Here is a 72,089-nt window from a genome sequence, read left to right on the forward strand (position 1 = left end):
GGACAACAAGTTGATCAGGTAGACGCCTTTGAATATCTTGGTAGCCAAACAACGCCCGATGGTGGTACCAAGACTAATATAGCCACACGGATCAGGAAGGCCTTTGCAGGTCTGCGAAACATTTGGCGCTCAAACCAGCTCAATCACTCTACGTACGAAAACCCGAATCTTTAATTCAAACGTGAAATCCGTACTGCTGTATGCCTGCGAAACGTAATGCGTCTCAGCGGAGACAACGCAAAAACTGCAGGTATTCATTAACCGGTGCCTGCGATACATCATTCGTGCCTGGTGGCCTGATAACTGGAATTCCAATGAGGAACTCCATCGTCGGTGTCATCAACGACCGATAGCCACAGAAATTCGTGAACGTAGGTGGAAGAAGGATCGGACATACCTTGAGGAAAGGAGCGAGGTTTGCAGAGAAGCACTCGACTGTAATCTACAAGGACAACGTAGAAGAGGCAGACCCAGAGGCTCATGACGACGGAGCTTAGCCAACGACATCCGGGCTGTAGACGAGAACCTGTCCTGGCGACAAGTAAAAGCTATGGCGGGTAACCGTCAGCAGTGGAGATCTCTGACTTCATCCCTTAGTTCTGCCGAACCGGCGGACATGGACACATAAGTAAGTAAGTAAAATACTTTGATGGACATCTTAAACGATACAAAAGAAGGAGACGGAACGGAAGTTAACCAAGGAGTGTCTACAAACGATAACAGCGTACCGCTCCCGATCTCAAAGAGATCCGGCGAAAAATCGGCCAGCTGAAGAGCGCTGCCGGAACCCAAGCAGCACAATTTTGCCACTTTTGGTTGGGGAAACTTATTTACGACTAAAACTGGTTTTATATCAGTTGCCACAGCTGTTTTACAATTGTGACAATTGTGTTATTAGGGAACAGACCGACTCCCGGCAGAACTCGGCAAAAATGTTAAAGAACCGCAGCAACGACACTTCACTGTAATTTCAAGGATGTGGGACGAGCAGAAACCACCGGAGGAGTGGCTGGAAAGTGCGGATTGTCCTATCTACAAAAAAGGTGTTCGCCTCGGTTATTGCTGTAATTATCGCGGCATTACGCTGGTCAACCCCGCAACCAAGGTGATCTCTCTCGGATTTCATAGCGTCGTCTATCCCAAATAGCAAGCGAATTCGTAGGGCAGTACCTGGTGGGTATTATATGGACCCTTGCTACTACTGGATCAAATTTTTATTCTCCGACAAATCCTCCAGATGTGTCAGGAATACAACGTCCCAACGCATCATATTTTCGAAGATTTCAGGGCAGCATACGATATAGTCGAGCACAAACAACTATGGCTATGGATTATGCACGAGAACGGGTTGCTGGACTAACGTGCGAAACGTGCGTTTTTCGAAGGTACTCTCGATTCCTTTTGAATCGCGCCGAGGGTTGCGGCAAGGGATCTGTAAGTTATTCAACATCTATAATGAAGTTGTGATCTGGCAAACGAGCATCGAAACGAGAGGAACGATCTTCGGCAGAAGTAGCTAGCTCCTAGGCTGTGCAGACAATCTTGACGTCATTACTAAAAACTCGAGAACGGCGGTGGCAATCTACGCCAGATTAAAAATGGATAGGCGGAGGATTGGGTTAGAAATCAATGCGTCAAAAACCATATATATGGTAAGAAATGATTTAAAAAAAACAGCGTTTGTCTCCCGCGGACAGTGACTATTGATGGCGATCAACTGGCAGTGGTTGATGAGTTCATATATTTGGGATCTCTGCCCTACCAGCACGGTTATTACAAAGCAGTTGTAGTAACCGATTTATGACTAATTTCAGTCGTAATCCGTTTGCTTCAACTAAATGGAGCTAAAGTGTGCTACTTGGATGGTTAAATATTGTGAATCACTCCAGGGAAGTTGACAAAACGCATAACGATCAAATTCTTGCCGCACGTTCTGTAGTCTACCGGTCCTGATAGACTTGTGTGGGGTCCGAACAATGCTTGCAGATTCGAGCGTCGAACAAATAATGGAGCAATAGAGGGGTTTGAACAATACTGCGGCGTTGCTAAATCCCGATCAGATTATACTAACAAAAATATTACAGAATTGTAGCTCAAGTTGATATTTCTATCAAACTGTGTTATAAATGTGATGGAAAACTTGCGACACACAAAATGTTCTGCAAAGATTCTATCTTGTTTTGCAACTTATAACTCGCTTTGTTACAATTTGATTATAAAGCAGGACAAAATGCTGATTTGTGCAACTCATCGTGATATAAACTGGATCAAACTATATCATAATTTGATATATTTTTGATATGCCAAGAGCAGATTTTGTTACAATTTTTGTTATTTCAGCTACTAACGAGATCAAGTAAAAAACAGGTAATAAAACACAAAGAAGATTTTGTTATATGAGTTATTTAGACCTCACCCTGTTATCTGATAATTTTAATTGATCGAGATATAAATCCAAGACTAATTGCCAATCCCGTTATGTCCCATTCAATAAATATTGAGCCAATCTACACCTATAAAAAAGGATTTCTGTCTGTCTGTCTGTCTGTCCGTATGTTCCTTATAGAATCGAAAACTACTGAACCGATCGGCGTGAAAATTTGCATGTAGAGGCTTTTGGAGCTAGGGAAGGTTCTCTCGTTGGAAAATACCCCTCCCCCTACTAAGAGGGGGGGGGGGCTCCCATACAAATCTATGCCTATAAGAATGGATTTCTGTCTGCTTTATGTTCCTTATAGAATCGAAAACTACTAAACCGATTGGAGTGAAAGTTTGCATGTAGGGGTTTTTGGTGCCAGGGAAGGTTCTTATGATGGTTAGAAATCCCTCCCCCACTAAGAGGGGGGGCTCCCATACAAATCTATTCCCATTAAAAAGTGATTTCTGTCTGTCTGCCCGAATGTTCCTTATAGAATCGAAAACTACTGAACCGATCGGCGTGAAAATTTTCATTTTGGGGCCAGGGAAGGTTCTTATGATGGTTAGAGACCCCTCCCCCCACTAAGAGGGGCGGCTCCCATACAAATGAAACATAAATTTCTGCATAACGCGAGAACTAATCAAGCAAATGGAACAACATTTCACAGGTGGGTGTTTTTGGAGACAAGAATTTTTTCTATGGTGAATTAAGACCCCCCCCCCCCACTTTAGGAGGAGGGGGGCTCCCATACAAATGAAATGCAAATTTCCATGAACCAAATTTGGCATGTGGGTGTTTTTGTAGGCATTTTTTCTATGCTGAATTGAGACCCCTCCCTTCTTTAGGAGGGGAATAATGATCTCTCTCCCTTTTAAGAGGGGGGCTCCCATACAAATGAACTACAAATTTCCTCATAACTCGAGAACTAATTAATCAAATGGAACCATATTTGGCATGTGGATGTTTTTGGAGGCATGAATTTTTTCTATGGTGAATTGAAACCCCTCCCCTCTTTAGGAGAGGAATTATGACCCCTGTCCCTTTTAATAGGGGGGGCTTCCATATAGATGAAATTCAAATTTCCTCAAAACTCGAGAACCAATCAAGCAAATGGAACAAAATTTGACAGGTGGATGTTTTTGGAAACAAGAATTTTTTCTATGGTAAATTGAAACCTCTCCCCACTTTAGGAGGGGGGGCTCCTATACAAATGAAATACAAATTTCCTCATAACTCTAGAAGTAATCAAGCAAATCGAACCAAATGCCGAAATGCGAAATGGTACTTTCTACGAAAAGATTTTCCGTGAAATGGTACATCCCGCGTAAGGTTTTTCGCGAAATGGTATTCTGCGAAACTCTATATTCCGCGTTATGGTCAACCGAGAATTGATGTTCCGCAAAATGGTATTCGGCGAAATGGTTCGTAATGATGGCGAATATTTAAATGCTATCCGCTTTATTTTATCAGGCTGAGCGATGGGGGGAATTGTTTTCTCCTTTCCTGTGAGGAAAATTTGTATATTAAAACACCCATGAACTCCTCAGAAACTTGCAAAATTCGAGATTGTGACAAAGGTCATCCAAGATTCACGATTTATGTACTACATAGTTTAATTTGTGGCAATACGAAGTTTGTCGGGTCAGCTAGTCTATATATAAAAGTGAGCGTGAGTATGTTTGTATGTGTGTGTATGTTTGTTTCCACCATAACTCAAGAACGCCTTGACCGATTTCCACCAAAATTGGCACACATTCCAGGAATCAGCACTGGGGGGAAGCTCGTAACAGGGGGTGAAAGGCCATAGCTCCGAAATGCCTGGACAGCTCTTCACTAAACTTGGCATACATGTTCCTTGATATAAGGAAATCTGCACTGATGGGCCGACAAGAAGAGGAGGGGATTCACAATAGGAGGGAGATCATAACTGCGAAACACCTGGACGGTTCTTCATTAAACTTGGCACGCATGTTCCTTGGCATAAGGGATTCAGAATTCAGGGGGGGTGCAAAAAAAGCTGATGCCGCCACATTTCTCAACACATAATACCAATTAATTCCTTATGCACCAAACAAACAAACAAACAAATTGAAAAGCTCATGTAATATTTTCCAGTACTCGATTTGTCTGACTGTAAAATTGATTTTCACCGGCGAAGAAAAGCATTTCACCTTAATTGTGTTTTAAGACTACGCCGTTAATATAGATACAGAATAGTAGTGGCCCTAGATTACTACCCTGTGGGGTATGCCAGAAACTAACACGTGGCAGATCGGCAATTACCAAGTTGTACGCAAGTTACCTATCCATAAGATATTGGGTGTGTGTCTGTTGTCTGTTCCACTTGCTCAAGAGAATAGCAAGATAGAAGTCAGCATATTGTGTGCATGAGGATTGTTGAGATGTTTTACATGCACGCTTGAAAGAAATACGTCAAGTTTAAGTTGATAAAATTTTGTTTGTAACACCCTTTGCTTTCGACAGAAAACCAACAATATCTATTTCCACGCGAAAATAAGCCACTATCCGTCTATGTTCCATTTGCATTAGCTGGAATTAATTGAGTCTGGAAAGCAAAGAATTATGCATCTCCAACACACCGATTATGTAAAAAAATAACAGTAGTTTTAAAAATATTATTTTTGTTACTATATAACGCCAGATGGTCACCCCTCTAATTGCTTAATTCTCATAATTGCAGTGAAAACTACGAGTGCACCACGATAGCACCTCTCTAAAAGTGATGTGTCATAAACACGAAAGCTTTTCGAGTGCTGTTATCCTTTCTTCCACTTGCTTATCTTAAATACTTTGTCTTTGTCTTTAGCCTTTCGTGTCGTGCCAAAGTCTTTTAGGAAGCACAACTGGAAGTAGGGTTGATTTCGTGAAAGTATTTAACTTAATTTCAGCTGCACAGCAACTGTCAAAATAAGTCCTACAGTTTCGATCAGATGTCGTAGTAAACTTTATGTCTTGTTCGCTTTTGTAAACAAAAGAAAAAAAAACTAGAAATCTTTTATAATGACGAAATACCGGTGTCTGTCTCGATGCAACGGAAGCTAACTTTGCAAGCTTGCACCATGGCAGCCATTGTCTCATTTGAAATGTGAAAGATTGCGATACTTCAAGTGTGTTAGTTTTATCTTTGTTATGTTATACAGGTATAAAAATCAGTTCAAAATTATTATCAAGTCGCATATACATATTGGGCATGCAACAAGGCTTCTGCTGTTCGAATCGAATTTATTTGATGCAACTGAGCGAAGCACAGTGCGAAAAGTGGTCACAATACGAACGAAAGTACGAACAACTCATTCTACAGCATGACAACGCTAGATCTCACGTTGTCAAACCTGCTAAAACCTACTTGCAAACAATGAAATGGGACGTCCTATCTCTCATGCTATATTTTCTGTCGTCAGATTACTATTTGTTCCGTTTGTCAAAAAACATCGAGAAGTTAGTTGCACTCTAGTAATGATATTATGATTCAACCCATTTCGCCTCTTGTTGCAGTGGTCTTCCCAGCATAGCTTTATTAATTTCTTGACAAACTAATAAAAATTTCTATCACCATTAGATGGATTACTATCGACTTTTTCTTGCACTAAGAAACGCGTGGCAACGTCAGCAGCTGTTGTTGACTGTTGTACCGCTTCCGGTACGTGAACTGTAAAGGCACCAACAACCGGGGCAGAGGCAAACCAGAGCGTCCCCGGTCGGTCGGTGAGATGTGGTGTTTATTTGTCCTAAGCTTATATAAGGACAATATAAGTCCTCAAACCGAACACCAAATGGTGGATGTTCTCGAGTGTACAGCTGGTTGTAAAACGGCGAGTAAAGTTTTTCAATTTTCAAAATTGTTTTCAAACAGTACCTACTCGACTGCTCGACTCGAGTGAAGACAATTTCCTTGCTAGCGCCCGAAGGCTCCACTCTCCTCGGATGATCGTCGTCAGTTTTGTCGCAGTCGCTGTGCGTCGTCGTTTGTTAGCCCTAAATGTGACTCCGGCTAGAACGGAGAAGTTGTTTATTCGTTGTTTTGCGATATTTGAAGAAATTCTAAAGAGGATACGCGCGCGGTGTGGCTTTAGATTTGCCGATTGCTGCTGTGTTTGTTTGTTTGTTTCGAATTTCGGTTGAGAGCTCTTGTTGTGAACTATCCGGGAAGAATTCGATTGACACCGTCAGTTAAATTACTTGATTTGGTGGGAATCTTGTGGCAGCTGTCTGCTTTATGTTTTATTTTGATGCATCACCGTTGCCTTTACGTAAATAGTTTTGCCATTTACACTTAAATGGGTGATTGTGACTGTGAGGATTTTTCTCAAGTTGATTTACAAAAAAAACTCTACTCCCATCTATTTAGATATTTAGATGCCAAACGAAACTATCACATTAGTCATTTAAAACTTATATATTCTAATTAAACTATAAACCGTAGTTCTGCAAAACACCCAATTCTTCTACAAGTGTTAATGCACGATTCGACTAATGACAAAAGTAAAAGTATTCCTCCATATGAGCATTTCGATTAGAGATGATATCTTGAAGGACCTCAATGCCATTTCCACCGGGTAACGAACACCACCAGCACTGCTACGTAGCAAGGATAAATGATTACCAAACCGCACGATCATGTTGCTAACTTTAGCTAAGCATAGAATAGCGAATGGGTTATCACCCCAATTCCCTTCCCACCGCATTCTTGATGCATCACTTTACGGTGGAATTCCTCGCAAAAACCGACTGCATTTCATTCATTCATTTCTAGTGTGAACAGTAAGTTCACCTTACTTGAAGTAATTTATCGCTTCCTGCGGGTCGTGGTTTGTTTTTCTTGCGCTTTAGTTTGTTAGTTTTCTTTTGGTGCGCAGAATAAATGACTCTTAGCACTGCAAAATGGGTTGATTGAGTTGTACTTTGTACTGAACTCTGCTTTATGGACAATGAAACATCTTACTGGGGCAAGTGATGAGACTGGTACTGGCTCGAGGTGCGTAATGAGGTTTCTTGTTCAAGGGTTGAATACCCGCGACACAGAATATCGGTTATTCCAGCGTCAGATCATGTATCCCACAAGCCACAACCCGATCAGATGAGACTAGTGATGAGACTAGTAATTTAATGATGCTCAATGGCGATTGTGATCGGACAAGTTTTGCTCTAAAAGTATCAGAGAAATTTGTTTCCTTTTTCTTCTTTTTCGGCATAGGAATCGTCCAAGAAATCTTGCTACTTTAAGTAAGTTAAAAGTACGTAGGACTACGTCTTACGGCAAGTTTTGAGATAGGGTGTCATTCCAAAAAATCGAAAAATGCGAGCGTCAAAATGAAAAATGAAAGGACCTAGACCATTTTGATGTCCTTGCTTGGGAAGTACGCCAGAGAGAGTAACAAAGCCCCCTCGTGGCAACAGATTTCTTACGAACGCGATTAAACCTAGTCCAATTTGATGTCTGTGTTAGGGAAGTGTGCCAGGAAAAATGACACAAGTTCGTTGTCCCAACAGATCGCAAAGTCCTTACTGCAAGACAATTAAACCTCGGCGAACTTGATCTCTGTGTTGGAAAAATGTGCTACAGCTGTAGTGTTCGGTTATAATACGACTCTGTATGAATACGCATGCTTGCCGTTTCATTAGAAGTGTAATGAAAAGATGTGCTGTTGGTAAAATAGGATTGAATTGGTAAAATCCCTTCAACGTGGGGAACCATAGGTAATAAAAACAATCTTTAATTTCAAGAAGGTAGCAGGAAAGCAAAAGTTTGTGTTCTTGATTTTGTTTTCGAATGAACAATCTTTTGAGAGTTGAACGTATGCAATGTTACTACTTTGATAAATGTTACATACAACGCATGTAGCATGTATATATGTTGCAAATAGCATGAAGGATCGAATGATTACAAGCATGAATACATGCCACTATCACTACAAAGATACTTACGTAGTCCTGCGTCACCTATATATGCGGTCGTGTCTTGTACACAACCCCTCTGATTTTTTCTACATTGGTTGTTTTTTACATTTGAAATACATTTCTCTGAGAGAAATTCTCTCTACCATATTGGAATATATGAAAAGCGTATAAGTGAAAAAAAAAGTTCACTTCGAGTGGTCAAAAACAATTGGCAACGGCAACGAGAATAATAAGCGTGTGTCGTATGTGGTTACGGCAACTGTGAGATTGGACTCGGAAATAAGGTGAATGGTCATATTTCGCTTGACTAAAGTATATGGTTCGGTACGACCATAGATGAGTTAAATGGTTTGGTATTTATAAGTATCGTCCAGATTTGAAGCCATGCTGCACAAATCTATTCGATACGCGCTTAAATATCTCCCATGGAGAAACACATGTAATCTGCCTCCGTACCAAGACCGTTGTCGTTTGTTGAAAGGGTCATTCTCATTAGGAAGGTTTTAGCCGACGAATTGGATTGCCCTGCCATCTTTGCTCAAATCAACATCATTGCCATCCCACGCCCGCTTCGAAATGGACAGTTTCTTCGACCGGACTTTAGACGCACCGAGTATGGCCAGAATGAGCCTATTCGTGTAACGTGTTGTTTGTTTAATAGCGTATATAGTTTCATCGATTTCTCTGTTACATGTAGTAATTTTAGGCAATAACCGCCGCTCTCTAGGGCTTTTAGATAAGTTATATAGTTGGTGTTTTTTTATTCATGTAGACAACAGCGTCAGACGGATCCCCAGTCTGCATTTTCACTTGTTTAATTAGATTGCAAATAAGAGTTACGTACTGATATGTATCCAACAAAATCGTATTCGACGTGCAAAGCCGCTTATCCGTACCATTTTGGAGGCGATATACGCACTGAGGAATTATTTTAGGCGATACACTTATATAGGTATTTCAATACGATAAGTTCCGAATAAGCGCAACCAGTTTCATACAGCTGTATAACTTTGTGCTGAAAACCGTATGTTTATCAGCTACTAGCATTATGAATGATAGAACTTGTGCGCGGTTTATTAGGCTCTATTTACGAATCCGAATTTGTTAGAGATATTTGCGATAATTTTCGTACATTGATATATGAGTTGGTGCTGGCTGGGTCTTGAGCAAATAAATAAATAAAATGATTCGGTAGGATCATTATTTAAAGAAGTATATGGTTCGGTACGACCATAGATGAATTAAATGGTTTGATACAACCATTTATACGTAAAATGATTCAGTGCGATCCATTCATAGAGTATTGCTCGATACGACCAATGTTCAATGAAAAGTTATGAATCAATAAGACCATTGACGTTATGGATCAATAAAACTATAGACGTTTCCATCGTTTTGGCAAAAACCCCAGGCAGTGAAACCTGCAAGTCTGGAAAAACACGATAAAGCGCGGAAAAATCGCAAGAAGGAAGGGTCACTGACAAGACAAAAATAGCAGTTACTTGAAGTCAAAGTTCCTCTTAAGCTTACCCTACAAGACGAATCATCTTTAATGGCAAAAAAGCCGGAAACTTGTATTTCCTCTTAGATAAAATGTCAACGATAAGGGGCAATGCGCTAGAACATCCATCCATCCGTTTCTCCACCAGGTACACCTACCAGTAAATTTTGTTTTGATGGTGTCAATTTAAAATGAATTTCGAAATTGCTGAGAATTTGAACAATGTAAGTACTGGTAATTGCGCCAAACTATTGTACCGTCTGGTCGATCTGCTACAGGGATTAGTCTTCGCCACAAACTTTGTCCCAGTTTCGTCAGGAAGAGCCTTCAGGATTTCATTACTTGGGAGATACTAGTTGAATGGATGACAAAGTTGCGTTTTATTCTCAAACATATATAAAATATATGTTAAAATCGTCAATAAAAATTGTCTTGAAGCGTGTTAGTTGGACATCTTTTTTATGCTTTTACATAAAGCAGTTTTTAGTCGTAAACACACTAGTAGTGTCGTCTATATGCGTGAATTAGAAGGTAGTGACTCACAATCACGATTATAAACAAAACAAGACGGTCAAAGCACGGTCTCAAGAGCTGTACAGATCGATGCTAACGAAGTTTGATTGAATGGCGATGGATAACGCAAGCTACGTCGTGGTAGATTTTAAACAGCTTCCCGGGCAAACATTATACGTCATCCTGAATGGGAAAATTGGGTAGACATTTTCAAGCATATGAAACCATCGAAGTTCGGCAAAAAAATAATCGGGTTCGGCAGGTTATCTGATTCCTATGCACAGTGAGCAAAAGCGACCGAACAAATGGAACTGTTTTTAAGGAAAAAAGCGACTTTTCTAATGTAAAAAATCACGAGAAATCGATTGGTAATGGTCTTAACGCGCAGAAATAATGGGAAGTAGTTCATTTTGCCCCATTTACCCCTATTTTCTATTAGTTTTGAAAGAATCGTGTACAAACTGTTTCTAATTTGAGATTCTGTGGTAAGAAAAGAAGAAGAATCTGTTGCTGTACTGGAAAAAGGTATATGAACAATTTTATTTCATTACAACATAATCTAGAAGTCTATTTTGCCCCATTTCACTCAAGATTTCTGTACTACAGCCAAAAGGCCAGTTTGATACTTTTACCAGAGATTTTTAAGAAGGCATGTCTGTTGGGGAGGTTGAAAAAGTCAGAAGATCGAAAAACGGTCAAGTTTTTCTCAAAAATGTCGTGTAAAGGAATGTTTGCCTTGTTTTACCCTACAACTTGTACTGAAATCAGAGAAAGTATCGATAGCAATACGAGCAACTGTAAAAGTGCTCCGATTCGTTCAAATTGGGTGTGTTTGTTCCGAGTCGAAAAATTTTGAATTCATATTTTTTATTGGACGCTTAGGGTGTCCCTCTTTTAGTTAGGGCGATCACAAAAATAATCATGTTTGCCATTCTTTCTTTCTTCAAAGTTTCAATGTTTTTGCAGTCCGGAATACTTTGAGCTACAACCGAATACATTTTCTGAAAAGTTGATTGAAATTTATTTTATTTAGAACAAAAATTATTAAAATCGGTTCAGGGGTTCAAAAGTTATGGATGAAAAGTTTTGAATGAAGAAAAATTAGAAAGCATGACGATTTTTGTGATCACCCTAACTCAGAAAGGGGCACCCTAAGCGTCCAATAAAAAATAAGGGTCTAAAATTTTTCGATTAGGAACAAAAGCACCAAATTTGAATAAAATCGGAGTACTTTTAAAGTTGCTCATTTTCCTATCAATGCACAGTGGGCAGAATCGACTGAAAACCCGGAACTTTTTGTTACCATTGTTTTTATGGGGTAAAAAGTGACTTTTCTTATGTAAAAAATCACGAGAAATCGATTGGTGAGAGTCTCAATGCGCGGAAATGACGATAAGTAGCCCATTTTGCCCCATTTTCCCCTATTTTCTAATAGTTATGAAAGAATCATGTACAAGCTCTCCAATTTGAGATTCTATGGTAAGGAAAGAAGAAAGCAATGCAAAGACTGGGTGCTAATTCCGTTATCGAAATTTGACCTTCTGTTTTTACACGACAGGGCACCCTAAGCCCTAATATAGGTCTAAAATTTTTCGATTAGGAATAAACACACCAAATTTAAAACGAGATTGGAACACTTTTACAGTTGCTCGTTTTGCGATCAATACTTCCTCAGATTTCAGCAAGCTATAGGGTAAAACAAGGCAAAACATTCCCTTACACGACATTATTGTGAACTTGATCGTCATTCGATATTCTGACTGTTCCAACCTGCACAACAGCCATGCTTTCTTGAAAATCTCTGATAAAAGTATCGAATTGGAATTTGGTTGTAGTACTGAGGAAAATGGGGCAAAACAGACTTCTAGATTATGTTATGTTAAAATAAAATTGTTCTAGGTATATGAATCCCACCGTTCTTCCTTACCATAGAATCTCAAATTGGAGAGTGTTTGTACATGATTCTTTCAAAACTATAATAGGGGTAAATGGGGCAAAATAGGCTACTTTTCGTCATATCCACGCGTTGAGACCATCACCAGTCGATTTCTCGTGATTTTTTACATAAGAAAAGTCACTTTTTACCCCATAAAAACAGCAAGTTCCAAAAAGTTCTGTTTTTTCGCAATTGATTTTGCCCACTGTGCAATGCTTTCTCTGATTTCAGTACAAGTTGTAGGGTATAACAAGGTAAAACATTTCCTTACACGAAATTTTAGTGTAAATTGGCGATTGATCTTCTGACATTTTAACTCTCCACAACTGCCATGTCTTCTTAAAAGTCTCTAGTAAAAGTATCGAATTGAAATTTTGCCTGTAGTACAAAAACTTCACAAAACGATTTCTCGTGATTTTTTACATAAGAAAAGTCGCATTTTCCCCCTTGAAAACAACGGCAACAAAAAGTTCCGGTTCTTCAGTCGTTTCTACCCACTGTGCCATAGCTTGAAAAGCGATAATTTCATTATAATCGTGGCTGTCAACCAGGAAATTTTCGTGAATGTGTGTCTGTAAAACGTTGGTTACCGTCATCCGGGGATACTTGCAACACCGGGGTTACTTGCAACACTTTGGCGCATCGCGCTTTTGACAGCTCTAACGCATTTGTTTGTTAACATAACCATTTATACCCAATGCCATTTTAAAGAAGGGATGTTTACCTATTGTTTAGTTAAGTTTAATCCGTTATATCATTGTTTTGCTTGTTTTTATACGGTTGGAAAGTAATGTCACTTTCAGAGTAGGAAAAATGGATGTGCAAAGTTGCGTCAGTTCATTGACATGGAATTATTATTTATTGTTTGGTTCCTGTACACAATAAGTGCGTCATATAAGCTAGCAAATGGCAACTTTGAGCTAAGTTTATATTTTGAACTTGGAGAAGAAACGATGAATTCGTGTTGTTACTTCCAATATGACGCGGCTTGCAGCACTTGTAAAAATGAAAATTATCGTAATAGACAGTATGTAGAAAGCAAGTTTGCATCTGTACGATGTTATTTTGTCTACCACCATCTCCAGAAAAATTAAAATTGTGAAAAATTCCACGTGCCTTGAAACGGCAATTTGGAGTTCGCCGACATGCTGCGTTTTCACCGAATATCTTGAAAAAAGCGATAGACGAAATTGGGAAACAAAAAACGCCTCCAGTATCTCTTGTTTAACTACAAATACATTCAAAATATCTTAAAATAGTCATTCGCGGTTTGAAATCAGATATAAAATCATAAGAAACGCAAAATCAGAAAAGTGTTGCAAGTAACCCCGTTTACTGGGTAACTTGCAACACCCCTATTTTCGGTTCATTGTACAGATTCATTTAGTTTATATTTTTTCTCAATATCATAAATCAAAAGTACTCACCACTATACAAGTTTTGGCTACTTACAATTCGAGCTAAACGGTATACTTCGACAGTTATACTAAGTCAAAGTTCAAAAGTGTTGCAAGTATCCCCGGATGACGGTACCTTTGTTTTTTAGGCCGGATTCGATATCCTGCCGTTATGGATTAAAGGCCTTGGCCTGTGCTTAGAAATCTCATATTTAATTTATGTAATACACCTGAATTGATACAATATACCGCTCATTCTTTACTGTTTCAAGTACAGATGAAATGAACTCAGCATTGCCAACCTGAAACCAGTTATTCGAGCGAGCGCTTTCGTGCATATTCGAGTTATTTTTTACATTCATTCATTCTCAACAATAGTGAACCCAGCTAGCACCAACTCGTATATCAATGTACGAAAACTATCGTAAATATCTCCTAACAAACTCGAAATCGTAACTAAAGCTGGATAAAGTGGGATCAAGTTGATTTTCTGTCGTATATAATGATAATGACTGACATACATACGATTTTCAGCACAAAATCGTAGAGACGTACGGAGCGACTCGCGCTTAATCGGATATTATCGTATATAAATACTTATGTAGTCGTAACGCTCAAAATTATTCGTAATCACGTATATCGCCTCCAAAATAGCACGGATATGCCAATTTTGCGCATGAAATACGATTTATTTAGCATGTATATCTGTACGTAATGCTGATTTTTACCTTTTTTATACATATGAAAATGCTAGCTGGGAATGAAATCAAATGTGTATCATTAAGTCATTTTGAACTGCTGCCAATGGCAAACGAAATTATAATAAACGTAAACATTGATTTGAAGTTTTAATTAATTTCCGACAGCCACCTTTTGGTTGATTTTAAAAAGCAGGCAGTTTAAAAAATTAAATATTAATATCTAAAATATCAGTCAACAGCAAGAAAATTGACTGACAGGTTAGTGGAGCCATCATTCAGCACTGCAGTTCGCGAATGAATTTTATTGAAGGGTAGAAAATAGAGAAAGACAAACACTATCAGCAGTTCAGAAGACATGTCCATGGCCTGACAGATAAAATAATACTACCAGGGGTAAAACTGTATACGCTAAATGTGTTTTACATAATCTTTCATGCAGTGCTGTCAATTATTTTTTCGAGCACTGTACTAGTACTTCGCCCAAGCTAGAAAATCAAGCGAAACCTGAACAAGAAGAAAAAGTATTGAAAGCGAGAAGAAGTTTTAGGCAAACTGGTATTCTGTGATAAATAATGTGGACGATTTGTTGCCAGGAATTAAAGGCAAGACCCACCAATTGGAATTGGATCAACCGGAAGCTTAGCTGAATGTTTTCCTGTATTTAATCTAATTAGACTTCAAAACGAAAAATAATTAAATCCTTCCCAAACGCTGTACAGGAAAATACTAACTTCAGATGTAAGGCAAAAACAAGTTTCAGGACGTGTAACTTCTACGAAACAAAGAACAAACCTAACTCGATCCTTGATAAAGACTACAAAAATATAATTGAAACGGTTAGAAAGATTTTAAAATTTGTTCTATTCTAATATTAGAAACAGACTGACTGTCGTTTAAAACTAAAATATTAAATTTTATACATTATAGACAAACGAACCATTATACATCCAAACTCAAAGACAGACAACACTATAGGCTAAATGTTACTAGACAAAGACGGTTTAAACTTTGTAAGTCATATCACAAATTACACGATAGATCACAATTAACTAATAAAAGATATATTGTAGAAGCCCTGAAGAAGATCTAAACCAAAAATCGAAACGTTGGCGTAAATAAAACAAATCGTCCACTGAATTTAAAGACTGAACAGCCAATTCTCCAACCTATTAAATTTAACAGTAGACAAAACATATACAAAACAAGTCGGCCTAAACACGATTCCGAAAGCCGGAAGACGACTATCTTAATGGATCTTGATGGGGTGGTGACGACAGCAAACCTCAAAGAGTTTGCTGAACAGAGGTTTTGTGATTGCCTCACAAGATGAAAGATGAAAGATGAAAGATGACAGAGATTTTCAAGCATATGAAACTGTTGAAGTTCACTAAAAAAGTCGGGTTTGGAATACCCATACCTATAGCACAGACAAACAGACATAACACTCGTTTTCCATTCTTCGTACCGATTAAACCGTCATTTCAAATGTGGGTTTAGTTGGGAATGTCTCCGTTTTGGTCAAAGTGGCGCTTTTTGACGAAAGAAAGGGAGTTCGCCATAAAAATACTTGCTACTTCGAGGGATACTCCTGTTGTTATTTGATATTTGGGAATGTCGATCATAGATGGTGCTAGTGTTCATGCTAAATGTGAGGTACGATAATTTTTGTAGATTTTTCTTCCAAGAGTTATATCTGTTTGTCTGTGCCTATAGCTTGTAAAACGAAATTTTCAATGAAATTAGGACCATTAACCAGAAAATTTACGTGAACGAGTGTCTGGAAGGATGCTGGTTGCCTTTCCTCTAGCAACACGATTGTTTCGTGCTCTTTTAGCTGGAATTGATATCGGACTATTATGAACGCAAAGAACATGGAGTGGTACGTCACCAACAAACTGCAGGCGGGGCCCAATGTCAAAAGTCTTTCCAACAAGCCAGAGCTCTGCCAAATTAAGAAATAATAGGCATTTGTTAAGCGGAACTTGGAAGAGACCCAAAGGCTGTTGGAAGCGAGAAATAGTTTAAGGTAAACTGGTGACCTGCAACGAACAGTGTGGATGAGTTAGTTGTCCAGAATTTGATGGCAAGAATTGAATGAAAGGTCCGGCATGTAGGATTCGATCAATTGGAAGCTTAGCTGAATATTTTTCTTTATTTTGTACTAATTAAATTTGAAGAAGAGAAATAATTGTTTGGTCAAATTTTGATCCTAGCTCCCTTTATTTGGTTAGCGAGAAACTGAAAATACATTACGTTCCAAGTATGAAAAAAATAATATTTTCCTCACAAGTTTACACCAGACCGTAACGAGTAGCATGCGCTAATGAGTAGAATTAAATACCTTTGAAAATATAAATCTCCGCATAATGTGAAACATCGCGGAACATAAACAGTATGCATGAGCTGAAATTAATTAGGACAACGAAGCGTGCCGTGGGTATCTTTATGGTTAGATTATTATCATCATATTTTACAGACATGTAAGCTGATTTATCAGGAGCATTGTCTGGCATGACTTAATTCAATCTTATTAGATTGGGAACTAAAATAATGCGCTTATATTATAAAAAGAATAACTATATCCTTTAAGGATTTACTACCTGGAGTGACTGTTTGTCAATGGTAGGAATCACTTTTGTGGTTCCCTGTTAGTACACGCTCATTAGCAGTTAGTTTCTTTTGTGTATTTATTCGGATATATGAATGTAATGAAGGTTATATGAGGCACCTTACAAGCTGCCGATTGAAACTGCACGAGATGACTTCTAAGTTACTAACTGTCAAACGACAATCATGGTATATAATTGGCTTGGTATATAAAACATGTGCTTAAAATAAGAAGTTTAACTTCATAGCGAATATCTAGCAGTTTAGTGGAGCTAAACTGAACTTTAAGCAAATTCTCCTTGAGCATCACGAAGATGATTCTATATTCGGCTAAACGGACACTTACATTTCAATCTACACCTTGACAACAGTTGTCAATTGATATCGCATCGTCGTCCTAGCGCTAATTGCCATTCACGTTACTACCGTTGTTATTTACCACGAAATGACCGACCGACCGTACAACCGTATCATAGTTTCAAAGGAGAACACCATAACCAACGATGTTGGCTATTGTCCTGAAGCTAGGCACTGGAAGCGAAATTACTTGGTGTGTACTACCGGTAATGAGGATTTCCGTTTCGCCCCATTTCCCGGGAATGTCTAGTAGTTTGAAAGTTCTACCTGATAATTATTTCTGTCATTACACAAGTAGCTTGCTACTTTTGCTTTGTGCTACATGCCGCATAGCTCTAATGGGTGTTTTCTCTGTTTTCTTCTTCTCTTCTATTTTCAGGTGATGGCGCACAATACAACCGTCCAGCTGGGAGGCGTCGCGTTCCTGGTCTGCAAGGTGGCAGGCGTGGACAGAGTGGGTGTACATTGGGTTTGTTTTGGTGTTAAACATTTTTGCCTTGGTGTGCGTAATCTATCTATCGTCTTCGTAATTAACCTTACAAAAATCTTGGGCAGACATTACTTGGGCAGAGTTTCACGAGTATTCAACCAACACAATATCCTACACCTGATAACGTATTTCCAATTAATATTTCTGATTGAATCGGAAACCACGAAACTCTTCTCGTCTGACGAGCTTATCCAACGAGTGTCACTCGAATTCGGTTAATTATCATAAAAAACGTAACTTCAGACTCGGTTGGTTCACACATTACCACGACCGGAGATGGATTTTCTGTTGTCTCCTAGCGGAGACAGCGCCATTAATAACAAACAACGAAAGCAAAAGCTCTCCTGTTCTGTTCATCAAATGACCGGAAATTGGAGCTGTAAATCGGATATTCTTTCGATGGGAGAAAAATTTTCCTCCCCTTTCTGCGCGCCTCCCTATCGCGCGCCATGTGTCGAACGAGACATTTTGTCACGTCGCTTTCTGGGAACACCGAAAAAAAATCAGTCAGCATGCAGTGAGTGACGGAATGAAGGATGAAGGCGTAGATGAAGATATTCAATATACGGGGAAAGTTCAGAACCCAACACACTAACTGCGTTACATTTCAGTGAATGGTCTCTGGTCGATCCCTTGTCAAGCTGGGACATGTGTTTTATTGAAAATAAATGAAGCATTTAGCAGTTGGTGCGGGAGAACACCAGCAAGTGGCAAATGGGAGACCGGCCGGGGTGTCGGATTGTACCGCAGGGAATCGAGCACAATCGCAAGCCAGAGCGCAGCGGTGAGAGGGGAGAAGAAAGAGTGTTCACAGTCGCACTCACAGAGTTCCTTCTTGGAAAGTGAAATCAACCGTGAAAGCTTTCATCAATTGGGAAATGGTGCAGGCTACAGAGAAAATAACCTGCCTGCCGGTGCGGTGCGGTGATGTCTACCTATGTCAGGGTATGCTCTGGAAAGGCGAAAGGATTAATGCCCTTTCGAAGAAATTGGTTTCGTAAATACTTGCATGGTTTCTGGCGGCTGCAGCTTGCTTGCTTTCAAATCAGGAGCTGGTTGTTTAGACAACATAATCAACCGTTTTTCTTGGTACGAAAATTATAATATCGAAATAATGTCTGCTCTGATTCGATAAATTAAATATAGAGTATGCGTAATATTGTTTACACTATTGAGAATTGTGAAATAATGTATATACCTCTTCCTTGCGAACTAAAAATCATTGAAACAAACTATTTTTCTTGTGTGAAAATTAAGTGATCCAATATTATAGCTTCACGATCTTCCGAAGTTGAACGAATGCAATGAGTGCGACGAACGTTTATGAAGCCTTTTGCTTCTGTCAAAACTGTTAACATCGAAAGTCATCGAAAGTGACTACAATGATCTGCTTACAGTGTCCTATGCAGCGTACGTGGACAGGGTGCAATCGAACCTGAAATCGAATCCGTCGTCATTTTGGGCTTTCATAAGGACCAACAGATCGTCAAAACGCACACCGAGTAACGTGGAGTACAAAGGATGTGTTTCCAGTTCAGCCAAAGAAGCTGCCAACTTGTTTGCTAACTTCTTTAAAAGTGTGTTCCGCGCCAGTTTGCCCGCATCCAAGCCGGAAAGATTTCGTCTGATACCATCATACGATGTGGATATCCCGAACTTTCGTTTCTCGGATAGGGATGTACTTGAAGTGCTGAACGATTTAGATGTTTCAAAAGGTCCTGGAGTGGATGGATTGACGCCATTTATCATCAAGAACTGTGCGCAAGAACTGGCTGCCCCGATATCTCTGATTTTCAATCGTTCTCTTGCTGACTGCACGTTCCCGTCCATCCAAATCCAAATCAGGAAGCATTCAACTCGTTGATAACTATCGTGGAATATCGATACTTTGTTGCCTTGCTAAAGTCTTCGAAACAGTCGTCCATCGTTTCCTGAGCAATGCTGCAAAACCTTTGATCAGCGAGTTTCAGCATGGTTTCGTCGAACGTCGTTCTACAACTACAAACCTTATGGCTTATACCAACACGTTGTTCCCTGCAGTTGAATCCCGTCGCCAAGTAGATTCAATTTACGTCGATTTTTCGAAGGCTTTCGACCTTGTTCCGCATACGTTCGTAATCGACAAACTTGCCCATCTTGGGTTCCCGAGTTGGATAGTTGAGTGGCTGGAATCATACCTCACCGGACGAAAAGCTTTTGTACAGGTTGACCATGAAACCTCAACAACATTCAACGTCACCTCAGGAGTTCCTCAAGGGAGTGTACTGGGTCCGCTTATTTTTATTCTGTACGTAAACGACCTCACATATCGGATATCATCCGGGAAATCACTCTTCGCTGACGATCTCAAAACCTTTCGGGTGATATCATCCGCCCAAGATTGCACCGCCTTGCAAAGCGACATCGATCAACTCTTGTTGTGGTGTGACGAAAACGGAATGGCTGTAAACATCAAGAAATGTAAAGTAATATCTTTTACTCGCTGCCTAACTACTACTGAGTTCCCATACAAGATTGGCTCGGCCGTCCTCGAGCGGGTGAATTCTATACGTGACTTAGGTGTGATTTTAGATAACAAACTGCGATTCAATGAGCATGTAGCATTAACTGCTGCTAAAGCCTTTTCGGTTCTGGGTGCTGTTCGCCGCCATACAGCATTTATTACAGACGTATATGCTCTTAAGTCGCTGTATTGCTCATTGGTACGGAGTATACTTGAGTATGCAGCGTCAGTATGGGCACCTTATCACGTCTCGCACGCCCTGAAATTAGAACGAGTCCAAAAACATTTTATACGGTTTGCCCTTCGTCAACTCCCCTGGACTAACCCTACAGAGCTGCCTCCATATACCTCGCGCTGTTTACTGGTTGGTTTGGAAACACTCTCCGCTAGGCGCCTAAGATTGCAACGAGTGTTTATCTTTGACGTTCTCACAAACCGTAGCGACTGTCCATCATTACTTGCAAGCATAAATATAAATGCTCCAGCACGCATTCTCCGAACTCATGATGCACTTCTGTTGCCACTCAATAGGACAAACTATGGGTACAGTAACCCATTCAGTGCCTGCATTCGTGCTTTTAACGTTGTCTACGATCAGTTTGACTTTCATATTAGTAAGAACGATTTAGTAAATAGAATTAAGAATTTAACTTAAGCAACAGTCTGTACGAGTATTTTCGAAGACAAAGAAACAATAAATAAATAAATAAATAAGTTTGCCGGTAAAATGATATTATGATGATGGATATGATGGACGTTCATAGAAAATCCTCCTATACTCGCACACTTGTTATAAAACAGTAAAACTGGTTGATATATGACTAATTCAATTCGTTAATAAGTTGCTACAACTAAAAATATCGTATGTGCGCTACTTGGGTCTGGGGACTACTTCATATTTCACACCATGCGTTCCCACACGCCGCCAATGTGGAGCGCGAACGGTGTGTTGAACTACCGTTTCCTGTGGAGATTAGTAGACGGTGTACTGCAATCATTGTTAGTTTATCTATGCATAAATCTGCTGATTTCATTCAGTGTGGCTTCAACATACTTCCGCTTACACTGGACCCAGTTCAATTTGTAGGAAGCAAGAAACTTACTTACAAGCTTGTGCAACAACCTTCAACATCAATTTAACAGTAGTCTACGTAATTTTGCCGCATCTAAATGATCGAATCCGGATAATATCTGTTGAAAATTTCGCAGGATATAGTAATGTTAGTAATCTTATAATCAGTCGTGAACAAGATTTTAAAAGTTCGTCTAATGTAACTACTTGTTACTGTCTGTACTGTACTGGAATAGAATGTGTACACTCCTGCTCACGTAGAGTACATTGACGGTGTGGTTAGTGAATCCAGTCAAGGACATCTTTAAATTGGCCAATTCGAAAATTGCAACTCATCAAGCACATCCAGTTCAACGCCGTCAATAGTCACTGTCCATGGTAGGCGAACGTTGTTATTTCTGGAGCCTCTTCCCATCAAATATTTGGGTTTTGATGCATTGCATTCTAACCCAACCCTCCTAGCCTCCGGTTTTAATCTGGCGTAGAATGCCTTCGTCGTCACAAGGTTTCTAGTAATAATGTCAAGAACGTCTGCAAAGGCTTGGAGATGTCTCTTCTTGCTAAGATCATTCCTCTCATCTCGATACCCACTCGTCGGATCAGACCTTCAATAGGTCTCATCTTGATCAGCCGCGTCAGCTCGTCCAGAAAGCAGTACTCGTGCATTATCTGCAATAGCGCTCGACTGTATCGTATGCTACCTTGAAATCTACGAGAATATGATACGTAGTCACTCTGTACCACTGACAATTCTGGAAGATTCGCTGGAGAGTAAAACTTGATCCGTAGTAGCGCGGATCCCCATAAAGCCCATTTGACACTGTCCTACGAGTTCTCCTGCTGTTGCGAATAGATGACGTAACATAATCTGGGAGAGTGGTAATTACAGCAATATAGATGATCACCCTTTCTTGTAGATGGGACAAACAACGCCTTCCATCCATTCCTCCGGTATTTTATTATACTCCTAAATCCTTGAAATTATCCGTTGCTAGCAGTTCTAGGCCATCTTTGTACAATTCTGCCGGGAGTTGGTCCTTTCCGGCGGCTCTATTATTCATCAGCTGACCGATTTCTTACCGGATTTCTTCGAGATCGTGGGCCAGCACGCTGTTGTCGTTTGTAGGCACTCCTAGGTGACTTCGTAACGACGTACGTTACTTCCAGCTACGCTTCTCTTCGCCGGGTCTACCATCGTGTGGATAATACACGTTTATGATGACGTTTTATCCGAGATCACATCCTCTCGTTGATCGCGTTCCAGTTTATTGCGCAATCCTGCATTCTGCCCATTACTACGATTCCCGTTTCCAGCTAGTTGCCGCCACGGATCCTCCGCATCTTCTCGTCATTGTGACAGATTTACTGCAGTGCCACGTTGTCGAACTTTCGGGGTTCTAACTGATCGAGCAGCAACCTGTCGCCACGAACGAAATTTAGCGATCTGCAGTTCCAGCCCTTATTTCATCGCTTCCTTGATTTCCTTGATTGTTCGTAGTACGTTAGCTTAGGTTAGGTAGGTTGCCTTACTAGGGGCACACTACCGAGTCTTGTGATGGACTCCTCCTTCCCTGTTGGTATACAACCTTAGTTTCCACCGGGGTTGGTTACCTGCTCGTATTTCGGGTAGTACCACGCGTACGGTAGGGATAGGAGTTGCTAGATAAGATACCGTGACCGCCCCTAATTCTGCGCAGCTCCTAATTCTGCGCATTTTTCTTTATATAAGTATTTTTTAACATTGTGCATAACTATGATCATTGCGTTATTTTTTTTATAAATGTCTGTTGAATATTACGCCATTATTCACAAATGGGTCATAATGTTTGAGAGCGAAATAATTTAACGTGAAACTGAAAGTATTTTATATGTCAGAAAATATCGTCGTTAGCAGCAACGCTAAGATTGTCGTGCTAGAAGATTAACAAATTTATGATCGAAATTCTTTGCAATGATCAAATTACCCAGCACAATTAGAAAGAATAATTGGTTTTAGTCATGTTTTAGACAAAAAGAGTGATTGCATGCATTGCTTTCCTTAGAAAAATGCGATGCAATAATGCGCAGATTTAGGCACAGATTTTTTATTCATGTTCCAAATTCTGCGCAGTAATGTATCCTACGAAGAAAGCGCGAAAGAATACGCAACCTCACCCAAATGGCTGAGGTATGGAAGCATGAAAATTCAAGTAGAATCTTTAACTTCCATTGATTGGAATCCTGTGTTGTGTCTCGGGGTCCGAAACCACGAGCGCCAATTCATGAAACCATGTCTTCTATTTTTTTTAAGTTCAACCTCAAGGAGCTGCCAGAGAGCAGTGGTTTCTATATGAAAACACAAGTTTTGGTATTAGTCTAAAGTGTAATGTTCAGTATGCAGAATACCCGAATCAATTCGCCCTTTACGTTATCGAGAATAAAATATTTAAAAAGAAGCAATCAAAATTATAACAATATTCCTTTGCCACCCGGACAGCACAAGAAGGCCGGATCATGGATTTAATTATGGTAATGGTTAATGTCGGATTTTTTGGTGTGCTTTCAGCGTTTAAAGACATAAACAGCATGGCAGGAGTATTTATTTTCACTTTTTGGGTGCGCAGAATTAGGAGCAAACATGCGCAGAATAAGGAACATGGACAAGAAAGTGCGCAGAATTAGGCACCGTGGATAAGTTTACAAAACGAAAAATATACTCAATTGTTGGTCGACTTATAATTCCCATATTTTTTTCCAGATATTATAGACCGTAGCACTACACGTTGCTGCTATCCACGTTGTTAATTTAAATCTAGAATACTTAGAATAGCGGAAGAATCATAAAAATGTCTTAACTGCGCAGAATATGGTACGTTCACGGTACTAAGAACCACTATGGGGTGTGTCATTCACCAACCAATTATTTGTATTTCTAATTGAAATGGCTTATTTATAACCAGAATTAGTCATATAAGCAGCGGCCATAGCAATTTTATAACAACAGCGGTAGAGACGAGTCCTAATCCACATAGATAATAACGCTATAAATGCATATGGAATTAGTCGATGCGAGAACTAGAGAAACTAACCAGAATCGGAAGACCAAGGAAAACGAATTAACCCAGTCGAATGTGGCCGCTTTCGGCGGCGGTTTGCTGGGAATACTGGCGGCCTGCGTCCATTTTACCCGGGATCATCTATAAAATGATTTTCACAAATTATGCCAAATGGTCCCTTATGCAAATGATTTTGTACTAAGCATTATGCCGAATGACTTTATGCTGAATGGATGCATTGTATTGTGATGGAAAGAACCAATCATCTAGTGCCTATTAATAGGAAGAATGTAACCCATGTAATCCTATAACATTAGCCCGAATACCACTAGCCCGAACGTCACAAGCCCGAATACCACCAACCCGAATACCACCAACCCGAATAACAGATGCCCGAATGTAACACTAGCCCGAATGTAACACTAGCCCGAATGTAACAGTAGCCCGAATGTAACAGTAGCCCGAATGTAACACTAGCCCGAATGCAGCACGAGCCCGAATGGTATTACATTCGCACGAATGTAACATAAGCCCGAATGTAACATAAGCCCGAATGTAACATTAGGAGCTCCGTAACCGCAAGGTTGCAGAATCGGCTGGCTGCGAAGTCTGTTGTATAAAAACAGAAGGTTAAGTTTACACGGAGTGTAGCACCCAGGCTTTGCTCTCGGATCGGTGTTGCGAAGCCCACACTCATATGGCCTAATTTCCTCACAGACGCGTATTCATTCTTTCGGACCCTCGCTCTTATTTATTTCTGCACTGCAACGAGTTTTTGCGAGTGTGTGTTTAGCTAACAGCTACGGTCGTCGCTTTCGTTCGTCGTTGAAGCCCGAGCTGCTGATACCAAGTATTCGCGAGGGTTCGCACTCCCGCCCATGAATAAAATCGAGGGCGAAGATGACGAAGAAAAGGAAAAGTAATGCAAAATTTGTATGACATTTCTCCATTAGCTTCACGGGCAACTGATTGCTCATGAGTTTTTTGACTCGCAAATAAGTTACGCAGGAAGACAACGTGAGGGTGTGCTTGCGCGAGTATGTGGGTAGCAGAATGTCTGCACACAGCAACGGCAGCTGTTTCTTTTACGACTGCGTGAGCGATGTAACCGTTGGATACTCTGCTTCTCATATTCTCTCGCGTGTGAGTAGGCATCGTTGACTTCTCGTTCGATTCGCAACAATGCTTTCGGTTTTATTAAAACCCAAGAATACTCAAGAATAAGACACACAACAATAGTAATTTGACTGCTGTTTTTAATTGTTATGTAAACTTTATTTGCAAACTAGCCCCGCTCTAACCTAACCTATAGATACTGAAACAAAAGATCGCCGCTTATTCAGTTCGAAAAAAGCGGCTTTATATTTTACAAAAGTTAAATCGATGCGAGGACTAGGGAAAACTAACTAGTGGTCAGTAAACCTAGGAAAACGAATAGACCTAAACAGATGTGATTTCTACGTGTTCGAGTGTTACATTCGGGCTAATGTTACATTCGGGCCAGTGTGACATTCGGGCTACTGTTTCATTCAGGCTTGTGACATTCGGGCTACTGTTACATTCGAGTTAGTGCCCTTCAGGCATGTGGTATTCGGGCTAGTGTTATAAAACCCTATCGTATATTATGTCTATCGTCAATTATGACTACCGTATATTATGCCTAACGTTCATCACGCCTATCGTCGGTATCCGAAGTAGCACACTTTTGTCGTTTCTGGTTGCTGCAACCTATTTATGACTGAAATTCGTCATTAATCGGTTACCACAACTAGTTTATAACAACTGTGCTACTTCGGATACCGACGATAGGCGTGATGAACGTTAGGCATAATATACGGTAGTCATAATTGACGATAGCCATAATATACGATAGTCATAATGGACGGTAGGCATAATGGACGGTGTCGAAATTTTCAGCAAAATTGATAATAACTTAGATAGGCTTTAAAGCGTCCAATGTTCAATCCTTTGATGCTCCCCAGTTTACTTAGTATGTAATCCCATGCCTATAAGTCGAAAGGATTCAAATCAGGCGAAAAGACAGGCCACTGTTTTCGAAGATATAAAATCTTAAAAATTGTCTTCACACCAAGCCTGTGTAGCTTTCGCCCTGTGGTTGGAAGCAGTATGTTGCATTTTTGTAGTGTTTTTTGACGATAAAAAGCAAATGGTTATTCAAACCATTATCGATGTAATATAGAGTGTTGATTTTAACACCAGGTTCAATGAACAGCTATGGAACCTACACATTTTTGAAGAAACATCGCCACGCCATGACACTGGAAATATTCTGGAACATGTGAACAGTCAGTTTTTCCCGAAGAATATCAAAAAGATGTACTGCACACATCCGAACATTGTGCTGGTTGTGGCGATCCTGTAGCACCGTGCCGCTTGAGCATCTGCCGATATCTTTCGACTCTTGCAACCTTCTCCATGATTACCACGACTCTTAAATGAATGAAAATTCAATACAAACTTGCAAGCTGCAAGTGCATGCACAATTTTTAAATAAATGCGCCCAAAAACCACAAAGTTATTACTATTCACCCTGTTTTTTTTTTTTTGATAAAAAACTAAAGGTATTTTTATAAAGAAACGACATTGTAATTTCACGACCAAAACGGCACAGAAACTGAACGTACTTAAATTATACATGACAATAAAATAATGAAACAAACACGAACAATGGCAAAAAAATGGTATAAATACATGTTTGTATGATACAAACGTAAACAAATAAATATGATTCAAAAATTACCAAAAAGTGGTTCAAATTATAATACAAAAATGACACAAAAATATATAAAATAATACAAACCAATACGCAAATAACACAAAAATGACGGAGAAAATCAGTAGGGTATTGTCGTTATCGTCGGGCCACTGTTATGGTCGGGCCATCACGATTTTACAGTTTCAGTAACTCATGATATCTATGGTACAATCATTGTAATACTTCTTACTGTGATAGCTAACTTTTCACAATATTGTGAGTTTCAATCGTGTATTCAAAACACCCGTACTGAATTCAGTGACTAAATCTTCCAAAAAAAAGTTTTCCACGCGCAATGAACTTTTCTTCAGGAAATGATTCATGAAATGCAATTATCGAGATAAATTTTGAAAATGTATGAAGTGTGTTGTGCTGCATACGTAGACTATAGAAAAACCCCCTCCAGTAAGGTGTTTGGGAAGGCTAAGGTGAAATACTAGAAAAGCGCTATTTGTAAAGGTCGGGTCACTTGAGTAGTCATGGTTGGGCCACCATAATTTTAAGCGCAGAAGCACAATAATCGCTAGAGAATGTCAGTCACGTAAAATGTGATGAAATGAAGCAAAATTAACACGATAAATACTTAGATTATTGTTGTTATTTCATTGTAGTTGTACAATTCGGAAAAGGCAATTGTAGCAATACTGATTTTACAAGATCGCCAAAATTTCGCAAGAATGCAATTAAAAATAGGGTATTTGTGCAAATATGAGCCGTTGTTCACGGAATTCATTCTTTTCATGCCTCTATATAGAATTTCAATACGTATGTCTTAGATTTTCTGCGGTGGCCCAAGCTGTACAACATGGCCCGACTATGACAACAGTTTTTGTCTTCACGTAAATGCCTATAACTTTTTTATTTTTCAAGCAATCAGTACAAAACTTTCCGGAAATATACCTTATTCTTAGACCTTTGCAACGATGTATTTAGATTTCCAAAATTCCTTTTGAAACGAAAGTTATTCCAAAACGTGGCCCAACCACGACGACACTCCCCTATACAAGCAAATAGCGCATGAAAAAATAAAAATTAAAACAAAAATATCATACAAAAGTGATATAAAAATAACTCAAAACAATGATTGACTGAAGTTTTAGTAGAAAACAGATACTGAGGAAGCCTGCCAGTCGTAGGCGAAATACGTATCTATCAAGAATAAAATGTACATAGTAGAATTAAATTGGATAAGTTTTCATTTTATTTATTTTCCAGACAAAACCATGAAAAAATATCAAAAATATGATACAAAATTTCAACAAGAATTACACCAATATAATACAATAAATCAGTAAAACACTCAAATTTGACATGAAAATAACGTAACAGTGACATGAACATACACAAAACTGACTTAAAATGACGTAAAAATAATGAAGTAATAATTTCACGGTGCTCAAAATACCGTTATTAAAAAATAAAATAGGCCATTTAAACGGAAAATTCCAGTTGGATTGTATTGCCATCCTACACCTATGAGGCAATTTTTAAAAAAATCGATCGACGAATTTTTGAGTTACGCCCTTTTGAAGTTTTAAAGGGCAGATTGCTCATATAAAGTAAATAAAAATCTTCAATGACACTTCCCAAATGAACGTAAATCACAGCCGGCATTAATTTTTTATGCAGCATATGCCCATTGCTGACCATTTTAGGAGTTTTACGCTGTATTGGGACTAACCGGAAATGTTCCAGATTAAGTTATCGCTGTGGAAAATAGCCAGTATCGAACATGAGCAAATACTTCATGTGACACCTCAAATTACGCCAGAATTTAAATTAATTTAAATTAATTTTGGATGTGTCATTGAAGATTTTTTATTACTTTATATGAGCAATCTGCCCTTTAAAACTTCAAAAGGGCGTAACTCAAAAATTCGTCGATCGATTTTTTTAAAAATTGGCTCAGAGGTGTAGGATGGCAATACAAACCAACTGGCATTTTCCGTTTAAATGGCCTATTTTATTTTTTAATAACGGTATTTTCAACATCGTGAATTTAAAATAGCCCTGTTTACACCTCGCGGAATAATTGCATTTTAAACAAAATTTATTGCTACGCCCTTGTTACCTAACATCTAGTTAGTTTTCCAGTAACCAAAAGTCTTTTACCCATATTTGGAGGAATTTCATCATACATTCCCCAGATTACCCATTAGTCAGATCCGTTCACTTTCAATTCTGTGAAATAGGTAATTTCAATTAGTAATTTTTTTTCTTGAGTTCAATTTAAGATTATCGTTTTTATTGGCTGTCAATCTAGTAAAAGTAGAACAGATTTTGTTAAGCCTTTTCTATTAAGTCTTTAGGGGTCAGTTCTGGCGTAGTGGTATTCACGCCTCTCACGCCGAGGACCCGGGTTCAAATCCCAACCCCGCAGAAGTCACAAATGACCCAAGCTGGTTAAAGTGACTATAATCGAACAAAAAAAAATTAGGTCTCTTCTATTAGGTCTAACCTAACCTAACATGTAACATATTGTGGCAATCCCTGAGGAAGATTTGTGTATTTTAGTTGAAACGTTGGAGAGATTAGGAAATCTGCAAAATCTGTTCTACTTTTAATAGACTGACAGAGAGCCAATGAAAACGATAATCTTAAATTCTACAGTCGACGTAACAAAGCTCAATTTAACCAAAGTACTCCTTCTAACAACGCAATAGGTCCTTTAAAACGATAATTCTGACCGATTTGATTGAAATTGTAACCTTTTAGTGAGCCCTCATTAAAACATTTTATCATTAGGCTTCCACTTATTCTACCCGCTGGCACTTCTAGACTGTCTGTAGCAACGTATCAACCAGTTGGTAGAAGGTTACAATTTTAGGACACGTGACCCGAAACGTACCGTACTGACGGGGGGGTTTCCGTTCTGGATCACATTTCACATTTCACACTTGAATGCTTTCGACGACAACTACCACGACGTCGCCAGTGGCAGACGGTGGAGACAGCAGTGGCGCTGGCGAGGTGCAAAACAACGACTAGCGGTTAACTTGGGTGGAAAATTAGCATTCAAACTTACTACACGCCGCGGCACCGGACTGATGATGACCGTTGACCGTTGTGGGCTGCTTTGGGGTGCAATAAATGCGACCACTAGGCCTGCTGCTGCTAGCTAGCTGCCTGCCTGCCACTAGTCCTCTAGATTGAAGTGCTTGTTCATTCCGAAGTGAACCAGAGCGACAATAATACTTTAATTCATATTCCGGTAAAACACGGTGTTCACAGTAAGTCCTCCTCGAACGATGGTACCACTAATAGCGCCGGTTGAGCACAACGGGTCTGAATTATGTATATTCAGTGTTCCGCTCGTAAACTGTGTTCTACGAATTCATAAAGCTTTGTAAAATAATTAAGGAGCATTCGTGGTAAACAAGGAGTTGAAAACTATAGACAATTTAATAACAATGTTTTAAAGGGATGTAATTATAATTTTATTATCCTTTCAGAATCGAATAGTTAACCGTAAAGTAATAGTTATTAAGCGAATATTTTCAATTTACACAAAAAGCACAACCGTTCCGTGATTGTCCTGAACACTAAACATTGAGCACAATGACTATCGAATCAAAAGAATAACTAAAGATGCTACATTTAACAAACCAGGACTGAATGACACTATGGTGTCAATGACGCAAACAATCGCCATTCAGTGATTATTCTTCCGATGACACAATACGACATCCCCGATAAACTCAACTAAACATATGTTTTTTACTGCGGCAAATATTGCTCGCTTGACTTGCCGCCAACAGCAGAAGGAAGAAGTAAATGATTTTCTACTTGATAAAATCTTAAGCATAACCTCAAATACTCACCTCCCTGCTGCACCCCCGGCGCACACGGAAAAAAGCTACCATCGAAGGGGGCCTCGACGACGACAGTGCGTTAGGCAGAGACAACGCGCCCCAGGAGCGAAGACAAAAGCTTATAAATTTTGCCCGTTTATGGCTACTAATTCATGTAAACACCCATAAAACCGTATGGATTACTCAATTTCTCTCCCCGTATGCAGCCGAGCGCAATGGAGTGGATTTAAAAGAACTGGTAGTAGCAATATGCGTTCTGCCGCAGCCAAATCTTGCTAGTACAGTGGAGACCAGGGAAGGAGGGCAGGTTACCAAGTGTACCATAAGAAATGGCTTCTGCTGGAAAATGGCTTATTTCCCCGGGGTGGCAGCGAGGAGCGATAAATTTTCATATGTATTTCCCAGGGTTTTTTTTTTCTTTTTTTTTGGCAAAGCAGGAGATTTTCGGTTTTGCGGTGCGAGTGCTTTGCGACGATTGTTCCTCGGTCATAAAACCGCCAAGTATGACAACAATAAGTAAAAATTATGCGACGATTCACATGGATGCGTTGCCGTATCCGTGTGTGTGCGTATTTTCGTGCAAAGAAGCTTACCAACCATACCCGAACTGCAAGCCAGGATTTAATTGGTTTTGTGTTCTTTAATGAGAATCTGATGTGTTCGGTGAAGCAAGGGCAACCGTTACGAAGGGGACCCCGGGTAGTAAGGCGATGTATTTTCGGGATCAATTACCGTGCTCAGGGTACGTTGTTGTTAAATTACGTTTCATGTTACGCAACGCTGCTGGCTGCAAATTATTTCATTTTCGTGAACGCCAAAATGAGCGCACATAATATTGATTTATTACGAGAATGCAGGTTAATTAGTTGCTGATATATACGCATGCCATTTTGCAAAAAAATATTTCACCGGGTTTCTGGATGGGACTTTTAATCCTTTTGTGTACCATTGATTTATATTTTAATGCATCGATCTGGAATTTAATTACATTATTATGTTTCAAAGAAATTCAAACAATTTCAGGCCTTATACTGCTTGGTATCCCGAGAACTTGGTACTGCTTGTTATCAGCGGCGAAAAGCAAAATAACATCAAATTGCATAATGGAAGTTAGTTAATTTTACATACTGTTTCGGCTGACATAAATGGTAAAATAATAAAAAATGATGGAATGGTGGGCGGTTGGAGCCCTCTTCGATTTTAATACTAGAAAAAAAGAACCCCTACCATAGCGGTTCACGGTCGTAAATCGAATCATTGTATTTTCTCCATATCGTTAGTCCTTAGGATGCCTATCGCAGCATGGAAAATTTCCCCATCTATCTTGGGTCCCCAAACGATTTCTTCACATGAGGTTCGTGTCTTTCTATTCTATTCATTGTTATTTTGCCTCGCTCACTTTCTTTCCCGCGTAAATTCATTGCGCATGCACAGCGCATGTATTGGCAAACAAATTGATAAACAAAGTTAGTTAAGCGGAGAGCGTCTTTCGCCACCCTTCACTTAACGTGCACTCTCTGGGACATCGGCGGCGACATCGAGAGGTAACCCTTAATTGCCTAAGCGGCTAACTCTGAAATACGGTTTTCCGGACAAACTGACGCGACTGATCAGAACTATATTGGATCGAGTGATGTGTTTCGTACGCATCTCTGGGACACTCTCGAGTCCCTTCGAGACGCGGCGAGGGTTGAGACAAGGTGACGGTCTATCTTGCATGCTGTTCAACATCGCTCTTGAGGGGGTGATCCGACGAGCGGGCATCGAAACGAGAGGCACGATTTTTACCAAGAGTAGCCAACTTCTAGGCTTTGCAGATGACTTCGATATCATTGCCAGGAACTTTGCGACGGCGGAGGCAATCTACGCCAGACTGAAAGCGGAGTCTAGGAGAATTGGGCTAAAAATAAATGCGTCGAAGACCAAATACATGAAAGGAAGAGGCTCAAAGGAAACAAACGCGCGCCTCCCACGGACGGTAACCGTTGACGGCGACGAACTAGAAGTGGTAGAGGAGTTCGTGTATTTGGGATCGCTGGTGACCGCGGACAACAACACTAGTAAGGAGATCCAGCGGCGCATCCAAGCGGGAAATCGGGCCTACTTTGCCCTTCGTAAAACGCTACGATCAGGAAGCATACGCCGCCGCACGAAGCTAACAATGTACAAAACCATTATTAGACCGGTAGTTCTTTATGGACTTGAAGCCGTGACGCTGCTTACGGAGGATATACGCGCCCTTGCCGTGTTTGAGCGGAAAGTGCTGCGGACGATATTTGGCGGAGTACAAACTGAAAGCGGAAAGTGGCGGAGGCGTATGAATCACGAGCTACAGGCACTGCTTGGGGAGACTCCCATTGTACATCTAGCGAAAGTTAGCAGGCTACGGTGGGCCGGACACGTCGTAAGGATGCCGGACGACAGTGCGACGAAAATAGTCCTCTTCAACAACCCCACCGGCACCAGGAACAGGAGGGCCCAACGTGCACGATGGCTCGACCAGGTCGAAAGCGATTTGCGACTTTTGAGACGACTAGAAAATTGGCGACGAGTGGCCCAAGACCGAGTTGAATGGAGACGAGTGCTTGAAACAGCACAAGCCACCCCGGCTCTATGCTGCCGAAGAAGAAGAAGGCTAACTCTGGAAACAGCTATGCCGCATTTTCCGCTAGCCAAACAGAATTCATATGGTTTGTGTATTTACTTCACATGTTAACTTCGTTCTCCAATCCACAAGGCATGCGGAAGAAATGGCTTAAATAACCTTTTAGTTTAGTTTAACTCCACCGCGCGCACCCTTGGAAAACTAGGTCGCGCATTCTTAGAAAATGTTTTCTGTTTTTATGCCAACGTCAGTCGTTCTACTTTCTGACCAACACGGCTAGTTGTATTTTGCATGGATTGACCGAGAATTACTTTTCCCGATCCAGTTTAGACTTCAAAATTGGATTAAATAGCGGATAAGGTCGCTACAAATGTTGTCATTATAAAATATAAAAATTATAAGAAGAAGCTTAATCATGAGCCCTGGAAAAGATGCTGCAGATTGCCAAGTTATCGAGTAAATGGATTTAGCATAGAAGAATCCATAAAAACAGGCTTCATTTAATGCTGAATTTTTGTGAAAAGTAACGCAAAATTATCTGCAAAAACCAAAATGAATCTGAATGTGTGATCTATGTATGGTAAGTCCTTTCATTTTGATTTAGTAATAGTTACCGAAATGAATTTTTTTCAGTACGAAACTGTGACAAGTATAATTGTGCTAGAAGAAAATCTTATGTGAGAGTACATCGATTGTCTATGCAAGCAATATTGAATGAAACTATGGGGAATATCATATTTTTACCGGATGGGCATTGGGATCCTAAAATCGACCAATCTCAAAATATACCAAATCCTTGACGCTCAGACATGGCGTATAATTCTCTGCAGCACACCACACACACACACACACACACACACACACACACACACACACACACACACACACACACACACACACACACACACACACACACACACACACACACACACACACACACACACACACACACACACACACATACACACACACACACACACACACACACACACACACACACACACACACACACACACACACACACACACACACACACACACACACACACACACACACACACACACACACACACACACACACACACACACACACACACACACACACACACACCCAGACAAGTTACAGGGAATGGAATTAGCGTAACCAGACCTACACAAAAGGTGGGGCACCCGATCTATCTGAAGAATGTTTTGGTTCAGGAATAACCGTACGTTGGCGAATCTATCCAGTCCAGTTCTTTAACTTTTTGTTCCGTTATGCTTCCTTTCTATTGGATTTTGCTCTCATTTTCCATTCGTTTTTCCTCTTTCTGTCATTTTCCTTTTTTCCGTGCCGTGTTTCCTGATGCATTATTTCGTTTATGTGCGTTTCCTACCCATATTTTCAGTTTTGTGTACTGTTTTTCCTCATGTTTTTACTCGTTTCTCATTATTTTTTACCCCTATCCCGTCTTTTCTTTTCTCTTTTTTTCTTTTACCCTTTTTCCAGTTTACGTCGTTTTCTTTTTTTCGGCTTTTTTATCTTCTTTCCTTCGTCTGTTATGTTTTTATCTCTCTTCTGCCCCGTTTTTCGCCTTTATGTCACGTTTATTCTGTTTTTGGCCCCTTTTTCTCTATTTTATTGTATTTCCTTTTTCCTTTTCTTCTTATTCTATCTTATTTTCCCATCCCATCTTTCTCCTTCTATGTCCCGTTTGATCTCTTTTTCTCGCATTCCTCATTCCACTATCTATTTTTTCTCTTTTGCTATATTTCTTTTCCTTTGATTTCTTTTTTTTCGTGTTCCGTATTCCCTGCCTTGTCACTTTACCCCACGTTTTCTGCCTTATGTTTCCCTTTATCTGCCCGCTGTGTACTGTATCTCTTTTTCTGTCGCGTTTTTCGCTCTTTTCCCGTTGTTCCACTTTTCTTCTGTTTTTTCCTGTTCCTGTCTCGTTTTTATTTTTTATTTTCTGACCCGTTTTAACTTATTTTTCTAACGAAAGAAAATTGGGGGCTCCGTAGCCGCAAGGTTACCGAGTCTGCTTTGTCAAGCGAGTGGTCGTGGGTTCGAATCTTAGTAGAATCAAGCCATTCGATGTCAAGTGACTTTAGCATGGGTTTATTCTCAGGCCTCTCCATCATGCTGAATTCTATATATTTACCCACTGAAGCCTCCTGACAGTGCAAATGTCCTTCCTATAGTTATGTGTACTGGTCAGAGGTACGAATGAGTCCTCGCCAGGGGCGGTTATAATATGGGATAGTACTGGCAGTGAGGAATAAGTGGGTAAAGTAGATCAAGCTTTGAAGGAAGAGTAAACCCCAATACCCACAAGCACGCATAACTTTAATAAGCATATTGCTCACTCAATAGCGATTATAGCAAAAAGAAATGCAGTGCAGGTCATACAGCAAACACCCGGGCGATATTACAATAGATCAACTATACTGGTCGCAGTAATGAGTCCACACATGGAAAAAACGAAAGAAAAACATGAAATGAGATGGGCAACGCAGAAAAGCGGAACAATAAAACAGTAAACACGGGACAGAAAAAATGAAAACGTGTAAAAAAAAGAATAGGGTTGCCAGTTTCCCTTTTTTATGCTTTACAACTCTTTTACTATCCCATTTATATCGTTCGTTTACATCTGTCCGTTTTTCCTGTTATTATTTCTTGTTTTTCCTCCTTTTCTGTCACGTTATGTTTTAGTTTTCCGTTGTATCTCTTTTCATATTTATTTTGTTCTTTCCATTTTTTTTCTTATTCAGTCCTATTTTTCTTCTTTTTCTGTTCTCCTCTCTCCATTTTCCTGCTTCAAGTGCTGGTTTTCTTTATATTTTTCGTACGTTTTTTTTTGTTTGCCGTCATTCCTTTCCTTCTCTCTTTTTTCCATTACATTTTTCATTTTTTTTTACTCTTTTTATTACTTTTCCGTTCTTATTTTTCGTCTTCGTCCGTTCCGTTTTACTTCTTTCTTTGATGCTCCGTTTTTTTATCTTTTCTGTCACGTTTATTCTGTTTTGGTCACCCTCTCTTTTCATCACTCTTTCGGTTTCCTTTTTTATCTTCCATTTTTCGTCTTTTCCTCTTCCGTTTCACCTCTTTTCTATTTAATTTTTCCTATTTTTCCTTCCTTCTTTTTCTGTCCTCGTTTTTGGACCCATAATTCTTCTCGTTTTTTCTACCCTTTTTCTATTTTCTCTCGTTGTTCTTCACTTCCCTCTCCGTTTCTTTTATATGCTGTTTCATATTCTCTTGTCGCGTTCTCTCTTTTTCTGTCCGCCTCTTTATTTGTCCTATTTCTCTTCTTTCCTTGTTCACGTTTTAACTTAGCCCGGGTTTTCCTCTGTTCCGTTCTATGTTTTATTCGGTTTCTTTCAATCAAGTTTTTGCTCATTTTCTGTCCCATTTCGACTTTTTTCCATTTTTCGTTTCGTCTGCTCCGTTCTTTCTCTTATTATCTGCTGCGTTTTCCCCTTTGCTATCACGTTCTGCACATTTTTTCCGTTTAATCCCTTTTGTCTCTCGTTTTTTCCCTCTCCATTATTTGCCTTGTTCTGTCTTGTTTCTGCTCCCGTATTTTCTTTTGTTCCCTTTTTGTCCTTTTTTTTCTTTTTGTGTCCACTTTATTCTCATTTTCCTTTTCGTATTCTTTATTTTCTTATTGTTTTTCCACTGATGGTTTTCTCTGTTTCTCTCCCGTTTATTTTTCACTTTTTCTCTCTTTTTATGTCCTGTTTTACACTTTTTCCATCTTGCGTTTTTTCTCTTTTCTAACTCGTTTTTACAGTTTTTGTCACATAATTTTCCTACTGTTCTCTGGTGTTAACGTAAAATCGGACATAAAATGTAAATGAATCGGTTTTAAGTTGGATTTGAAACTATATTTTGAAATTGGATTTGAAATCGATCTTGAAATCTTGCGTAACTTTTCAAAAGAAGCTAGGTAACATTGAGAGATTTACTTTGGCGTTCCTATCATTATCTCGGAGATACAAAGGCATTTTAACGAACATTTTCCTAACTTTAAGCTAAATAGTGACGCTAGCAACCGATTCATGCTAAGCTGATGTCTTAAAGTGCAATCGCATGAATCTCTCATTGTTACTTAGGTCCTTTTGAAAAGTTACGCGAGAAATCATACCTGAAGCTGGACTTAACATTTAAGCTGAAATTAGACTTGACAATGGATATGAAATTACGTGTGTGGTTACAATGGTGACCGGTAACTGGACGATGAGTTGCTAAATAGTTTGGTTATTGAAGTTGATGCCATTGGTTGCCGCCCTATGCTCCTTCCTATCTACTTTTAGTGGTGATAGGTTACAAACTTACTAGAAAAGGGCTATTCGATGTCAAGTGGCTAGAGCATGACTTTATTTTTGGCAATCTTTGTAAATGATAAAAGTTCAAACATCTCCCCAGTCACCGCAGAATACAGTTTTAGGTTGTCAGCGTAAATAAATTTACGGCTAGGGGTCAGTCCCGGTGTAGTGGTTAGCATTCACGTTTCACGTCTCTTACGCCGAGGACCTCCCAAGTAGCACTTGTAACTAATCTTAAAGATAAAAAAATACAAAAAGGTTGCACAACAGTTACATTTAGGATACCTGTAACGAGTTAGGTTACATAAAATTAAAAATAGTTACTTTTTAGTTTCCTAGCGACAAAAATCTCAAAAAGTTACCAGGTAGTTACCAAATGACCAAATTGAAACCTTAATTTCGAACTGTCAACAACTTGGTCGTCGCAAAACAGTCACCTTTCAGTTACGAGTTACCAAATAGTTATCAAGTGACACAAATGAAACCTTTTTCAAAACTGTCATCAACTGGCTGGTCGCAAAACAGTTAATTTTCCGTTACGAGCAGTTACGAAGTCAAAAAAATCGGCTAGTAACATTTTCGCAACAACTTGTTCACTGTTCCTTGTAAACACAACGGATTAAGCAAAAACTAGATCTCAAGAATTTTACTAATGGTAAAGATAAACAATTGGGTTGTAAAATGCTCTTGTAAATGCGTTTATTTACTTAATTGATGGTACTTGGAATCTTCTCCGCACAGACATTGGTATTAAGTAAACAAATTTTGATTATTCTCAAACGTCAAAACGATCAAGTTACATCGAAACGAAACCGGCAATGAAAATAGGTTACAATGTAACTTAGAAATGATGACATAAGAAAAAAGTGACCACAACAGATTTAATATTGGTTACCGTAACCGATAGCGTAACCAGGTCGAAGGCTAAGGTTACGTGTAACTAGAATGTAACTGAAATGTAACCTTCTATGATTAACACTGCTGGTAAACTGTATTATTCAAACTGAAACTATTCTTTGATATTAAATTAACACTTTCTTTTCACAACAATCACTAAAAACACATTTTCCCGATATCTATGAGCAATGTCTGCTTCATATCATTTCATGCAATATGCCGAAAACGATACAAAACTTCAAGGACGATGGTGTAGTAGTTAAAACCAAAGGCAAAATGGCTATGAATTTTACTAAGTGATAGCGAAAACAATTTGTTTTTTAATGATTTCTAGGTGAATGCTTCACTAATTCATTATTGCTAAGAATAAAATTAAAAAATCAGAAAATTAAAATTAAAATTTTTATATTTGTACATATTTGTTTTACAAAAAATCAATTTTTCAAAGATGTAAGTAACGAAAAGCTAGATTAAATAAGAGCGCGTGAATTTTTCAAAGCTAGAATCATGCATTTCACCATAAATTTGAAATTGCATTAAAATTGGTGTTGAAATAAAAAGCTAAATTTATACACTCTTCTATATTCAACAGTTAAATTTACTGCTTGACGTTGACAGCCACAGATTGAAATAATAAACCTGCTGCATTGTTTTCGCTATGCAATAAAAGTTTCAAGATAACTAATTTGCCACCAATTGAAAGTCAATTTACAGTTAATGTGTATCTTCAATAGTAACCATTTTGTAACTATACATGTTACATATTGGTTATTGAGTAACTGTTAATGTAACCACATTTAGTTACATAAGTTGCGCTATTTCGGTTACACAACTGTTATATTTTAGGTTACTGTAACCGAAGTTTTACATTTAAATTTGTCGCATATCAGCCGCTGCGACTCAATTGTGACAACGTGTGCTACTTGGGCTGGGTTCAAACCCCAACCCCGCAGAAATCACGAATGAATCAAGCTGTTGAAGTGACCATAATCAAAACAAAACAAAAAGAAACAAAAAATTTACGGCTACCATCAAGCAAAGTTGCAGCATTTTTTAAATAGATAGTGAATAGCAGCGATCTCAAGTTGCTCCCCTGAGATATTTCACTCAAGTTACCGAACGGCGAAGGTTCCAAGATGACGCAGTTTTAGCAAAAGTATGTGATGATCTATTTTATCTATGGCTGCTTTGGTGTCAGTAGTTGCTGTTTGAGCTGCTTGGCCATACGTTTGTTTGCACTGGCAATGATCAAAAGCAAGTTCGTCGTTTTGATTGGATCCAATCCTATTCTATCCTAATGTATTCCGCTATATCCGATGTTTTATGTCTAGGTGGCTCGGGGACGATGATTGATCCATAGTAGCCAGTACGTGTATACAAATATTGTGCTTAGGAAATTCAGAAAGTGTGGAGAAAATCTATGGAGAAGTTACACACTTTTTTCATTATTACGTCCTACGTCGCGTAGTACTTCTATGTCAAAACGTTTAAAAAATATAAGGACTTAATTATGGTCTCAGGTTGAACATCATTGACACTTGATTTGCAACAATCTGGAATTCAGACTTAGAAAGTTAACCAACAAAAGTTCACATCAGCTAACGAATGTATGATACCGCAAAGAGGTAGCCTTGGACCACTTCTATTTTCTACTTATTTTATTGATTTTTTTGTATACTTTATCATAAAACTTTTGGTTTTCTATCGTCTAAGATTGCTATGAACAGCGAAAAATATAAATTATGTTGGTGTATGAATTGCCTTTATGCTCCTGGTTCCTTGTGGTACGACACTGGTCTAACTGGTGTTGGATTCCAGCCGGAAACTAAAAGCCTCTGAAATAAATCATCTTTTCTTTTCTTTCAATTTTATTTAATTTTACTACAACATGTCAGCGATTCCATAAAAAAAAGATAGACCAAACTTTAAAAATGCTCGGATTTTGTCCAAGACTTATGCCCCTCTGTTCCTTTTCGGAAAAGCATATATTTGGTGCTTAAGAGACCACCGCTCTTTATACATTCTTTTAAACACTGGTATGGTTTTACATCATACACTAAAAATATAGATAGACGTTATTGTATCTTAACAATTTTCTAACAATCTCTGTATTTTTTTCAATATTTGTTCGTAAATTGCTTGTCAAAAAAAGCTAAAAATGTTCTGAATTAATTCCATTTTCACGTTTCCCGTTCTACCGTCTGTTTCAGAATCAAATTTCGTGGATCCGCCGGAGAGACTGGCACATCCTATCGTCCGGTGCGCAGATGTACACCAACGACGAACGGTTCGCGATCCTCCACACGCCCGGTTCCAACACGTGGACGCTGCAGATCAAGTTCGTTCAACGAAGGGATCACGGTACCTACGAATGTCAGGTAAGCGGAAATTTTCCAAAATGCTTGAAAATGATACGCCCGAATAGTAACAAAATGTGCTCAAGAAAACCGGTCATACAAGCTTCATTAGCTAGCGATAATCAAATAAATCCTAAAGGCAAGCCCCATTCAATCGAAACCTATGTCCAGGCAGTCCCGAAAAAAAAATCTAATCCGCGATAATTGAATTATGCTGAAACCCTGCCAGAACAGCTTTCAGCCAGAAATACATACACACACGGACACCTCCGAACAATTCATCGAACGGCTATCCGGCTTTCCGTATCACGTCAGCCATAAAACGTAAAGGGTGCCGAAGCCAAGCTCAATCGGTTTATCTGGCCCTTTCAACCCCGATACATTCAGGCCCTCGACCGGAAATCAAATGGTCGGTACCTGGCTAGTAAACCGATCTAAATTGTAAATCTTTTCCTGCACTCGACACTCGGCCCAACTCTGGAATCTGGTCCGAATGGCGACAGCCCGGTGGTCGTGTTGAAAGGATTTCTCCCAGGGCGGTGCAGTGAAAGAACAGTCACCGGTTTTGCTAAAAGTTGCAAGTAGTCACCGAGTGACGTTGGTCCCGGTACCATTGGCACAGAAGGGGGAAAAAAGTTTGTCGTCGTATTTTCTCGTACCTGTGCTGCTTCTGTTCGCGCTTTCAGAACCGACGACAGGTGAAGTAAAAATCCGATAAGAGACAACACGAACGGGTGCGGAAGAGATTCCCGTTTGTATTCTGTTATTCACTAAAGTGGTTTATAGTTTTCTTTTTTTTTTCTGTATTTGTTTCTACTACTCAATTCAGTTCCCGTTGCAACGGATCGCTTCTCGGAGCAGAGCAGTGCCATCAGGACTGCACTTCGCATCATGGGAGAGCAGGAAAGTCCATGGCGCTTTTTTCCACTCTGCTGCTCACGTCCCGTGTAGCTTTCCGGGAAAAACGGACGACGGGCAAAAACGAGCCAAATTTATTCAAGGTCGTAAATCTATTTTCAGTAAAAGAAACCTGCAGAGATTGAATATAAAACGAACGGCGACGAGCTGAAATGAGGAATAAAAGTCCTATAATTTAAGCTTTATGGTGGTCGAGCAAAATTGGCACACGCGCCAAGAGGAGCCAAGCAAAAAAAAAAAAGAGGCAAAAAAAGAATAGGCTAAGATTGCTGCAGCAAAGCCAATTTGAATGTAGATTGTAACAGTTCGACCGGAAGGGTTGCATTTGCTGCACTTTTATATCGGTGGGAATTTACGGCAACCGGTTTTTGGCTGGCGGTTTAAATGTCAGCTGGCCACTCTACCGGAAATGGAAGACAAGCCCGGACGGATTGAGTTTAGAGAGATGGGTGCTGTTTAGTTTGCCAGATAAGCATAGTATTGGGCCAGAAAATGCGGACTCATTGAAGCTAACTTATTATTGTGTTGATTTAATCTTGGAAAATGTCCACATTTGAAAATATTCAACAATCATTCCAACAGGATTTTTCCGATCTTGTTCTGTTCTTGTTCTGTTCTTGTTCTGTTCTTGTTCTGTTCTTGTTCTGTTCTTGTTCTGTTCTTGTTCTGTTCTTGTTCTGTTCTTGTTCTGTTCTTGTTCTGTTCTTGTTCTGTTCTTGTTCTGTTCTTGTTCTGTTCTTGTTCTGTTCTTGTTCTGTTCTTGTTCTGTTCTTGTTCTGTTCTTGTTCTGTTCTTGTTCTGTTCTTGTTCTGTTCTTGTTCTGTTCTTGTTCTGTTCTTGTTCTGTTCTTGTTCTGTTCTTGTTCTGTTCTTGTTCTGTTCTTGTTCTGTTCTTGTTCTGTTCTTGTTCTGTTCTTGTTCTGTTCTTGTTCTGTTCTTGTTCTGTTCTTGTTCTGTTCTTGTTCTGTTCTTGTTCTGTTCTTGTTCTGTTCTTGTTCTGTTCTTGTTCTGTTCTTGTTCTGTTCTTGTTCTGTTCTTGTTCTGTTCTTGTTCTGTTCTTGTTCTGTTCTTGTTCTGTTCTTGTTCTGTTCTTGTTCTGTTCTTGTTCTGTTCTTGTTCTGTTCTTGTTCTGTTCTTGTTCTGTTCTTGTTCTGTTCTTGTTCTGTTCTTGTTCTGTTCTTGTTCTGTTCTTGTTCTGTTCTTGTTCTGTTCTTGTTCTGTTCTTGTTCTGTTCTTGTTCTGTTCTTGTTCTGTTTTTGTTCCACCAAACCGGACCAGACAAGAGTATATCCCTCACCAGAGCAGCTCAGACTAGACCTTAGACCAGAGGCAAAACCAGATCAGATCAGACCCCTGACCAGTCCCTGGAACAGATCAGACAAAACCCTAGACTAGCCCTAGACAAGGGAAGACCCCAAATTAGACTCGAAAAACCCCAGACCAGACCCAACATCAGACCAGATTAAACCCCATAATAGAGCAAACCCCAGATCAGACGTCAGGCCAGAGTAGACTTCACACTGGACCAGAGCAGACTCCAAACCAGACCAAACCCAGGAGTAGAACTAAAACCAGACCAGACCCCAGAACAGACCAGACCAAACCCCAGACCAGGGAAGACCCCAAACCAGAACCAAAACTCGACCAGACCAAGCCCGAAACCTAACCAGACCAAATTAAAAGTAGACGAGACCCAAGACCAGACCAGACCCCATACTAGAGCAATCCCCAAAACAGACCTCAGAGCAGAGTAGACTCCACACCAGACCATGTCAGACCCCAAACCACACTAAACCCCAAACCAGATCAGACCAGAGCTCAAACCCGATCAGATCAGAGCCAGAACCAGACCTAAAACCAAACCAGACCAAATCCCAGACCAAGGAAGACCCCAAACCAGACCCAAAACTAGGCTAGACCTGACTCGAAACCTAACTAGACCAAATTAAAACAAGTAGAGTCCAAAACCAAGACCAAACTCCATACTAGAGCAAACCAGATCAGACCACAACTAACACCCGATCAGATCATTCCCAGGACTAGACCTAAAACCAGGCCAGCCTAAGCCCCAGAGCAGGGAAGACCCCAAACCAGATCAGACCAAACCTTAGACCAGAGCCAAAACCCGACAAGATCAGCACCAGGACCATACCTAAAAGTAGAACAGACCAGAGAAGACCCCAAATCAGACCCAAAACTAGACCAGCCCAGACCCGAAACCAAATCAGACCAGATATAAAACTACACCAGACCTCCGGACAGACAAGCCAGGGAAGACTCCAAACCAGACTTGACCCGAACCCAAGATAAGACCAAAGACCAGACCTAATAACAGACCACATCAAACCCCAGACCAGGGAAGACCCCAAACCAGACCCAAAACTAGATCAGACCAGACCCAAACCCAAACCAGACCAGACCTAAAGCCTAGTCCTAGACCAAATCAGACTCAAACCAGATCAGACCAGAGGTAAAACCCGGTCAGATCAGACCCAGGATCAGTCCTAAAACCAGACCAAAGCCAAAAACAAATCAAACCAAATCCCAGACCATGGAAGACTCCAAACCCGTCTGAAAACTAGACCAGACCAGACCCGAAACCTAACCAGACCAAACCAAAATCCATACTAGAACAGACTCCAGGTCAGACCCAGACCAAATCAGACCCCAAACCAGATCAGACCAGAACTGAAACCCGATCAGATCAGACCCAGGACCAGACCCCAGAACAGACCAAACTAAAACCCAGACTAGGAAAGACCCTAAATCAGACCCAAAACTAGAGCAGACCTGACCCGAAACCAAATCAGACAAGATATAAAACTACACCAGACCTCCGGACAGACCAGACCAGGGAAGACTAAAAACCAGACCCAACAGGAGACCAGACCTGACCCGAACCCTAAACAAACCAAATTAAAAGCAGACAAGACCCAAAACCAGACCAGACCCCATACTAGAGCAAGCCCCAGGTCAGACCTCAGAGCAGAGTAGACTCCACACCAGACCATGTCAGACCCCAAACCACACTAGACCCCAAATCAGATCAGACCAGAGCTCCAACGCGATCAGATCAGATCCAGGACCAAACCTAAAACCAGAGCAGACCAAATCCCAGAACAGGGAAGACCCCAAACCAGACCCAAGACTAGACCAGACCTGACCCGAAACCTAACTAGACCAAATTAAAATCAGGGAAGCCCCAAACCAGGCCCAAACTAGACTAGACCTGACTTCATACTAGAGCAAACCAGATCAGACCACAGCCAATACCCGATCAGATCATTCCCAGGACTAGACCTAAAACGAGACCGGACTAAACCACAGAGCTGGGAAGACCTAAACCAGATCATACCAGAGCCAAAATCCGATCAGATCAGACCCAGGACCATACCTAAAAGTAGACCAGACCCCAGAACAGACCAGACCAAATCCCAGACCATGGAAGGCGCCAAACCCGCCCGAAAACTAGACCAGACCAGACCCGAAACCTAACCAGACCAAACCAAAATCCATACTAGAACAGGCTCCAGGTCAGACTCAGATCAAAGTGGATTCCACACCAAACCAAATCACACCCTAAACTAGATCAGAAACCCAATCAGATCAGACCTAAAACCAGAATAGACCAAACCAAACCACAAACCATGAAAGACTCCAAATCAGACCCAAAACTAGACCAGGCCTGACCCGAACCCTAACTAGACCAAATTAAAAGCAGACGAGACCCAAAAACATACCAGACCCTATGCTAGATCAAATCCCAGATCAGACCTCAGACCACAAAAGACTCCACACCAAACCAAATCAGACCGTAAACTAGATCAGACCAGAGGTGAAACCCAATCAGATCAGACCCAGGACCAAACCCTAGAACAGACCAAACTAAAACCCAGACCAGGGAAGACCCTCAACCAGACCCAAAACTAGAGCAGACCTGCCCGAAGCCCAACCAGACCAAATTAAAACCAGTCGAGGCCCAAAACCAGACCAGATCTCGTACTAGAGTAAACCCTAGACCAGAGTAGACTCCACATCAAACCTGATCAGACCTCAAACCAGACCAGACCCCAAACCAAGTCAGACTAGAGCGAAAATCTGATCAGACCCCAGACCAGGGAAGATCCCAAACCAGACCAGACCTGTCCAAAACTAGACCAGACCTGTCCCGAAACCTAACCAGGCCAAATTAAAACTAGAGAGGACCCCAAACCAGACCCGAAACTAGCCTACACCTGATGAAAAACCTAACTAGACTAGAAGTTAAAACGAGTAGAGACCCAAAACCAGACCTAACTTCATACTAGAACAAACCCCAGATCAGACCCCATTCCAGAGTAGACTCCATATCAAACCAGATCAGACCCCAAAGCAGGTCAGACCAGAGCGAAAACTTGATCAGATCAGACCTAAACCTAAAACTAGACCAGACCAAACCCGAGATCAGGGAAGACCCCAAACCATGCCCAAAACTAGACCAAACCAGACCCGAAACCTAACCAGACCAGAGCTGAAATCCGATCAGATCATACCTAGGACCAGACCTGAAACCAGACCAAATCGTATTCCATACCAGGAAAGACCCCAAAACTAGACCAGACCAGACCCCAAATCAAACCAGACTCCAGGTCAAAGCGGACCCTAAACGAGACTAGACCCCAAACTCAGACTAGACTCAGAACGAGACCCGAAACCAGATCGGATCAGTAAACCAAACCAGGTCAAACTCCAAACCAGACCAGATCAGACCCTAAACCAGACCACATCAGACCTCAGACTAGACCAAATCAGACTCAAAAGCAGACCAGACCATTCAATCTGCCAAATTCAATGACATCATCGCGGAATTTCTTTCCAGTATTAGAATTAAATGGACATTTATCATACCTTCGGTCCCATATGGGAGGAATATGGGAAGCTGCGGTGAAAAGCATGAAAAAATCACATAAGGGTAGAACTTGAAAACACCATGCGGACTTTCGAGGACTGTTTCGAGCCAAATTGAAGCGTGTTTATTATCATAAGTGCTCATTGTGCTAATGCTTTAACGTTTTCCAAGTGGAAATATTCGCAACTATGTGCAATCTCACTTTAATAATAACTGAAAAATAAGACTATCAACTACTATTTGCATTATCAAATGGCCGCTGAAGCCTAGTAGAGAGTATTTGAAATCCAATTCTTCTGAATAGAATTAATATCTTAAGACAAAACTGGATTTAAACCCGACACAAAACCGGCCCAGACCCCAACAGGTCTGAGCCGACCTTAACCCTGAAGTGGGCGTGCTGTTGTTCTGACTGCACGCACGCGGATGGCACTATTCTTACAGGCTGTTTTCGACCCCTCTTTTTGTTTCTTTTTACTATGGGCCTTATTCTGTAAGTCACACCGAGTATCACTTTGCTCGACTAGTGCACTTTCGGCATTATGTAAGTCACACGCGACACGGTTTCGTAGAGTACCTCGACTGAGTCGACCACTAAAAGGCTAGTGACTGAACTGTTAGTAACACGTAACTAAAACAGAGCAATGGTTATTCATCGAGCCGCTATGCTGCCCCTTCTCTCCGCACTCGACACTCGACAGTGACTGGGTAGAGACGAGTTGCTTTACGTGGCTTACAGAATAGTGCCCTATATTTTGACATTATTAGAAAGAGGAAGAGTAGATCCTCGAATACCACCAAAACCTCGTGTGATTTGAATAAAATTTCGATGATTTTTCCGTTTGTTGAAAACGTCTTTTTTTGCAGTACATTAGCGCGCCCGCTCTATAGTTAAAACAAACCAGGCCAGACCCCTAATCAGACCAGACTCAAAAATAGATCAGACCAGATCAGAATCCCAGATCAGACCCCAGAGAGAGTCAGTAAGAGCTGTCCCTAAAGCAAACTAGACCCAAAACCTCAAACCAAATCCAAGTTTACTAGACCCCTGACTAGACCAAAAACTAGATCAGACCTAACTCTATGTCAGACCCCAAACCACACTCAAAACTAGATCCAAACTAGACTCAAAACAAGACCAGACCCCAAGCCAAAGCCAACCCTACCAAGCCAGACCCCATACCAGACCTCATTCCAGACCCCTAACCAGTCCAGATTAGATCAAACCCCAAACCAGACCAGATCCAAAAACCAAACCAGATCATACCCCATACCATACATTTCAAACATTAGAATTAAACGAACATTCACCGTACCCATATGGGAGGAATATGGGAAACTGCGGTGAAAAGCATGATAAAAATAAATTAGGGTAAAACTTGAAAACACTAATTTTCGAACACTAATTGAATTTTCGAGAACTGTTTCTAGCCAAATCGTAAGAATTTGATGAGCTAATGCTATTCTGTGTTCCAAGTGGTAATGTTTGCAATTTTGCTTTAACAATAACTGAAAAATACGATTATCTTCTACTATTCTCATTTTAAAGCGGTCGTTAAAGCCTAACAAAGGGGATTTGAGGTCTAAATTAGTTATAACTAAGTATTTTGAGTACAGTTTACTACCTTTTGTCTGTCCATCATAACGCAAAAAATACATTCCTTCGAACAGAATTATTTTTAGCTGCTTTTGAAATCCAAAAAGTCAATGACAACTGCTTGAACTTTATACTTGAACGATAAATCAAACTCTAATATACAGTTAATGACAAAATAATCAAACATAATCCATCCAAAACCGTTCAACTTCTGGAAGCCAAAAGATCCTGACGATCAGTGTAGGTTAAATTATCAGTCTGCTCCAAATGACGTTATAATAGAGAAGCTAAGCACCACCCACGTACGATAGATTAGGAGAGCGGATGGAGAAAAACTTCTTCGTTTACGGTCACTGCGCCTCTAATGGGTTCGCTTTTAATGAGTTTCCTCAACTCGGTAGGTCGGTCCGTCGGTCTGTCGGTACCTCACCGACGCTCGTCGTAAGTACAAACCTGAGCGCAATAAACATTTCGCTTGCAGATGAATAGTTTTTCCGAGTCAAATTTCTTGCCCATACCGTAGTGAAGAAGGTGGTGCGAAATTGTCGAGGAAAATCCTGAAATCGAACCGCTACTCTGAAGATAACCCAAGAAAGCAATGAAAAAAAATAGTTGTCGATTTTCCTCCGCAAGAGTGAAATCAGTTGAATTAGCATAGTTATGCTGATGACATACAGCAGCGTTCCGTTTTTTTTGTCTTTCTGCTCAATACACCACACTGAAACGATGATGTCAGATCAAGTAAGAGTACTGACGAAGCACGGGTTCAGAAGTTTTTCATTCTCCCCCTCCCGATTGGTTGATTGTTAGCTGTTCATTATTCTATCAATTAAGGCAAAAAGTTTCATCTATTTCTCCCACAGTGGTTGGAAGAGTAAAATATTGGCACAAAATTTGATTGTGAATGATTGATTGTACCTATATAAATCAGTAGGAGTAATATTATTTAACTCAGTTTTTTTTGCAATAGCAAAAACTTTTGATTTATTGTAGGAGTTTAGTACTCCGAGGGATATCAATTTAAAAGCATAAAATCGTAGATACAAAGTGCTCATTGTTCGAATTTCTAATTTTGCAGAGTAGACGTTGCTGATAAAAATTCACTAGTGGCTGCTTGATCGAATAGTTTTTGCCGGAAAAACTTATCGTTAGATGTTTTTTAAACATCAAAATAGCTTCGTTGGATTTTCGATTACAGTAATTCGGAACAGAACTAACTGCACCTGTTTTAAATAGAAAACTAGCGTGTTTCACAGAGTAACCAAAAATACTTCATCCATAAATCATGAACAAACATCACACCTTCGTGTATAGGAATTTCCTAATCGTACCGAAATACGTTCGCCCTTCTTATCCGTACACTGACTGATAGCTGAATTGTAAATGACCAAAAAATCAATAGCACGTTTCGTGACCCCGTATTTCGGAATCCTACCTCACGCGAGTCAATCAGCACCATTTCGATGGCACACGCATACGATGGATTTGAGAAAACTATATTTACAAGATGATCAAGAAGAAACAAATACGACCCTTGCAAATATCCTCTCTAAACTCATCTTTCCAGAAAAATAACCCGCAAGGTGCAACCGGGAAAACTCAATGAAGCCATGGAAAATTTCTATTATTATTATGTACTTCAGAGAAAAGTACAAAACCCCAAAAAGAAGGGTCTAAGCAACAGAGCCACTAAACAAGGGGGATTTTTTTCCCGTAGCTTCCGCATTGTATTTAGGTATAAAGTACAAACGCCGACATAATTGAACGTCGTTGTTGGGGCGCGCTTACGTGACGACACAAACACTCGGCTCTCACAGGATAAAATTACTCCGCCAGCCAACACCAACCTAAATGTGCGCCGCGAGCTGTGAAAAGGGTGTACTTAGCATAGGTAATCGAATTTATCGAAGTATTTTTATACCTGTTTTGTCGACGTGACTTCCGGATAGCTGCGTTTACGTCCCTACGGTGAAATCTTTCCCTGGCAGCAGGTTTTTCGTGGCTGGTGAATGAATATGGAGATTCCGTACCCGATGTTAGGAAAAGCGAGGGATAATGGCGTTCGATGCCAGGCGAGTGTATTTACATTCGAAGTTTTGCTGTAGCACTGATTAATCAACATTCACAAGCTGTAGCACAATATGCTTCGAGCTGTCTTTCGTCGCCCTGTGTACGATCGTGCGTGTCGTGCAAACTAATCAGGTGAATCTGAAGCTGAAAACAAATGCACAGATTGTTACTTGAATCAGGGGTTTTCCATTTTAATTTCTTAACATTCGTGACGTGTAATTTAAACATGGTTAGTTATATGCGAAAAAGGATGAAAGCCGCAGTGAATTGAACATGTGTTTCTACTCATTTAAATTATTTTAGAATGCTACCCAAATTTGTGAAAAAATTGGTTCTATCATCACACAAGAGCATGAAATCGTATACAATTTATAGATTTCTTATGATCATTTTACGAACTAAAAGTATGGCGCCCATCCACACCTCGTTCCGAAATTTTAATTCCAGGCGATGTCTGAGCCACAGCTTAGACAGCTTAAAGCACCCACTCGTCTATCTTCCATCTCTCTGAAGCGGATAAGCCTTTTCTTCTTAAAATTTTGTTTTTTACTTGATATAAGGGAGAACCTAACCGTTGCAATTAAATTAGGTGTCTATGGCGTATAAAATTTCATTTTTGCGCATTTTGCGAGTGCTGTTTGAAGTATCCACTTGTGTTTTTCGCGTAGGAGGATGAAGGTGAGCCTAACTTCATCAACATTTCATTCAATAGTACGTGAAGTGTACATATATACACGGTATATTTCAGCTTATTTTATTTTCAAGAGGCTCTTCCCTACAGAAAGACTCTCCCTTCTTCGTAACAGTGAAGAGTATGTGTATTAACATTGGTTAAAATTTAACTCACGTGGGGTACCGCAGAAAGGAAATCAAGAAAATGTATTGTCACTTTTTTTAAGAGTGAGGAAGCGTCGCCTGGGGCGAAAAATGAGAAAATTGGATGAACTGAAAGCTAAAGTATTTATACCAATGATACCTACATAAACCTTATTTTATGTATAGACCAACCTTGAGTTATTAGTCTTGACCTTGAAATGCGGTCAAACATGTATATTGCGTGGCGTATTTTTCCCCCGATTGGGTATTTTACCCCAGTTGCCCAAGACCGTTTATACTATAGTACTTCAATTTACAAAGTTATCCAACTGTTGCTGAAGCAAACAGACATCGGCTAAAGGGCTTACCTGATTGAATATTTTAAAAGTGCCAACGAAATATACATAGTTACCTCCAGCTTAAAACATTGTTGAAGTATAAAAGGAATATTAACAGTCCGAGGTGGCAACCTTGAGGCATCTCAGATGCATGCCCTGCTAATTAGTGACCAATCTCACGTATCTCACGTGCTTAATCAACTGATATCCCTGCCACCGAATCCAAACTTTGACAATTTGGCCAAAGCACGATTGATGCCATCACAAGCTCTTGTAAGGTCCCATCTTGTGATGCAATTTTCATCAGTCGTATAGCATCCTTGCGACGTTGCTAGCGCATTGTACTCTTCCGATTTTCGTCAGATGCACGATGAATATCTCTCCAAGGAGTGTCTGCAGTTCGTGGTTTATACGCCTGTGCCACCATTTCCTTTCAGTTTATACTGTGCCAAAAATAGTTTGCATCACAGTTCGTTCGAATACGGTAAGTGCAAATATATCTTCTAATTGTAAAGCTAAAGCCTCAATTGCATAGTGGACTACCGGCCTGATTAGCGCTTTGCACGTCATCAGCCTTATCGTCGGCGAATGCTCCTTGATCAAAACGTCTTGCGGAGGGAAAGGCAAGCCCGAATTCCAACTTGAATGCGCTGTGGAATCTTTTTACGAGTATCATTGCCAGCAGTGACCGGAGATTTCAAATATATGAACTTATCTCCAGGCTGGCTTTAATCGGACGCGTCAGTGTCCGGAAAACGGTTCTCGTACATTACCTGCCATACGTACTGGCGTTCGACAGTATCGTATGCCGTCATGAAATCTACGAAAAAAATCAGAGAGGTTGTGTACAAGACACGATCGCATATATAGGTGACGCAGGACTACGTAAGTCTCTTTGTAGTGATAGTAGCATGTATCCATGCATGTAATCATTCGATTCTTCATGTATACATGCTATATGCAACATATATACATGCTACATGCGTTGTATGTAACATTTATCAAAGTTATAACATTGCATACGTTCAATCCTCAAAAGGTTTCAGAGGTCTTTCTATGTGCATTTGGAAACCATTTAACAAAATCAAGAACACAAATTATTGCTTTCCTGCTACCTTACAGAAATTAAAGATTGTTTTTATTACCCATGGTTCCCAACGTTGAAGGGATTTTACCAATTCAATCTTATTTTATTAACAGCACATCTTTTCACTACACTTCTAATGAAACGGCAAACATGCGTATTCATACAGAGTCATATTATAACCGAACACTACAGCTGTAGCACATTTTTCCAACACAGATATCAAATTCGCCTAGGTTTAATCGTTTCGCAGTAAAGAATTTGCGATCTGTTCGGACAACGAACTTGTGTCATTTTTTCTGGCACATTTCCCTAACATGAACATCAAATTGGATTAGGTTTAATCGCGTTCGTAAGAAATCTGTTGGCACGAGGGGGATTTGTTACTCTTTCTGGCGTACTTCCCAAGCATGGACATCAAAATGGTCTAGGTTTAACCGCGGTGTTGAGAGATCTTGTAGAAATGAGGAAACTTTGTCACTTGTTTTGGCACACTTCCCAAGCACAGATATCAAATTGGTATAGGTTTAGATCATCGTAAAGAATCTTCCAACCAATCACGAAGCGAGAATTCTGGTAAAACATAGGTTCATTATTTTCAATTTTGCAATAGTTCAACATCAAGAATCCGTACTTTGCTTCGTTTTGGGCCAATTATTAGAAGATTTTCCAATCGATTGGTGTAAGAATATTGAAAATCGTGCGGGAAACCACTAAGCTATTAGCGTTCAAAACCTGACCACTTTTCGAGAAAGATTTTTTGGAATGACACCCTTTACTAGCTACCTTCCTGAAAGACGTAGTCAAAATGTCGCGTGAGCGCTTTGTACTCCCGTCATTTCGAGAGGATTTTTCGGAGCGCTATTTTCTCATCATGATCGTGATCAACTCATTCCGCGTTCGTTCATACTTGACCAGGTGTGCTCCTTCCGTCTTCGAGAGTCGAAGCACCTACCACCACAGAGGAAAGTAGAGCTTCATCCAGTATGCACGTAATTCTCACAGCGACGTAGCGTGCAGTTAGCCAGACTGCCCCTCGACAAGGCGCTAGCTCTAGGGGGAGCCCTAAACGACCTGAACCTCAGTAAGGCACTCTCGAGTGCAGCGCAGTACAGGATATAGAGAGGTGTACGAATCATGTATGACAGTCTAACTGCAAAAAAAACCTTCAAAGAAACACTTATTTAAGAAACGAGGGTGCTCCAAATCGGGCAGCCGCCAGGGCCGCTACAATGTCACGCTACGACTCTGGAACCACGCGAAAAATTGGGTCCAGAGTCTGATGAAAAAATGGTTCAAAATATGATTCATAATCTAAATCTGTTCTAAAATTTGGAATAAAATTTGACAAAAAATGTGGTCCACGATATAGTCCAGGTCCAAAATATGGCCCAGATCCAAAATCTACCTAAAAATCTGATCTAAAATTTGATAGAAAATCTGGCTCCAGTTAGCCAGACTGGCCCCCGATAAGGGCGCTAGCTCTAGGAGGAGCCATAAGCGTCCTGAACCTCGGTAAAGCACTCAAGCTGATAAAAATGCGGCTCAAAAACTTGCCTGCAATCTGATGTAGGTCCAAGATTTGCCCGATCCAGATTGTGATCCAGGTCTAGAATCTGATAAAAACTGAGGTTCAAAATGTGATACAAAATGTGGTTTAAGCTCTTATACAAAATCTGGTCCAAATCTGACATTTTGTCAGGCTTTTGTGGACATTTTGTGGTCCAAAATCTAATGCAGATCCAGAATGTGGCCGAGAGCAAGTCCAGAATCTGAATCTAAAAATTGATCCAATATATGGTCATAAATCTTATCAAAAATGTGGTTCAAAATTTGGTCTAGAATCTAGTCCAAATCTGTTGCAAAATCTTAAACAAATATTGATAAAAAAAATGTGGTTCACGGTGTAGTCTAGGTCCAAAATATGATCCAGGTCCGGAATCTGGTTTGAAACCCGATCCAATATCTGGTTGGTGGTGTAAAAAACTGAGCAAAAAACTGTGGCCCCACATCTGTATGTGGTCCAAAATGTGGCTAAAAAAAAACTGATCTAAAGTGGGGTCCAAAATCTGGTTTATAACGTGGTCCAGTTCCAGAATCAGGTCCTAAATCTGATAAAAAATATGGACCAAAATGTGGCCCAAGCCCAGAATTTGGACCAGGTCCAATATCTGGTCCAAAACCTGATCAAAAATGTGGTCCAGAATCTAGTCCGAATATGTTCAAAAATTTGTTGCAAAATTTGCAACAAAAAATCTTCAAACAATTGTGGTTCAGAATTCAGCTCAGGTTCAGAATCTGGTTGGTAATCTAAAATCTTATCAAAAATAATAACTTGGAAGACATTAAGAAACGAGGAAGTGCTAAATCGGGTCTTCGTCAAGGGCACTACAATGTCACGCTATGGTTCTGAGTTCTCAGCAACTCGTGTGTTACCTAATTGCCGAATGTTTAACCTAAGACGGCGGCTTTGTCGCCGATAATGATCCTAGTGGATATCTGCACTCCGTAAGGACCGTATGTTGGTGATGTTCGAGAAACACCGGTCATCGTGGAAAGTAAGTTCGATTTGGTTTAATGGTTGGTTCAACTTCAGATGGTTTTGTGGATATCTTCGCAAGGAAAGAAAATGCTTCTGAACACCAGACCTCAAGAAGCTGCAAAGTTGATGCATGTCCGTTATTGCTACGGGGTCCGATCGCCGATCTAGCCGAGGAACGTGTGTCGAGACGCGCAACGAAATGGCAATGATTAGCCCAGGACTGAGTACCTACAATGGAGAGGAATTCTTGATACGGCAAGATACCCCGGCTCTCGGCTGATAAAAAACAAAATCACCGGTCTATAAATCACTTCCCTGTCGTTCATATCTCCGATGACGATCTTGATGTCCCGTGGTGAATAGCTGTCGTACGTTGCCTTCAGTTGCGCATAGAACGCATCCTTAACATACACATTCTCTTCTTGATCGCCTTCCTGTTCATCACACAATCCTGCATTCTGCTCATCACTACAAAACCCATTCCTAGTTCCCGCTGTAGTTTAATTGAGCCTCGGCGCCATGAGTGCTCCACACCTTCTCGTATTTTCGACAGACAGTTTTTTTGGGGGGGTTGTCGCCGTAACTTAATTATTTATGATAGTTGTTGATTATTTTCGGTGAAATGATGACTACGTTAAAATCCTAAGAGATCCTACAGTGTCACGACGCCGAAATTTCTGGGTTCTAACATATCAAGCAGTACCCTGTCGCCACCCACGAATTTTAACGATCTGCAGTTTAAGGTGCCAATCATTCACTCCAAGTTCTCATTTCGTGGCTTTTAACCATGCCCCATGTTCCGAGACGAATTTTCGTGATTTTCCGCAGTAGTTTTAGATTTAGGTAGGTTGCCTTGCTAGGGCCACGCTACCAAGTCTCGTGATGATGATCTCCTGCTTAGGTGTAATACCGAGACAACATATTTCTTAATTCAGCCGCCCGCACCGGATCAGACGCTGTCGTAAGCCGCTCATAATGTGCCATACAATGAATTGAGGAATCGTCAAGTCACCAAGAGCCACCCCTGACATGATAACAGAAGTTCAAGACTGACTAGGCCTCGTTGCTACAATCAATGCTCGCACTTTCGCCTCCTTCCCTGTCGGTATACTTCATTAGTTTCCATCGGGGTTAGTTACCCGATAAGGTTTCTCGTACTCCGGCTGGTACCATGAGGAGGTAGGGATAGGAGTAACTGGATAAGAAGCTAAGGATTACTGTAGGCTAGGGTCTATGTAACGCATCATCCAACCGTTCACCAAACCTTATTAAATATCATCGTTTACATTAGCTCTCGCACTCATTCAGCCTCACGCCCTGTCGGTCTCGTACCCATATACCTAATACCTATTATATCTCACGTCCGTATACCTTACGGGGTATCATCATTCATTTGTAAGAAACCTACCAGTCACTTAGTCCCTTAAATCAACTTGTCGCATGATTTAACCCTTTAACGGGTAAGACCGTTAGTAGACGTTAGTTTAGTAAGAAAATGTTTAGTAAAGTAGAAGCGCATCCTTTATGGCTCTCACTTTACAAGCTCTTCGAGTTTCCGTCTAGAGCCGGAGCAGCATATTTGAAGAACAAAATAAACGACAGTGGTCCGAAATTGTTACCTTGCGGAACTTCATACTTTTTTGAAAGGATTGTGACACATAACCATCAATCATCCCCCAAAGTTCATGCTCTGTAAGAAAAGTACCAAGATGACAAACAAAAGATCAATTGCATAGAAATACCAAGGCAGATTGTGCTGCATTAAAAATACAGACAGACCATCAGGACCAGAGACAAATGATCGTTTCAGCTCTTTTGCGATTTTTTCCTTGAGTTTCTGGCAGATTCTACAGTCCATTCATAATCGTTGATATTTCTACAAATAGAATGTATATCTATCAACATAGGCATTCGTGGTTCTTCACAATTACACAATCTGTTAAATAGTCACTTAGATCGTAAGATTCAAACCCGCTAAATAACTTTTTTATGGAAGTATCTGAAATATCTGTTATATGCAGACATCCCAAGCAACAATAAGGGTTTTATTACACTCTAATGATGGTTTTCATTACCAAAACTGGTCACAAATACCTTAATAAGAGTATACCCAGCTAGAATTTTCATATGTAATACAGCGCTACATACAGATCTACATGCTAAATAAATCGTATTTCATGCGCAAAATTGGCATATCCGTACTATTTTGGAGGCGATATACGTGATTACGAATAATTTTGAGCGTTACGACTATATAAGTATTTATATACGATAATATCCGATTAAGCGCGAGTCGCTCCGTACTATTCTACGATTTTGTGCTGAAAATCGTATGTATGTCAGTCATTATCATTATATACGACAAAAAATCAACTTGATCCCACTTTATCCAGCTTTAGTTACGATTTCGAGTTTGTTAGGAGATATTTATGATAGTTTTCGCACATTGATATACGAGTTGGTACTAGCTGGGTAATGAATGAAAGATCATTTAAATAACAATCTTGTGCACGCCATCGACATCATTGACGGATCAACACGAACATAGCCACAAATTACTTCCCTAAGAAACGCCGACTACGAAAGTTCTGAATTTGATTCTGTGGCATGCTATTTATTGCTATTCTTTAGTCGGCAAACGGACTGCTGAGGTTCAGTTAAAGAACACCAACTTGCCCCAAGTTTATCTACACGGCGACGTGTTGTTGAACGCAGGAAATTATGTTTATGCATTTTCGCAGTTGGCGGACAATCTGCTCGTGTAAAATATATAGCAGCCAGCGAGTGTCCCTGAGTCAAGACTACCCCCAGCTTCTCTGAAAATATAATTTTCACAGTTTCTAATTGTAGTTTTTGGGCTGATATCTGACGCTTAGTCTTCTCAACAGCACAATGCCGAATGCAGTTTCCTCTGCTTCTAAATACGGTATTAGGTAGCCTTTTAACTAACAACAAAACGAATTTCGTTTTGGCAATTGATTCTATCTAATGCACAGTGGTGCAGAATGGAAAATAGAAATTGATTTATGGTAATACTCTAAAGATTTTAATTTTATCAGAGATAAATTTTACATTGTAACAGATATTTCTTTTGACATGATAAATGATTAGAGTGATGCTAATTCAGCAAAACAGATGAAAAGTATGACGCCGTGTTGATTATTCATTTTTACAAATGAGTAATTTCATACTACGTGATTGTCTTTTCAACTCTGAAATTTACATACTAGTTTGTGTAAGTTAAAACTTCGTCGCTGTTGTTCAGTCACTCATTTCAAACAGATATTGAATATCACAACTTCGAAGAACAGTAAACCCCTTTTAATTAAGCCACCCGCTGTCAACTGAAAAGTGCAAATTAAGATTTAGAAACCATTCCGAAAATGTAACTTTAAACTGTCCTCATTTGTTCAACAACTTTGAATACATTAGCGCAACAGTATAAATTGCTATAAAAACCTAACAAAGAATAAAAGTTACTGTCCGGAAAACTCGTAAAACGACCGAGTCCAGCTGCAACTTTCAGCCGCAGTAACTGTGCGGGACCGGCAATGAAGAATTTCGGTTGTTTTCAAATTAATTCGATTCCGCAATTTCACAGCTTAACTCCTCCTCGCATTGCTTGCTGCCGTTGCTGTTGCTGCTGGGCTGGGCAGGCAAGCAGTAAACTTTGGTTGGCTCCCGATTTTTTTTCTGCTCAACCATTCTGGTTTGTCTCTAAAATAAGTTTGTTCCAGCTGACTGCATTTCGTTCAGCCAGAACCTTTGCATTCCCCATTACACGCCGGAGCCACAGAAAGAAATCCCGTATTAAATTTATTTTCCATTATTCGCCTATTTTCTACAAGTTAGCTTTTCCACTCGGAATGCAGCGAAGCGGACCAGATTAAGCGAACTTTTCAATTTTTGCAATTAACCTAGATTTCGCCTGCACCCGAGCGACTCTTGCATGAATTTTCCCTTTTCCCACGGTCCCGTTTATTTCTTTTTATTTTTACAGCTCACTGTCTCGCCGACCCAATTGGAATCCCGAAGGATTCTTACAGCTGCTGGTGCACTTGCCCGTTTGCCAGCTCGGGGATTCGTTATTTTTCCCTTTTTTTTTGAAAAACAAGCAAAGTGTCATTCGAAAATTCAGCCATGACTGAGCCGAGGATTTAAATTATTCTTTGCCTTTTGCTCCATTTTTCTTCACATCTCCAACATGTCACGTAGCCCTTAACGAGCAAAATGTTTCATCCCTACTCTAACCACTCTCCAAAAGCCACAGTTAGTACGTAACCACGACTAGTGGCAAGGGTTTTGCTCACCTTGGCCAAGCCCTATCGTGCTGCCCCCTCAATCTCCGGTTGCGATTCCGGTCGCGATCGTCCCGTTTCGTGTACTGGCAAACCTAGTACGGCGGGGTTGCACTGTCCGTATCTTTGATGGTGCGGTTACAAGCGACAATTTCCAATTACGGCCACATTAGATGAGATCGTTATTTTTTCCACATCTACCGCGGTTGGAATGAAAGGAAAAACACGGAAAAAAGGCTCATAGTGTGAGTGAGTGGAGAGAGAGTGTGAAAAGAACACAGAATGAGCTGGCGGTTTTTAGCAGAGAAAGGAACGTTTTACCTCCAAAGGATGCGCTTTTACACACTTTTTCGCCTTCAATCTATGGAGCACTAAAGGGCGAGCTGGGACCAAGTGGTTTGGCTTTCTCCGTCGAGCAGGGGTGAAGGCGGTGATGTTTCATAACGTTTAGTTTGTTTTTCTTAATCACTACCCTTAATGATGGTGCCGAGTGTTACTCTAAATTGAAACCTTGAGGCTGAGATTGTTATATATCGTGACCAAATTTTCTTCTAAACAGGTTCATTAGAAATCTCATTATAATAATTATGCCAGCGTTGGATACAGTATTTAATGGTCGTTTGAGCATATATCTCCTTTCTAGGAAGGAATGATGCAAAAACCCTCCGGCCACAATTCATCCCTGACCACCACAGATAAATACCTGTCCCGTGGGAAGGATGATAAAATACGAAAAGGAAAGATAATTTTCATCTAGTTAGATTCAATTTTCCATTTTACTGCTTACGAAAGCAATTAAAATTAAAAATTCCATCCACTCTTCGAACTGAACCGGGAGAACCCGACAAAGTGCAGTCATCCATGAGCAACGGCAGGCGATGTATTCTGCCATGATCGTGCACCCCACAACCCGGGGCCCGGGGTCGTCCCGTTCGTCCTCTTGGGATCCTCTTATTTCCGAACGTATAGCTCTTGACTTCTCGTGTTTTCTGTCGAATGTGGAGAGCACGGGAATCGCGTGGAATATACGTGGAGCGGAGTGACTCTCGTGGAAACGGAGATATTGAAACCCCCCACTGGAACATTCAAGCGCTGACAAACCGCAAAACGCAGCCAGAAGATCGGAACGGAACTGCACGGCACTAATGACTAATCTTCTGTGGGAATGCAAAATTCACAATCGAGTTACTATTCAATTTAGTCGCGCGCACTTTCGTGCACAAGTACGCTCGATGCAAACCGCACACATTATTACGACGACGATACTCGACTCGACGTTCAGCTCTAATGGTGAAAACGGGTTAGTCGAGCATCGAATCAGAATGGGAAAAAATATGCACAATTTCGCTCTTACGCATCGTAGTGAGGATTCTATGTTTCAATGGGTTGTATGTCAATGTCACCACTTGACGTAGACGGTCGAGGAGGTATTTGTAACTCGACCCCATAAGCTTTCTGTTCGTCATTGGCAGATTTTTCCTCCAATCAAGTGTAGCTAATTAGGTGAATGTCATGATGAGAAATAAGTAGTTTATGTGTGTCGTTTGTAGTGGTAAGTTTATTATCAAATTAGTGCAAGCGAATGTCATGGAGTTAGCAAATAGTTTTCTAACTTTTCTGAACATTTTCTTGAAAATAACTATTATTAAGAAAGAATTGGTTAAATCCATACATTTCTTGAAAAAGCTGAACAACCGCAAAAGCATAACTCCAAGAAAATATTCAGATCTTTAGCAACATCTAATTTCCAGGATTTATTGATAGAATGAAGCAACTTAATAGGCCGTATCAATAAAACAGTTTGCTTTGCTTTTCCCGTGTAAATCTTATGAGAGAGCTGGCTCTAACTCTTTTATTCATACGGTCTAATATTATTCGACGTTATCAGATGGTTCTCCTCAAAAATATATTCAGAATTTACTGCCCGATCCGTTTTTGATGTCCTTGTTTAAACCTGAAAATCTTAAAACTATTCAATACTTAGAATTCAATACATACCCCCAAAACTTGAAACTATTACTTTAAAAGGAATAACGAAAAATTCTTCTTTTAGTAACAACTTTGTTACTTAAAGAGTAATAGCGTTCGTCGCCGGTTGAATAATAACATATACTAATGCATATTGTATACATTATACAGCCCAACTGTTTGCTGTTTGCGCCTGCGCTTTGATTTACATTCATAGCATGACTGTTGGATAGCACTCAATACAAAAACGCTGAATGTGAATGTGCGTTGTACGTTGAATTTGCTAACCGTTACCGTTTGCATCGGGGGACTAGCAGCCCTATTCCTTCCTGTAACAAATTACAGCAACCGCGGGCCGTATTCGAACGAAAATTATTCGGCTGAAAACCATCATCCGGAACTGTCTGTTGTTTTTTTTATTGTAAAGATGATGACAGCATTACCATTTGTGCAATCATCAAAACATCTAAGCAACCATCTGCTACTCGTACTGACAGAAGCATCAGATGGGACATAACAGAGAGCAACGTGACCGACAAAAGGGCCAATTTGAAGAATATAATTAAACCGTGTGGGGTGTTTTTTCCAATGCTAGCCCAGTAGAGAATAACCCTTACTCGGTTTGTTTACATTTTGTAGATTGGTCTTTTGAAAAGTTGTTGCCAACTAGCAATATGTTCGATGTTAGCTGCAAAATATGGCTGCCTGTTAGCTCCCTGCTTTGCATCTGTAAAGTGTGGGCGTATTGGTAAGTTTTGTTTGCGTATTCCAATACGAAAGAGTAAAACTGCGCGGCCAGAATTTCTGGGCAAAAAGCAACTAATTATCCATTATCGGATATTTTGAAAACCATGGTTGTTTACTGAATTGCAGTATATTTTTTCAGCTAAAGTACAACGTTAAACGAGTAAACGAGAAATTGTTCTATTGAGCCATATGAATAAAACAGTTTGCATTGCTTTTATTGTGTAAGCCTTACGGAAGAAACAAAGCAAACTATTTTATTCTTACCGGCCATTGAATTCTAGAATATAGTTCTGCTTAGAAAACATAAACTATAGAGCTTATTCTCAATCATCCGCTCTGAAAAAAATGAATTGATATGCAAACGAATACTAATTTCCAAAAGTTAAACAAACTAGCAGCTCTGGTCATGACAAACATGTAATCCCTTTTCATATTATGAACCCAGGCATATAATTTTTTCTAGCTTATAATTAGTTTTGTATATATTCGGCTTGAAACAGGATAAAGTTAACATCAAATACACTTTAATTTATAAATTTATTTATTAATAATTTATTTATTTTCCGAGTTCGATAATCAATGTATAAATGTCAATATTTTCACCAAACGAATACTTTTAGAAGGGGAAAGTCGCTGAGAACATTGTACTAGGCGCCTTCCAGGGAACGATGTCTTACATAATTCAGCTCATTAATCACAATTGCGCTACATTCGTTGCACAATTTGTTGCACACTGTGCACTCAAGTGACACCTTTTCAACACCTAAACTTTAAAATCTTGGAATTTAGCAGCTTTGCCAATTTTTAACATTGTCGTACTGAACAAACGAGCACAAGTTTGAACTGATCTGAACCTTGCCGGCACAATAAGCTACAATTTAAACAAAATTGGCACGAATATGGTGCATAGTGTTCTAAGCGACTTATCATTGTATTTTTAGCAAAATCTATTAAACGATTTACAATGCAAAAGATGTCACATTTTGCAAATTTTCTCCATGTAAATACGTTAGAGTTCTTGTAACAGATTCTGTTTGTAAGATTAATGTGAAAAATACAGCTCAACAATATGATATAACAATATTGTTAAAGATGTAAACATTACTTTTTGGGCATTTCGGGTAATCAATTAACTACCAACAATCAACTTTTCACTCATAAGAGAAATTAACTCAAGTACAAAAATGTCTTCTTATAGTTATTATACCCTATAAGATGCAAACGGACAAAAGTGACGTCGATCTGCGAATGGATTCATGAAGAGTGGTTTGAAAACTGGGAATAGGTTTCCAAAATCACAACTGCTTGATTTCGGCGCTAGTGTACACATACGCTAGCGCTAAATTTAGTTAGTGAAGAATAGAGTAATGAGCGAATATCACATCAATACAGCTACAAAAACTAATCTCTAACTAACACATATAGTACAATTTGCGAATGTGTGGTTCATTGCAAAAACGCATACATAGATGTAGCTGTCATTTTTCTTGTTACTTTTAGGTTGTTACTCTTTTCGTCTAATGTACGGTCATAAGACGAAAAAAGTAATAGATTATTGCTCAAAAACAACAAAATATTCTCCCCGAGTTTTGGGTGTAGAAACTATCAATACTTTCTGATAACTTCATTACTTTTTAAAAATATAACAAATGTCGTTTGCGCCAGCGCTTTTCTTACTTTATTTGCCATTTTTATCATGGAAAACGTACAGCCAAAGAATAAAATAGATTCCCCATAGCAACTCCTATGATTTGTTCATAGAAATCATTTTAAATTTATACCAAGCCGGTTGGGTTCCACGTTAGCTTCATCTCTGCATTTCCAAGTACTGTCGCTGTGCTGGGAAAAGGTCTACTTCAAGGTCAGTCAAGAAATCAGGATGGGGGGTGCTATTTCGACTGCAATTGTACAGCACTCGTTCGCTAACTGCACGAATGAAGCGATACAACTAGCGAATTTCGTTTTTTGATTGCACGATGGCTGACAATATTCATTGTAAAACATGGTGCATTATCACCGTAAAGAACTCTTCACATGCACTCCCACGTGCGTTAGATTTTGGGAAAAACAATTGAATTTTTGCAAGCGAACCGAAAATTTAATAATACGTGTCCCATTCGTCAAAGTTTAGTAAAATTTGTAATAATCTTTACCTATAAAAATGGATTTCTGTGTGTCTGTCCGTATGTTCCTTATAGAATCGAAAACTACTGAAACGATCGGCGTGAAAATTTGCATGTAAAGGTTTTTGGGGCCAGGAAAGGTTTTAGTGATGGTTAGAGACCCCTCCCCCACTAAGAGGGGGGGCTCCCATACAAATGAAACACAAATTTCTGCATAACTCGAGAACTAATCAAGCAAATAGAACAAAATTTGGCATGTGGGTGTTTTTGGTGACAAGAAATTATTCTATGGTAAATTGGGACCGCTCCCCTTTTTAGGAGGGGAATTATGACTCCTCTCCCCTTTAAGAGGGGGGCTTCCATACAAATGAAATACAAATTTCCTCATAACTCGAGAACTAATCAAGCAGATGGAACCAAATTTGGCATGTGAGTGTTTTGGAGGCAAGAATTTTTTTTATGATGAATTAGGACCCCTCCCCACTTAAGGAGGGGGGCTCCTACACAAATGAAATACAAATTTCCTCACAATTCGAGAACTAATCAAGCAAATGGAACCATATTTGGCATGTGAGTGTTTTGGAAGCAACCATTTTTTCTATGATGAATTAGGACCCTTACCTTTTTAGGAGGGGGGGCTCCCATACAAACGAAATACAAATTTCCTTATAACTCTAGAACTAATCAAGCAAATGGAACCAAATTTGACATGTAAGTGGTTTTGGAGGTAAGATTTTTTTTCTATGGTGAATTGAGACCCCTCTCCTCTTTAGAAAGCGAGTAATGACCCATCTCCCCTTTAAGAGGGTGGGCTTCCATAAAAAAGAAATGCAAATTTCCTCTTATCTCGAGAACTAATCAAGCAAATGGAACCAAATTTGGCATGTGGGAGTTTTAGATGGCAGAAATTTTTTCTATGGTGAATTAAGACCCCTCCCCTGTTTAGGAGGAGGGGGCTCCTATACAAATGAAATTCAAATTTCCTTATAACTTGGGAACTAATCAAGCAAATGGTACCAAATTTGGCATGTGGGAGATTTTGGAGTCTTGAATTTATTTTATGATAGTTAGTGACCTCTCACCCCTGTGGTAGGGGTATATGGACTCTCATACAAATAAAACAGAAATTTTTGCGAAACTCAAAAACTAATCGAACTCGAGAAAATCGAGACTCTTCCATAAAACATTAGTCAATAAGGCCATAACAAATATTTTATAAAGTTTTTGTCCTTCCGGGGTTCGGTTACTGAAGAGGGGGGGGCGAAAAAAAAACAATGTAAATTTTTTTATCGAGCAAAAAAACATGAATTTTAAGAATTTTTATTTAAGGTTTAAACGTGAAAACCGAATCTATTCTTGCTTATAATATATACGTTATTATTTTCTATGCAAAAATATACGAAAAAAGACAAAAACGAAGGAAAATTTTTTTGGACGATTTTCGGAAATTCCATTGTTCGAATTTCCATTTCTGTTTCGTGCTAGAAGCGTTAATTCAACTCGGAGACTCATTTTTCGAGTTTTTCAGACTGTAGAGCCCACACAATTGATTCTATAAAAAGAAATTTGACTCATATCCTACAAATTATTTTTTTGCCCCCCGATTTTTCAAGCCAATTTCCAAGGGGGGGTGACAAAAACTTTAAATATGATTTGCAATTGCCTAACAAGACCACAAAAGCTATCTATAGTAACACTATATCATTCAGGACGAGACGACCACGAGTGTTGCCGGCGACCCGCCGTCGGAAGCGCCGCCCACTGTGGGGAGGCAACTCCCCGCAGAAATCACTACGGTCTAGGTTTATTTATTTTGCTAGGTCTACCTGGGTTTCCTGGAACGAGCGACAGCGAGTAAGGAGAGGATCGCGAAATGGTACTTTCCACAAAAAAGTTTTCCGTGAAATGGTACATTCCGCTTAAGGTTTTTCGCAAAATGATATTCGGCGTAATGTTGTACAATCATGGCGAATATTACTATCCGCTTACTGGCTATGCAATGAGGGGACAGGGGAGTTGTTTTCTACTTTACTGTGAGGAAAATTGCAAATTTGTATATCAAAACTACCCATTCCAGGTAACTAATAAGCCTTAACGTAAACAGCAAATCAGCGTATCTGGCATTGTATACTGCACGTTATTGTATGTTATCTTTTTGACTGCATAGGTGTTGTAAATTGGCATCCAAAATTGTATTCAAATTCTTCGTGTCGGTAATTAGCTGTAAATTAGCATTGCCAGCACTATAAGAAGGTTATCAGTAAAGTAGCTGTATATTTTGCCAAAATTGCATTTAAGTAGCATTTAAGGCGACTTAAATGCTTATTGGCCTACATTTGAATAGCATTGGTGATGCTAATTGGTTACCTGAGATGCTTTCATAGTTACGTAACTGCCAAAATGAATCATCTAAGGTTGAACTCCTCAGAAACTTGCAAAACTCGAAATTGTGACAAAGATCATCCGAGATTCATGATTTATGTACAACACAGGTTAATTTGTGGCAATACGAAGTTTGTCGGGTCAGCTAGTATTCAAATAAAGAAGACTCTTGATGCAGCTGTAAAAAATGTCGATCTCTTGTTGGAATACTTGAAGGTCTAATTGAGTTGCAATTTCCATGTATAATTTCATATCATCGGCATAAATCAATACTTTGAGTCGATTCAACACAAGGGTATCATCATTAACAAATAAAATGAAAAACAAATGACCTAGATGAGAGCCCTGTGGAACCCCAGATGTTACTTTAACTGGGTCAGAAAGATGTCCTTTGAATCGAACTGCATCTGCAGTCTGTTTGTCAAGTAAGATTTGATCCATTCTAGGAGATTTGCTTCAAACCCTAAACGATTAAGCTTAAATAATAACATATCGATATCAACTCTATCAAAAGCTTCACTAAAATCAGTATAGAGAGTTTCCACGGTATTACATCTGTTCATAGAAGCAAGCGAGAAGTTGACAAATTCCATTGAATTAGTGGTAGTAGATCTTCCTTTGTAGAACCCATGTTGATTGCAAGTTATACGATTTTTCACCTGATCAAACATTTTCTGATTTATAATAGCTTCAAAAAGTTTAGGGATACATCAGATCATTGCAATCCCGCGGTAATTCTTAATGTCTGATCGTTTTCCAGATTTAAATATCGGAATGAGGTATGATTTTTTCCACGTGGACGAGAACCGTCTTGACTGAAGAGATAAATTAAAAATCCAAAACAATGGATTACCGAACGCAGTAGCTACGTTCTTCATTAATGAGGGTGGAATTCGGTCTGGCCCTGGTCCTCTAGATGCATCTAATTCTTTGAGCGTTGTCAAAATTTCTGGAGCTGATATATTTGTCACTGAGATATCATTTATTTGTTCAGGTAAATATGAAAAATAGTCAAAATCTCGGTTCATATCGCATGTCTTATAAACCGTTTGAAAAAAGGCAGTAAACTTATTACAAATTAGTATTGAATCAGTACTGACGAAGTCTTCACATTGCATTCGAGATGGAAAATTGCTGGATTTCATTTTGTCATTAGCAAATTTAAAAAATTGTTTTGGATCTGACTTAATATTGTTTTCTATCCGTATATTATAATTCTCGTATGTTATAGATATTTCAGCATCCAACTCTCGAGACATGTTAATATATTGCCCCAAATTGTAATTAGTTTTATATTTTTTATACGTTTAATGAGCTTTTTGTTTTCTGTTTTTCAAATTTCTTATTTGCCAGGAAAACTTTGACTCAATTCATATTCATTTGACAGTACTGTCTCAGTCTTGCAGACTTTGAAAAAGTTATATATGAGACGATTTTCTAGATGTCGCTGAAAGCTGAAACTCCCCCCCTATGCTAGTTTCCCAAAGTTAGGAAAAGTCAAAAAATTTCAAGTCTCTAGCCCGTTTTATTATTGAGTATCAAGCTTTGTAAGTATGCCGATGGGTCGAAAACGACCCCAATGCACTAGGAAGGTTAATCAATGTATCAATGTCCGTTGATAAGGCTGTTAGAGCCAATAGGATCGAGCCCTGACCCCGCATTGTCCTGTATTCTAACAACTGCTTGCAAAGTCTATCATATTAAAACAGAAGGTCAAATTTCGATAACAGAATTAGCACCCAGGCTTTTTTATGTCCGTTAGTAAATCTTGTCCATGAATCAGTCTTGTCCACCGGTCTGTCCAGCCCATCGATCTATCTTGTCCACCAGCCTATCTTCTCCATAAGTCAGTGTTGTCCATCAACCTGTCTTGTCCATCAATCTGTGTTATCCATCAGTCTGTCTTGTCCGTCGGTCTCTCTTGTTCGCCGGTCTGTCCTGTCTGTCTCATCCATTGGTTTATCTGGCCTGTCATTCTGTCTTGTCCGCTAGTCCGTCTTGTTCATCAGTATGTCTTGCCAACCGGCGTAACTTGTGCGTCAGTTTGTCTTGTTCATCGGTCTGTCTTGTGCATAAGAGAGTTCTATACGTCAGTCTGTCTTGTCTACCAATTTGTCCTGTTCATTGATCCATATTGTCCATCTGTCTGTGATGTTCTTCAATGTATCTTGTTCATCGTTGCAGTATGCAGATTTTTTTTATATGCTAGCGGACTGTCATTTGAAATTTTGCATGAAAACCCTTTCAATAAGACTTTTTAGAATAGGGATGGCTGCTACAAGTCGAAAATCGATATTTGACAACTGCTTGGCTCAATTGCTCGACTAAACTGTTTGACTCGACTGCTCGACTCGATTACTCACAACAGAACTGTTCGAATAAACTGGTCGATTTTTTGACTTGACTGCTCGATTAAACTGCTCGACTCGAGTACTCGACTGCTCAAGTGGATTGCTCAATTAGACTGATCGACTCGACTGCTCGATTTGACGGCTCGACCCGACTACTCGAGCTCAGTTCAGCTTAAATTCTCGTTTTCTCAAACAGTAATCAAGTTTATATCTTTAAAAAATACAGGGTATTAGGTAGCTTAATTTTAAAGCATTTGAGGAGATGATTGAAGGCCTTATTGGACAAAAAAATCTCAAAGTTATTAAGCATTTTTAGTTATCGGTTCTGTTTGCCTAAAATAGACTCTAGTACAAAAAGTACGCTAGCTGGCACAATTTTGTTGCTTTTATTCGAAAATTGAGAAAATTTTACACGGAAAATTGTTGTTAAATCTCGTACTTCATGAAATTTAGTAGCTTGTCACAAGCAAAAAGCTTTGAAACAAATGTTCTTCAAGTTGTTTTTATCAAGCTTCTCATAAAAAAGTGTAATGAAATTGATTCCTACGCGTCAGACCGTGTCCGTCGCACGCGATGTTCTAGTGTGCTATGCGTGATGTTTGAATTCGTGCTGTTTTCAGATACTAATTTAATACTCAACACGTTGCTTTTAAAATTAAATTAAATTGCAATGAAATTGAAAGAGATACGCGTTTTACGTCAAAGAACGAACTGTACAACATTACTAGAGCTTTAAATTGGTATTGGCGTCCCCTGTGGAACTCAAGCCCCAGAAATAAATGGAAATATTGAAATTCGTCGTTAACCATTGGCCCTCAAAAACCCAGAATCATCATTTGAATTATCATAAGATTTATAGTTCATGCGTTAAACGAAGCACACATCCTGAAAATGATATACTTGAACGTGCTGCTCGAGTCACAATACTAAGGATTAGCTATAAAATATGCACTAAAACAGAAACAATGCGTTTTTGTTCAATAAAACAACAACAGTGTGTCCAATTGAAAGACCGACAGTTTGGGTAATATTTCAAATGTCATAGAATCTGCAGTTACTCCCTTGCTTGAATACCATCCGAAAACGAAAAAGGATGACCAACTTGATTTACGGTTGAAATAAACTTCATGAACTGCACTCAACCTGTCTTAAGCAGACTGGCGAATAAAATAAAAATAAAAACAATTCAAGCAAGGATTTGCAAAGTCAACAGATAATGTATGTTCGGAATTTTTGCACAGGTACTCTCGTACCTACTTTTTACCGACCTAGTCACTGCATAAAATTTCTCAGTCCATTACGGCAGCTTAACAAACTAGCAATGCTAGAGACCAATAAACCCATTTCCAGTTCCCCGGGCTGACTTATTTTATTTATGAACTAAACAAGCGAAGAGGCGAAAAATTTGCATGGCAAATCTCCTTCACGGTATGCATTTTAAAGCGACTGCGGAAAACAGAGCCGAGCAGAGCGGAGCAGTAGTAGCGTAGCGTAAATGCAAGGATGTTGAGTTTTCCGCTCCGTCCTTGTTGCGCCGTTCCATTTGTTTCGAGGCTGCCGCTGACGGTAGTGTTTCCACGACGGTGATATATGAACGATATATAGCTACCGCCGTCGCCGGGACTTCCTTCTCCCGCTAGGGCTCTTTGTTTCCCGTGTGCCCCCATTGGCTTCGGTTCTTTGGCTAGCCACAACCGCATTCATGCAGAAAAAGCAAGCACTTTTACGCTTAAGCTTGAGCATTGGTGAGGCGTTTTTTCTCCCTCCCGGGTTTAATGCTCGAGCGATCCTCCCTTGATGCAGTGAGAATTGTTGTGACGAATCATTGACGACCGGTGGAGAATGTGAACAGCAGCGCATCGAGCGGATAATATCATTCCCTTCAACTATTTAGATAACAGAACAAATTTCCAAACCAAGAACTAATATATATTTTGACTTTTTGTGGTTGTGCATTGGTCCCACTGTTTGCTTGGTATTAAGAATTTGGGTGGGGGAGAGGTGAAAGCTTATGCAAGGAAGTTTGCTCTGCATGGAAGGTTGTCTGTGTGAGACAGGAAGTGAGAAAAAATAATACCGCTACTGTGTAGCCGTAGTGTGGAAGTGAATCTAAACTTAAGAGGACGGGTCACACACAAGTGAAAAATAGACAGTGTTAAGTTTTTAATGTACTCATAAATCTGCAACTCTTGGTTTGCGCTGCATTTGAAAAGAATTTTTGATGATTTTCCACGTTTCCACTAATAGATCATAAATTTACTTCGCTTTTCACCCGACTGCTTTCAAAAGCAATTTTCAATGCTTTCCAATAGCAGCAATAGGTTTGGGATCAAAAGTCAACAATCCCTTCATGAGCTGCTTTCCACGTCTACTTTAATCTTCAGCTGGACTAAATCGGTACTACCTGCTTTCGTAGAACCCATCCATGTGCCATCGTTCTATACTCGACCAACAAGCAATGGTTGGCCGGAATCACGTTCGCACATTAGGAAAAATTAATGCAGCATGTTTACCCGTTCGAGTCTTTGTTAACGGCATCCGAATCATAGCACCTGCTATAGAGCAGACGCTGATCATGAAGCAGAAACGATGCAACCGGATAAAACACATTTACACAAGGCACCGTGCAATATTTACCGCCAGGACCGAAGCAATTCACTGTTCTTAGCAAACGGTGGTCGTCGGTTAAAGGGAGCAGCAGGAGCACGTACTCGAAACGACACCACCTCTTAACCACATAGTCAGTAATTTTCTGTTTCTT

The sequence above is a fragment of the Sabethes cyaneus genome, chromosome 2, assembly GCF_943734655.1.
Source record: "Sabethes cyaneus chromosome 2, idSabCyanKW18_F2, whole genome shotgun sequence".
NCBI lineage: Eukaryota > Metazoa > Arthropoda > Insecta > Diptera > Culicidae > Sabethes > Sabethes cyaneus.